The sequence below is a fragment of the Danio aesculapii genome, chromosome 5 (assembly GCF_903798145.1).
Source record: "Danio aesculapii chromosome 5, fDanAes4.1, whole genome shotgun sequence".
Lineage (NCBI taxonomy): Eukaryota > Metazoa > Chordata > Actinopteri > Cypriniformes > Danionidae > Danio > Danio aesculapii.
Genome location: NC_079439.1, coordinates 23,044,330 through 23,100,855, shown reverse-complemented (window position 1 = coordinate 23,100,855; position 56,526 = coordinate 23,044,330). Strand labels below are relative to the sequence as shown.

Here is a 56,526-nt window from a genome sequence, read left to right as displayed (position 1 = left end):
CCCCCCCCCATCTCCCCTTCTAAAATGTGTGTTTTTACAATCTGTCCAACAGATATTCTCCAGGTACAAATACCACTGCACAGTGTGAGTTGTAGCAGGTTGTGCTGCATGGGGAAATGCTGTAGTGTGGTGTGTGTCTGCCATCTAGTGAATGATATCTACATCTGTTTTTTTATATCACTGCCACCTTTCTATATATGAGCCATTCCAGCATTATGGATGTGACATTTGCAGTAAAAATTTGAAACATAAATTCACAGAGAAAGCATATGGTAAAATTATATAGAAACATCTGTTTATATTTTCCAAAACAACTAACCACAGAGTTATGGGATCAGAAAACTAACAATCTGTAAACATTTTCTCATGCTCTCTACAGAACGGAAAGGATTGATTTTATTTTATTTTTTAATTTTTGCATTTGTGTTTTGTTGTGGATGTAATGGATGTGAAATTGGCACTTGTGTGACTTTGGTAAATCAAATATAATTGTTTAAAAACCTTGACAGATACATTTTTGAGTATTTTTAAAGTACTGTCAAATACTTGCTTACACAAAAACGTAGAAACGTTTTGTTCTGCATGAAATATTTTAGGCATATTTATATGTATTTTTAGACACCACAATATGAATGTTTTAATTACTAGAGACTGAAGATTTTTTAAGGATAAATAACCTTTATTTTTAAACCACAAAAAAGTTTTCTGGGGGGAAAAGTTATAAATAATAATATTAGTATATGGAACTAGCATATGGAAAAAATAAAAAACAACATTTTGTGTTTATTTTATTCAAGGATAATAACAAGTAAGACTATATATTGTATTTTGACCACTGAATTTGGAAATTCTCTGTAACACTATAACTACACACTATGAATCATCTATTAAGCATTAGCATATAGTGAATTCATTATTTGTTAAGCTCTACATTAATAAATGTTAGTAAGCAGTTTATAACTGTAGATACAAATGCTCTGTTCTTGACTTACAGGCACATATATAATGTGCTTAATAATTATACTTTCACACTATTACTGGTTAATTTTTCATGACAAAATTAAGTATCACATTATTTGCAAACCATTTGTATTTAAGAGTAGTTGGGTTTTTTATTATTCAGAATGAGTTTGTAAATGATTAATAAACTATTTAAATAAACTTTTATATATTATTATTTAGGCATATTTTCATAGTTAATTTGTATGTTAATAAATGCTTTATTAACTTCATGCAGTTTTGTCACCTAATCTAAAGTGTGGACTATTTATGCTTTATAAATCCCTGATAAATGACAATTAAAGGCTCATTCTCAAATGAACAATACATCTTTGCAATCTTATCTAAAAAGTAAAATTACTGTAAAGTTTAAACATTGCTGAATAACAGGAGTGGCAAAATACAACATAAAATTGGATAAAACAACAATATAATAATTTAACAATATATTATAATACAAAATTTCTATGTTATTTAGCATTGTTTAAACTGTACAGTCATTTTATTTTAGTTAAGATTGCAAAGATTTGGTTTTCATTTGATACTGTTTCATTTGTGTATCTTTTTTATTTTTAAAAATGTTTATTTTCTTTTTTCCTGTTTAAAATTTAACTGAGCCTTCAATGGTCATTTATAAGGGATTTATAAAGCATAAATAGTGATTAGGTGACAAAACAGGATGAAGTTAATGAAGCATTTACTAACATACAACTTAACTATTAGTATATGCCTGAATAATAAGATATACAAATGTTAATTTGAATAGTTTATTAATAATTTACTTAAACATTTTGAATAATCTTTAAAAACCAGCAACTTCTCTCAAATAACTGGTTTGGAAATGATGCAATACCTAATTTAGCATAATTTTTTTTTTTTTTTTTTACAAAGTATGAAAACACAGTCATTAAGCACATTATATATGTGCTTATACAGGCCGTAGCCAAGGGGGGTTCTGGTGGTTTGAAAGGTCCACCCCCCTATTGACAGTCCAGAATTTGGCCCCTATTTGAGCTCATTTGTCCCATTTTTGACAGTATGCCATCATAAATTGTGAAAATAACTGATAGAGTGGGTGGATGATGGATGATAAATTAGTTTTTTTTTTAAATAAGCATTTTTTTCATGTTTCTTTTTTCAGAAAGTGTAAATTTGCAATTCTAAGCTTGTTACATTATTTATAAAACTGTAATAACTTACAGTTTAAATGCACATTTGTAAATAAACATTTTGCAGTAATATAGTGTGGTAAGCACTTTGACAAAAATATAGGTATAATTAGTCTTTTTGTTGCATCAAAAAGTGTGATCATGATCACCATCAGACAAGCTAATCCAGCAAAAATTAGTACTTAAAATGTCACTAAAATATAGTATTTAAACCACATAATTTAACAGAGAATAAAGTGAATAACTGAAAAGGCAAAAAAGAACCACCCCTTACCATAGGCTGGCTACAGGCCTGTTATGTCAAGAATACAGCATTTGTATCTGCAGTTATAAACTTCTTACTAACATCTGTTAATGTAGAGTTAATGCTTAACAGATAATGAATTCACTATTTGTTAATGCTTAATAGAACATTCATAGTGTCGTTATAAAATATTACCCAATTTTCTTTTTCAGAGATCTGGTCATTTTACAATTTCAGTCTTTAGTTTAAATATTTTAAAAACGAGAAATTGTAAATGTAAGTTATCCATCCACATTCCATTCTCAGAAATTTCGGTCACCTTATATTATCAAAGTAATTAATTTGAAATGCAGTATTAATAAAATTGACATACTTGATCTTGCTGCTTTATTCTCCGTATATTTTAACACGTAGTCCTTCAAAATTCAACAATTTTATGCATATGGTTACAGTTCGACGTTTACCCAATTTTAAGCCTTTTCATATTATCGCGAGATCCAACATACTGCTCTGAAACAGGCATGGGACCTTTCCAATCTCGCGAGATTTATTATGAAGCTCTGAAAGGGGCGTGTGCGCGCGCCGTGACTATGGTCCTGTCATGACGCATACGCCAAAATTATTCTTTATAACTTACTATCTGGCCACCAATAACTCATGAAAAGCTTCCTACATTGACTAACATGTCGGACGAAGAGCTACCGTCTACTTCTCGGGAGGCGCACGCGGAGGCGGAAGAGGTAAAGAAAGAGAAAAAAGAGAAGTGCATAATGTGTTTGCAGACGGACACGAAAAACAGGATGCAGAAGTTTACAGTTGATCTGCGTTTGCGGCGAGCGGAACATGGCGGGAAGGCGGAGTTCAGTTCACATCTGCACAGCTTTAGATGTTTATTACTGTGTGTACAACAGCGTGTTTCTATGTGGATTTGACAGATTTGCATGCGCCCCGTTTGCGGTCGGAGCAGAGTTGCGCCACACTTTATGCAGACGGAGCGCATATAAATCTGTATGATTCACATTAGCAACTACCTGCAGACGCGGTACATGTAAACAAACACTCGTACACGCACGCACACACACACACGCTGAGATCTGAAATGACTCTGGTGTCATGCTGCCTTTATTTGTGCTCAGATAAGCGAGCGTCACTCAAGAGTGTTGTTGATCTTTTGTTACTACAACGTTAAACAGTTTAAGACTGAGGTCTAACTTTTTATGATATGTCACATGGCTTTGCTTACACACTTGTGTCTGCATTTACATAACAGAGTTAGGCATGGGCCGGTATAAGATTCTGACCGGATGATAACCTTGGATAAAGATACCACGGTTTTACAGTATTGTGATTACTGCTCTAAAATATATTCTTTTTAAATGTCTGGATAAAAAACTACAACCTTTTCCCCCCTTAAACACAAAATATATTACTTGGAGAAACTTAAACTATTTTGGGACTGTAAACATGACTGAATAATGCAAATGAATCATTGACTTCTGCTGTCCTCATTTGTGTCAAAAACACAGATTTCTTCACAATTTAAAACAGCATCTTTGGATATCTTTTCTGCTGGAGAGATGCTGTTGTCCTAATAAACTAAAAACAAAACCTAAAAAAACCTTACATATACCATAGGAACGGTAAAGCAGAATGTTTTTCAAAATTATGATATACCTTCAAATTGGTTATCGTCCCATGCCTAAACAGAGTTAAGTTGAATAGATTTTTGTTGTCATAAATACATTGATTATAATTTATAACACAATCCTTACAGCCTTACAAATAAGCAACCACAGCTTGTGCTAAAATGTCATTATTACTATGTTGTTGTTGTTAGAATAACACTGCTCTTACGCATTGTCCATATTAGTCACTATTGGCATATAATAATAGTGATGTATCCTAAAGTAAGGCAAAGGCAAGGCAGGCACATTTCATACACAGTTGTAATTCAAAGTGCTTTACATAAACAGGAATAAAAGAGACAAATGTAAGAAAATAAAAACAGAATAAAAATTATTAAAAACAGATTAAAATGTGTTGAAGCAGGTTATAAAAGAATGAAAAAGAAAATAACGACTTAATAGTGTGATCTCAGCTAAACTTAATACTGTGATCACAGCTAAACAGATGTGTTTTCAGTCTTGATTTGCATGTGCCTAATGTTGGAGCACATCTGATCATTTCTGGAAGCTGATTCCAGCAGTAGGGGGCGCAGTAGCTGAAGGCGGATTCACCCTGCTTTGACTGAACTCTTGGAGTTTCTAATTTATATGAGCTTAAAGATCTGAGTGATCTGTTAAGTTTGTATTCAGTCAGCATATCTGTAATGTATTGAGATTCTAGGCCATTTAATGATTTATAGACAAGTAATAATACTTTAAAAACTACTCTGAATGTAACTTGGAGCCAGTGTAAAGACCTGAGGACAGGTGTGATGTGCTCTGATTTTCTGGTTCTGGTCAGAATCCTGGCAGCAGCATTTTGGATGAGCTGTAACTGTCTGACTGTCTTTTTGGAAACAAAGTAGAAACAATAATAGTCGTATCTATGGTTACCATTATAACCTGTTGTTAGGCATCATTGCTTTAACTTGTTAAAATTTTTTAAAGTAATTTTACAACTTTTTAAATAATTGTAAACAACTTGAAAATTGAAGACTAAGAAATTAATGTAGTAAATGAACAACAACAAAAAGCTTGCACTGCTTTAGATTAAGGGCATCCTTCATACAATAAATTATTGTAGCATTTGACTTACTAATAATTGTTCTCATTTTAATATTTATTGTCTTTATATCTGACATGTGTCTTTAATGTTTGTTTTTAGGAAGATCCACCATTTCTTCTGGGTCCTCCTCCTAAAGCAGCCGTGAAGGAAAGCCTGGGTGACCCTGAATATGAGGAAAAAAGAGTGAGTCTTCATTACGTTTTCAATTTACACTGTTAATAGTTAACAGATAATGTATTTTAAATACACTGAGCTGCTAGTATGTAGTGGGAATGAGATGGGAATGAGGTTAACAGCACAGACCCTTTTAGACCAGCAAGAGGTGAAGGTGAAACTAAAATGATGAAGGATTTTATTGCAGTATTTTATACAAACGTTGAATTCAGAAATGCTTGATGCCTTTCTAAATTAATACTTTTGAATATACGTAGTACTGTATTCACAGACGACAGACGGAAAAGAGTCTTTGTCTAATTCTGGTACAATGTTCAGTGTTTCCTCGAAGTTTACAGTTTTGGGGGGTGCAGCACGGCGTGGCTGTTCAGACCGACAACGACACAAACACTAGGTGTCACTAGGTGTTAATTTTAGTGCTGTCAATTTTTTACTAATTAATCACACTTTTTTCGCAATTAATCGCAATTAAAAGACTGAAACTTGTAATTTTGGCTATTCAAATGTAACATTAATGTAAACTCAAGACAAAGAAACTATTTAAATTCAAAATATGATTGTTTATCAGAATTTTTTGTAACACAGGTTTCGTCAGGTAAAAAACATACCCGCAATAAACCATCAAGATCCTCAAACTGTTGGCTTGAAAGCCATATTTATTACAGAAATAATTACACAGGCTGTGTTAATGTTATTTGAATTTCAAAACAATCATGTTTCAAACAATGCCAATACCCAAGAAAAATGATTTTCATGTTAAATTCTGAGTGGACTGCAAAAAAAAATCCAAAATAGGACAAAACAACGTAAAGCAGATGCTTTACAAAAGTTGCGTGTAAAGGGGGATACACGTCAAACTTAATGAAACATTTGAGGGCTCATGGACTCAACTTAAAGGCAGAACAATGCACTGTCTCTGACAGCTAGCGACATCATCTGGCATTTTCGCTGATTACCTTTATATGGACACCAATACTCCAATTTTAATATGATTGAGATAATACTCTGATTAAGAGTTTACAATGTAAACAGCGAATTTTGATTACCTTAAAGGACCACCCTAGTCACGAAACGCAGAGGTTTTTAATTTCCATTTGGCATGTGATATGAAAATCTAATAAAACATCAGCTTAGTGATGCGACTTTAATTGTTTTATATTGAAACTTTTCTTCTAAAAGTGCTTCCTTGGTCTTATCCATATTTCTTTGCACGTTGAACACACGTCAGCCACAACAGGAAATAAAAAAACTGCAACTGCGTTAAGTTAATTTTTTAATAACGTGTTAAATATTTCAAATTAATCTCATGCGTTAATGCGCTAATTTTGACAGCATCAGTTAATTTGTTTCTTTTAATGACAGCAGTAAATAACTGAACAACTATTTGTACAAGCTAAAAATTCACATTTATTTTTATATCTTTTTATCTTCATGCTTAACTAATGCACACAGTCTGAGCCTAAAGGAGCCATGATTAGTTCACCGTCTTCTGTTTTTTGAGTCGTTTGTTCATCACGTGACAGCATGTAAAGAGAGATGACTTAAACCGAGGACTCGAGAGATGAACGGATCAGGGGCATAGCAACTGGGGGGGACAGGGGGAATACGTCCCCCTCAGTTTTAGAGACAGACCATTTAGAAATAGATGATTAATAATTTTTTGAACGTAACTGTCCCCCCACTTTTAAAATGTTTGCTATGCCTTTTTTCAGTTGTAAATGCATATGATTGGCTTCTGTCTTTCACGTGATGAACGTACAACTCAATTCCGAGAGAAGACTCGAAAAAGGAGCTAATCTTCTCCTCCACCTGCACAAATGTGCGAGTGCACAAATGAACGAATCACTCCCCAAGAGGACTCCTCATTCCTGAGTCATACAAAAGATTCGTTCAAAATGATTCGCCTGTCAGATGTGGTGCTCACTCTAATTCCCATACAGCAGAGAGTGGCTGTATGGAACTCCACCGTGCGCGATTCAGAGAGCCGATATTTGTAAATGCGCGACCATGTAGAGACAGAAATGACATGCAGCTGTGTAAACAAGATATTACATATGAATATTTAGCTTGTTTATTAAAAGAAGTTATGATCTGGCGCTATATAGAAAATAAAATTAACTTGACTTCAAGGGGGTAGGGGATATAATATATAATATAAGGGTAGGGGAAACACTGATGTTTTATTCATGTACAATTTCTCTCTTGAAAATGATGATATGTTTTAATTAGGTTTCTTTTTTATTTGACATTTTTATGCTTGACAGTTCTTTTTTTTTCAGGTTTCACAGTTTTTACAGTTTATGGGAGTTAATGTTTTGATAGGATCTGATTTTTCTTTTCAGTAGATTTTAATTTCATTTAATTCTATGTCTTTGTGTATAGTTTATTTATATATTTATTTCTAACAGTATATATTTATTAATAGCATATTTATAACATTATTTATAACAGTACATCTTGGAAAGCCTCTTAAGGACTTTGATCGGATACAAATAATATATAATCCAACATTATATTATATAATCATATACACAATCATATTATATAATTACAATATAATATATAAACTCTTTTGTTATTATAATTTTTCCCCTCTGAAGCACTATGTATATTTTCTATGTTTGACCAAACACTGTGAAGTTGAATTAAATTTGAAGTGATCATTTGCACGTCTGACTTAACTCAAGTCTTTCTCTTTGTTTTTGTCTGTAGAAAACTGACCGTGCGAACAGATTTGAATTCCTGCTGAAGCAGACTGAACTGTTCGCTCATTTCATTCAGCCTGCCAGTCAGAAGTCCCCCACGTCACCTCTGAAGGTGAAAATGGGGAGACCCCGAATCAAACAGGATGAGAAGCAGAACCTCCTGTCAGTTGGAGAGTGAGTCACACACACACACACACACACACGCACGCACGCACGCACGCACACACACACACACACACACACACACACACACACACACACACACACACACGTGTCATCATAATAGTTTGGCCTTATTTTTTTCTGGATGTGTGTTTCAGTAACCGGCATCGTCGAACAGAGCAGGAGGAGGACGAGGAGCTCCTATCTGAGAGCAGGAAGGCAGATAACGTTCTTGTTCGTTTTGAGGAGTCACCCTCATGTATGAATCACTGTTTTTATGAACAGTCCGTCTGTTTCTATTTACACTGTTTTGACAAATAGTAATTAACAGTAGTACATTAATAATTCATTGGTTATTTTAAAAAGAGCCTGTCATTATTTACTCATCCTCTTGTCATTACAAACCCATTTGCTGACTTTCTTTTTCAATAGAACACAAAAAATGCTGCAATTTTAATGACATGACATTCACTTATGAGACAGCCTACAATTGATGACAATTGATTGAATTGACATCTGAAAAAAGATTTAATTGTCACTTTTAAATAATGAATTTTGCCCTGTTCCTCATGCTGACGACTTTTCTGCAAAATATGGACCCTAGTTCTCTAACCCAGTGTTTCTCATACAGGTTAAACTTCCAGGGGACCTTAACATGCTGTCAAATATTTTAAATACTTACTTTTTAGGGTAGTTTTTATTTGATTTTATTTAACTTTTATATGATTTTTAGATTTATTACTTTTTAAATTATTTAATGTGTTTTAATTTTTTTGTTTGCATTCTGCTGCACATTTTATTTCTGTAAAGTGCCTTAAGATGCTACTTTTAAAGGTGCTATATAAAAATAAAGTTTATCATTATTATTATTATCATTATTATTAATAAATAAAGGCAAAACAGGCATTAAAATAAGCTAAAACAGTGGAAAAATCACAACTGTTTTTTTTTTTTTGAAGGACAAGGATTCACACAGTATTAGAAAAATGTGGAAATGTGAGGTTGCTCCATGGACATTTTAAAACAGACTTTTACTAATAGTCAAATTATTTTATACTTTTATGCACTTACTTGCAGGAATTTAAATATGTAATTATTTTCTTTAGTTATATCTGTATTTACCTCAGTAATAATGTACATGAACATTTCTAGTTGTTAGATCTAAAATATTATATCACTGATTCTTAAATATTGTACAACTGAAAACAATGATATCCTTGAAGTTGAAAAGTATGAGAATCACTGCTTTAAAGATTAAGTGTTTAATTTCCGCATCACTGACAGCTCCACATGGGATTGCAAAAGTAATGATTGTTGTTAAACACAACAAGCACATGCAAAGCCATTCGTCATTAGTATTTTTCTGGCTTGTTTTCTGTGGGATTTTATGGCTTGTTCTCTTTTACTTGATAGCATCTTTGCAATTCCGTATGTATGGAAGCAGCAGTTTTCAAATTTACTCTGCATTTGTAATAATGCATAAGTTGACAACAGATTCAACAAGCTTTCCAAAACAGCAGACGTGTACAAGAGATGTGTAATATTTTTATGAGTAATGAGTAATATTATTGCACTAATTATTGATTATTGTTTTTCAGTTTTAGATTATAATCATTTTTCTTATTGACAGACATTAAGAATGGGACGTTGAGAGATTACCAGATCAGAGGTCTGAATTGGATGATTTCTTTGTATGAGAATGGCATCAATGGCATCCTGGCTGATGAGATGGTAAAAAACCCCAATGCATTATTTTTTAATGCTTTAAAATAAAAGTAAATACAGCAACTGTAGAAATACAGATGCATGTTCATGATGGCATTTGTACTTTAAAAAATAGTTACATGACTTAGTACTTGGACGCCTACAGTTTTCAGAAATAAATGTATGAATGTGCGTCACTGTTGAACCACACAGACTCTTGACAATGAAGAGACGGCTACGGCATATTTTCAAAGGCTTTAGCGAGACTGATTTTTCTGGCTCTGTCCTGTTGATGTCATAGACTGACTCATTGTATTTGTGTGTTCTGATTGGTTCAGGGTCTGGGTAAGACCCTGCAGACAATCGCGTTGCTAGGCTACCTGAAGCACTACAGGAACATTCCAGGCCCCCACATGGTCCTAGTGCCCAAATCTACTCTGCATAACTGGATGAATGAATTCAAGCGGTGGGTGCCCACCTTGAAGGCCGTCTGTCTCATCGGGAATAAAGATGAAAGAGTAAGGCTACTCACGTTCTCAGCGCCCTTCCTTTTCTACCTACTTTCATCCTACCTGCAGGGCTTTCAAAATGCTTGTATAATAATGAATAATTTCTAATTAGTTTGTGTGTGTGTGTTTTAGGCCGCGTTCATACGTGACGTGATGATGCCTGGTGAATGGGATGTATGCGTTACCTCATATGAGATGGTGATTCGGGAGAAATCTGTGTTTAAGAAGTTTAACTGGCGCTACCTGGTTATCGACGAGGCTCATCGCATAAAGAATGAGAAATCAAAGGTATTTGAACTCAGATGAATGACTGATGAGATCCAATTAACTAAAAAGCTGAGAAATGTGTCTCATAACACTTCTTAGATGATTTAAGAGGAAAAGACTTCAGAGGCGTCTTTCCTCTCTTTCTCCTTCCTGCTGTCTCTTTCTCTTTTATCTCCGGCTCGCAGTTGTCAGAGATCGCGCGTGAGTTTAAGACGACCAATCGTCTGTTGTTGACTGGGACCCCACTGCAAAATAATCTACACGAGCTCTGGTCGCTTTTGAACTTCCTGCTGCCTGATGTGTTCAACTCTGCCAGTGTGAGTCATACTTTTTAAAGAATTGCATCCTGTTTAATCTCCTCCCACATGTTATTTTGCTGTCATCGTTGCATTGGAAATGCGTGTCCAAATGTGTTGTGTATTTAGAGAAGTCTTCATCTTATATAACAAAGTTTATAAACAAATCAGCACTTCGATAGGAAAGAAATGCTCAGGTGTTTAGTTGAACTTTGTTCATTTGATTGTGGATATATTTTTTTTTTTTAAGTACACACTCTTATTTCAGACACATGGATTTTTTTTTCAAAAGAAACAAATTAAAGAAAAATATTATATCAAATAAAGGTATTTTTCTGGAGCTGAAGGCAGGAGAAATGGTTGCTTTTTCAGCACTGAATGACAGAAAACTATTATTTTAAATTGTAATAATTATTTTAAATTGTAATAACATTTCAGAATATTACTGCATTTTTATCAAATAAATGTAACCTTGATGAGCATGAGACTTTTTTCAAAAACGTCATGACTGACTCTGAATTTTATACACAGAAATAAGCCTAAGAGGCACAATTATAATCATAACTCAATTTGAACAACATACAGTAGTTACCATTATTAAAACACATGTCTTTGTGCGTTTCTAAAATTTCAGGATTTTGATTCATGGTTTGACACAAACTGCCTGGGTGACCAGAAGCTGGTTGAAAGACTTCATGCTGTGAGTCTGTCTGGATTAGTGTTGTTCAACATTGAAGTGTTTTTTTTTTGATGATGATTGGGACCCTCAAGCTATTGAGTGGTTGTTTTCAGGTTCTGCGTCCATTCCTGCTGCGTCGTATCAAAGCAGAGGTGGAGAAAAGTCTTCCTCCCAAGAAAGAGGTGAAGATTTACCTGGGGCTCAGTAAAATGCAAAGGGAATGGTAAGATTGCAAACAACTTCCTTAAAAAACAAGAATTGTTTCATAGAATCCATTAGTGTCTATTCTATGAGTATTTTCCTATTAATTCTTTCCCATGGGGTTGTTAAAAAAAGTCTTAGTTGAAGCAATATAAACCATAGACTAAGACAAAGAACTAGTAGGAGAATTGCATTACAAAGTTTTAGCAAAAAGTATGTGAAAACCAGAAAGAAGTTTAAGAATGTGTAATTAATGGCTCTAAGGAGGGAAAGAACCATGAAGTTTTATGAGTGACGTCATATTTATATACATAAATATATATGTATATATGTATATATATATATATGTGTGTGTACAGTATATATATACTGTATGAGCAGTATCACATAAGTAGCAGTGCGATATGACTGTATATTAGCCCTAGTGGGAGGCGTGCGTTGTGTCTTAGTGTTCCACCAGTGACGATATACAGTCATATCGCTCTGCCACTAATGTGATATTGCATTTATACAACAGTTCTATGGCATATTCATGTATATAAAAAAGAAAATTAACACGGAGAGTCTCAAAAACCCTTTTGTATGAGGAACCACTTTCTTCTGCCATTTATTTACATCTGCAGCTGACGTCAGAACAGCAGAAGCTGTTACTAATTCACGCCTATCAGTAAGCTTCGACATAAATGAGCTGTCTTAACTAAATAACTTGCAGTGCCATACAAAAATGCGTAAATCCTATTGAATAGTTTTAAATTGCACACCAGTAATGTGTTTTTTTAAAGTCATTTTTTATAAAAGCTTCTTAATTACCTAATTTAGTGAAGACCTCGTCCTGGATAAAAAGGTTAGTTCAACCCAAAACAAAACATTCTGTCATCATTTATTTATCCTGTACATGTTTAAAATCTTTGCGAGTTTCTTTTTTCTGTTGAACACAAGAGGAGATATTTTGAAGAATGCAGAAACCCTGTAGCCATTGACTTCCGTAGCAATTGTTTTTTCTACTATGGAAGTCAATGGTTTTTAGCTTTCTTCAAAATATTCCTGAGAGTGAGTAAATATTGAGTAAACGATCACTTTTGGGTGAACTAACCCTTTAAGTAACACTCTGTTTGTAAACCTGGGCCTTTCCGGTTTGACCAAATTGTAATCCTCCTGCATGATATCCACTGTTGGACATATATTAATACAAACAAGTGGGTTCACCAATAACATATGCAGTCAGTTGACAACAGAGCTCCCAACAGGTGTGTCTTTAAAGGAAAATTCATGAGTATGTACTCGCAGAACCTGCTTATTGCATTGTATTGCATCACAGTGGTTGAGCACTTGACCACATTAAACACCAAGTGCAAATTACCCAAGGTGCATTGTGATTATATTACTGAAGCAACATTCTGAGATGAGCGGGGAGAGGTTCTAACCACAAGGTTGCTTATGTTTTTGTTTTGTTTTAAAGGTTGTGCTACAAATTATTGTTCACATTGATGGACAGAGTACATTTTTCATCATGCTCAAGATTTATCCATGAGAAAAATGTTGATGCATTAATCTTTAATGTGACATTGATAACACCTTAACTTGTGTGGTAAAAACTCTTTCAGTTTTACTGAGTGAGGCATTGTGTCGTTGTCTTTTTCTGTTCTTGCTGTGGGAGAAGTACAAGAGAAGCAGTGGTCTTGCATTCTGGTCACTCAAATTTATGATCAATATGACATGAATTATTCCATGAAGCTTGTTTAGAAATATCTTATTTTTCTCCACACACTCACATCTTTGTTTATTTTATGTGGCACTTTAAAACTTGCCATATGGTATGATAAACACTTTGGATGTTTATTTATATTGTTTTGTGTGCTGGTTACTGGTGAAGCGAAAATACTCTGTAAACAAACACTGTTGCTCACGACCCAGATTTTTATTAGTTTCTAACAAAGTGGGTGGTCTCAATGACAACAGTAAGGCAGCCTTGTCTATACATATTATAAAGCCTCAACAAACTAAAGTCATATTTCAAAAAGGAATTCTTTTAATCCAATAATGTTCCATTGCTAAAATATTTGAAGGCTTTTTTTTTTATAAACGTACAAGTTAGCTTGACAATTCTACTCCAGTACTTTTAAAGGCCCCATGTACACATGGGCTGTTTTTAAAAATGCATTCTTAAGTGATCTTGCCATCTTTGTTCTCATAATCCACCAAAGTTAATTTTCATGGTGCACTGCATTCCAAATGGGATATCGCCCTCCGAAGGGCACTTTGGAGTGAAAACAATTATGGCAGCCATATTGAAGTATTGTTGTAAACTGAAGTGCTCAAAACTAGCCATTTTGAAGGACACTTTGGAATGAAAGATTTTCAAAGGATACAACTGTTGGGATGCTTCGTGCACCGACGTTGGATTACATTATTTATTTTGGATTGTGAAAGCAATATTCTCAAATAAAAGTGATTATGCTGCCTCTAGATGGTGAGTGTGGTTATACAGTACTAATGGCAGGTACTCTTTTTTTTGTGTAGTTTGTTAATTTGTTTTACTAATTTGGCAACCGTCAAATATTATCTGGGAAACGGTTTGAATTTTTGGTTAGTAAAAAAAACATTAGTGATCCAATTGAGATGACACAAAATTCATTTTAAAATGCTGTTGAATATATGCCTAAGTACATACTGCATAAGTGCATAGTGTATAGTGTGCCATTTGGGACACAGGTTAAGAGTTATAAAGAAAACATTATAATAAATTTTTTAAAGAGCCCCTATTGTGTATTATTAAAGGTCATATTTTGGTTTTAGGGGTCTCCAACAACAGTCTGATATGCATGCAAGGTGAAAAAACACTTTCATTGTCATTGTACCTAATTATTCCAAAGACTCCCATTTAATTCGTTCAGTGATTCATTTGTTCCCAAACCCCTCCTTTGCGTGAGGCTAATCTGCGGTGATTGATCCGATGACACAGTCTGTTGTGATTGGTCGACTGGGTTCAGCAGGACAGAGAGAAATTGTCACCTTGGAATTATATGGTTCTATCTGCGTTCTGAATGATTTTGAGATATTGAGCTTCAAAGTTTTTGCATTCCATAAAGCAAACAGTATGTGTGTAACATTTGTTTTTTAAATAAAAAGTCTTAAAATGTAAACAACTTATAAAAAAACATCCCATAATGTAAGTAAGTTGTATTTTAATAAGAATATGTCAATAACTCAGTTTTGACAAAAATGTCAGATGGAACCTTATAATTCTAAGGTGATAAAATGCCCACCACGGCTATGAAGTAGCAGAGAGTATGTGAGAGCCCAATGCAGTAAAGCAATAAAGCAATGCAGTTAAACACCAGCATATTACTCTACTCTTAAGCTAACCCCAAGTAATAACAGCAACACACATTCAGTATTAATCCACACAGTGGCTGAGTTCATTAAGGATGAATACTTTTAAACATGGTGTGCTTTTAAATCTCAGCTGGATGTTTTCATTCACTTAGTGCTGTTACACACCGCATGAAAGGTCAGTTTTAAAAACCCATAATAGAGGCTTCTTAAAAAAAATTCACACACACCACAAACAAACAAACAAACAAATAAATAAATAAAATAAATAAATAAGGCACAGCCTGCTCAATGTACTTATTGTTTCGAGCAAGTGGACAAAAAGTGCGACACAGGCACACCTCCTTGATTGACTCATAAGTGCATTCCAAAAAAATTGCCTTTTTGACCCGTTACACCCTTCATCTCAAGCTGTCATTCTGGAGTGTAAACCCTTCAAAGTGATTAGGGCATAGGGATGAGCTTTTCCCAATGGAATGCAGTGCCAATATCAAGACCATAAATACAGAGCATGCATGGAAGGATTATGTAGTGTTTTAAGTTATTGCACATATTATATACATTTATTTATATATATATAGACAAATAATTTAATCAATATCCCCATTAAAACGTGAAGGTCATGTGACCAACAGGAAGACTGCAGCATCTCAGTTCTCACAGGATGCATTCTGTGCTCTCCTGGTCTTCCAGGTTTCTTCTTGCAATGTAACCTGGCAACATTGGTTTCTATGAGAATGCAAGTCTGTTACTTTTAAAGTGTGAACAGCAACTTAATAGCAGGCAGAATCAGGGTCACAAATTGTTAAACAAAATCCCTGAAATCATCTAGCATTTGTCATCTTTTTAGAATAATAAAACTATTATAGACTGACACAGTAGTTGCTTACATGAACCCAAATAATCTATTTGCAATTTGACTAGCTGTCCAGTTCAGACAAAAAGCCCACACATAACCACAAGGAATTGGCTAAATTGGATTGTAAGAGTTGATTTAAGCCTTTTCTAATCTGATCGTTAAGAGATGCAAGCACTCAATCAGATTGAAAGCCAAAATGGAAAAGTTCTTACATTAACTCAAACACTGTTCAGATTTATCAACCAGAAAGAAACAAACAGTGTAGATAAAAACTGCTTTTTTATTTCATTAACCAGGTACACACGTATCCTGATGAAGGATATTGACATCCTGAACTCTGCTGGAAAGATGGATAAGATGCGACTTTTAAATATTCTGATGCAGCTGCGGAAATGCTGCAACCATCCATACCTGTTTGACGGGGCAGAGCCTGGTCCTCCATACACCACGGACACACACTTAGTCATCAACAGCGGCAAGATGGTCGCTTTGGATAAACTTCTGCCTAAAGTGCAAGAGCAAGGTGAACACTGTGTGTGTGTGTTTTCCTTCTTCTCCACTGGCTTTTGAATGCTTTGTTTCACGTTGTTTTTGTGCTTCTGGATATACAGGATCTAGAGTGCTAATATTCAGCCAGATGACACGTGTGTTGGATATTCTGGAAGACTATTGCATGTGGAGAGGCTTCGAGTACTGCAGATTGGATGGCAATACACCTCATGAGGCCAGAGAGGTACAAACACTCACACATAACCACAGACATTCATTAATATACATGCATAGTTTCAGATGCATCCTTGAAACATGCAACAGCTTTTATTTAGTAGAGATGTGGCAAAAAATCATTAGAGAAATTAATTCTGCCTCAATTCTAAGATTTTCAACATGCATTCCTTTTCTCTCTTCTATCGATTCTGAGCGTAGTTTTATAACAGCAGGTGGTGCACTAGGCTAATTTTTAATTGGACACTTAAACGCTCACAAGGAAAAGTGCACACAAATATAAATAAATAAATAAATCAATCAAATATGTTGTCATTTGTTGTCTTTGGATCTAAAATACGGCTACAAAAAACATTAATAATAATAATAATAAAATTAATAAAGATATATATTGAATGGATTCCAACTAAATTGGTTTTCACCCTAAATACTTGACCTAAAATCAATTGTTAATACAAAATGTTTATTAAAAGCTGATGTTTAAAAAATCAAGGCCACTTAATTAATTCCCTTTCAGAAATCTTTGAGAAATATGTAGTGTTTGTCTAAACACTATTTTATATTCAGTTCAATTCATCCTTATTTGTATAGCACTTTTACAATATAGATTGTGTCAAAACAGCTTCACATAGAAGATTATAATGAATTGAAACAGTGTAGTTCAGTTTTCGGAGCTTAAGTACAGTTTAGATTAGTTCAGTTCAGTTCAGTTCAATGTGTTTTAATATTCACTGCTGAGAGACTCCCGATCTTATTTGAATTATTTTGTTTTCCATTTATTTAAAATCAGCCTGCCAATGAATTGCATTTCTTTTTCCATTTTTTCTCAAAATAAGAAATTCTTTTTGGGACCATTATAAAACAGATAGCTTAGATGGTTTAATAGTTTTTGTTTTTTGTTCGTTTTTTATTATTTATGATAAAGTATGGCTATGATCACTTCTCAGAATTCATCTGGGTTTCACAGTGCAAAACCTTTAACACACTTAGCAACACAATCAATATTTGGTCAAAACTTTTCCATGTATTATGTATGTTTGGGGAAATACGCTGTTATTTATTTAATGATGTATGAGTGACCACTGGTTGCATCATTCCTTTTTATTTTGGAACCATTCTCTTCTAGTAATTTCTGCTGTTGAATTCTGCTTAGTATAAGTAAGCTATGGTTTCATCTCAAAGGATGAAATATGTTAGTAGATGTACAGTTGCAATCAGAATTATTAAACCCCCTTTGGATTTTTTTTGTCCTTTTTTAAATATTTCCTAAATGATGTTTAATAGAGCTAGGAAATATTTTACAGTATGTCTGATAATATTTTTTCTTCTGGAGAAAGACTTCTTTGTTTTATTTCAGCTAGAATAAAAGCGGTTTTAAATAATAAAAAAAACATTTTAAGGACAAAATTATTAGCCCCTTTATATTTTTTCGATAGTCTACAGAACAAACCATTGTTATACAATAACTTGCCTAATTACCCTAACCTGCCTAGTTAACCTAATTAACCTAGTTAAGGCTTTAAATGTCACTTTAAGCTGTACAGAAGTGTACTGAAAAATGTCTAGTAAGATATTATTTACTGTCATCATGGCAAAGATAAAATAAATCAGTTATTAGAAATTAGTTATTAAAACTATTATGTTTAGAAATGTGTTGAAAAAGTTTTCTCTCCGTTAAACAGAAATGAGGGAAAAAAAATAAACAGGGGGACTAATAATTCAGAGGGTTTAATAATTCTGATTGCATCTGTATATGTTTTAATAACAAAAAACAACAACAAAAGCACGCATTTAAAGTGGATATTATTGAATTTATTGACTGAAATCAAATTTTCTTATCAGGCCGATATCAATAGCACTGTCCTGATATGATCACCAGTATATCATTTAATTTTCAATTTAATTTACAGTATATCATTTATTTGACTATTTTACAACCTAATTTTGGTTTATTTCAATATTAAAGTCTCTCAAGGCATCTAATAGCAGAACAGTGTAACCAAAGAAGTTTAATTATGTTAAAAAAATCCCTTATTGAACTATAATATTTATTAAACAACAATAACCCTTGTAAAGGCAGCATTTTGATATAACATAAAGTTATGAATCTTTGCCGAAATCTAAAACAAGCGACTCTGAAAACAATAATAGATAAATGAGAATAAGAGTATCCATTAGAAATAACCATGACAAATTATCTCTCATATTTTTAACCACTACAGAGCAGAATACAATGGCCTTATTCACAATATAGCACAGCCACTCATATCTTATTGCTTATTTAAGGAGCTAATGTTATTAAGAAGGACCAGGACTGCACTTGTTAAATAGCAATTCTCATCTCTAAATACCAAGAAAGGAACCAATCACTGAGAGGAAGAAAATAAATCAGCTGCCTTATTAAAATTATGAGACTCGTACAGATGAGGAATGAGGAATCTCGGCTGAGTGTACATAAAGACACTGATTAACCCACCTGGTTGTCATGGAAACCGGTGATCAGTTCTGGGGTGAATGCAAACTCTGTAATGGGGACACTAGACACACTCATAATCATACTCTTATTCTTGCAAATATTAGGCACTTAAAGTGTCAGTGTCTCCATGCATATAACTCAATTCTACCAATCAGTGTGCTTGTTAAAAATACTTGTTAAAAATAAAAGTGGTTGTTAAAAGAAAGTAAATTGTAAGTTAAGATTTGTAGCTTGGCTTCACAACTTTCATCTGTGTCTTATTGGAATATACAGATGGAAATGTTGGAAAAAATTAAGAGACGACTTGAAAATTCTTTGGATTTGCCTGAAAGAGTCAATTGTGAATATTTGCTTCATTATACAGGTGTCTAATAACATTTCTTCCAAATTTCAAATGAACATAGTGTCATTTAGTTTTTTTATTTGTTTTTTTTGAAGAAAATGGTCATAACATGTTTCTTATATGATGTTAAAAAATGTTTTTTAACTGACCTGAATCTAAAATATTTACATTTTGTCTGAAAATATGACTTTTTTTATGCTCTAAATGACTAAGGCTGCAGAATATCGCAGCATATATCGTTTCAGCGTCAGAACACATCTGGTTTGTAGAGTCTGACCATAAGTTTGACCATAATAAAGTGAAGGTTTATCCTTATAAAGTTAATAAAGTTTATCCTTTGTATGTGTTTGACTGAGCATTTCAAGAAAGTTTGGGTACAAAAAAGTATGTTTGTTGGTGTAACAAAGATTAAGTGTATTAAATTATTCGATATATGCAAAAAAAAAAGTTTTTCCTTTTGTCTTGTTTCTATCCAAACATATACTGTACGTTTCAAAGTGAAATTAAGTTTATTGTAATTACCCAACTGGCAGATAATTTAGGAAAAATTAGGAAAGATTTTAAGGAAAAAAATCCCAATTTTGATTTGATTTTTGATTTATTTCTTCTAAAGGCAAAAACAAAACAATATTTTTATTTGATCTACAAGAATTCTTTTGATATTTAAACAAGAAATGAGACAAAACAAAGTAAGAAAAATATATATTGTTTTGCATTGTGATTATTCTATTTCTGTACCTTAATACTGTAATGCCTCCCCAGAAAACCAAAATCATCTCTTGTGAAACTGTATACATATTGCAATATATATTGCATACAAATAAATTAGCGCAATATCAGATTTTTACAATATCGTGCAGCACTACAAGCAATTTGGGTCATGGAATTTCTAGTATATCATAGAATTTTAAAAGGTCTATTCCAGACATTGAAATCAGGGTATATGTTATATGTTTTGTAAAAGTTATGAAATATTTGGGATTTTTGTTTGCAGTTTTAAACTTAAACTTTTCCAATTCTCATATGTATTTTTTCTATACCATGTTTTTATTGTTTGTTTCACATGCCTGTTGTTATGGTTAGTATATTTATTAGTTTCCATTTTATTCCTTTTCCACATGTCAACCACAGGGTTTGTACGGGTGCTGGAAATCCTGGAAATGCTTGATTTTTAATATAGTGTTTTCAAGGTTAGGCAAGTGCTTTGATTTTGGACAAAGTGCTTGAACCTGCTTGAATTTGAATTTGTACGGCTCAAAATTGCGACCGATTTGGTTGCATATGCACCCAAAGTTTTATCTATGCGAGCTCTAAATATAAAGCAAATTGTTGTCGTGCGACCAGTTTTCATTGCAAATTGTTCACCGCATGCGCATATTTAGGAGACATTCACACAGAATGCATATTTGCACCTAAAACGCCAAAGGAATCGCTCAGGAATAGTTTAAAACAAACAGGTCAACTTGCTACTACACCCAAACAAAATCTGACTGTAAGCTCATTTTGTTGAGATATCAACTTAAGGTAGAAAGAAACCAAACTTAAAAAGATACTTAATCCAATAACTGAACTTTTTTTTTTTTTTTTACCATTTTTGGGTGAACTAATGAATCTATATCAATAAATCAATAAATATATGCTCCAAAGTATTCAACAATTGAAATGTCATATATATTTTTTAAACGTAATTTACCGTGGTTGTTAAGTGCTGGAAAAGCATAAAAATGCACCTTGAAAGTGTTTGAAAAGTGCTGGAATTTGAAGCTGGAAAAGGTTGTAAGAACCCTGCAATCAGCAATTACTTAAGTCAAATGCAGTCACCAAGCTGGCAAAATACTACATTGTTTTGTGCCTGCTCAATGCTTAACTAACAGCTGCCTGTTTTCTTGTTCATTATTCACCTTAATTTGCAATCTAGACGTAAGCTCTTTTCTTCGGTTGTGTTAGATTTCCCACTCATTTGCCGCTATTTAACAAATTGCAGTAAACGGGATCATATCTGTGCTTTAAACCAGCATATTTATGACAATACTTTAAAATTAAAATAATATATGAAAATGGCGACGCAGTGGCGCAGTAGGTAGTGCTGTCGCCTCACAGCAAGAAGGTCGCTGGTTCGAGCCTTGGCTGGGTCAGTTGGCGTTTCTGTGTGGAGTTTGCATGTTCTCCCTGCGTTCGTGTGGGTTTCCTCCGGGTGCTCCAGTTTCCCCCACAGTCCAAAGGCATGTGGTACAGGTGAATTGGGTAGGCTAAATTGTAGCATCCGCTGCTTAAAAACGTGCTGGATAAGTTGGCGGTTCATTCTGCTGTGGTGATCACGGATTAATAAAGGGACTAAGCCGAATAAAAAAATGAATTAATGAATGAATAATATGAACATTTCACTTTGCAACATCAAGCAACATAAGTTGTTGTTGTGTGGCTACAAATAAATGGAAGTATATGAGAGCAGAAGTCTTGACATATTTAATATACAATGAAAAATGTCTTAGGTAAATGGGTCTTTTATTCCTTTCCCACATGTCAGCTAGCCATCCCTCAAATACAGTCACATACAGTCAAATACAGTCACCAAGCTGTACCTGGCAAAATACTACATTGTTTTGTGCCTGCTTAGTGCTTAAATAATAGCTTCCTGTTTTTCTGTTCATTATTCACCTATATTTGAAACTTGGAGGTAAGCTCTTTCTGCTATTGTGTTAGATTTATTATTAATTTGCCGCAATTTAACAAGTAAGCGAGACTATACTTGTGCTTTAAACAAGCATGTTTATGACAATACTTTAAAATAAAATGAAATGAAAATTACAGTTTACAAAATCAGGCAACATAACAAGTTGTTGTTGTGTGGCTAAAAATGAACGGAAGTCAGTGAGATCAGAAGCCTTGACATATTTAAGACACAATAAAAAAATAAGGTAGATGGGTCATTTTACTGAAACATATAACTATAAATTTTAAATCCAAGGAAACTGAGAATGCCCAAGTGCGCTCTTTGTTTTGTCCATAGCTGTATATCTGACCACTTGATCGACTGAGAAGTAGACCATATGAATTTTAATTACATAAGTGGTATAATAAATAACGTCTGTCTCTCTGTAAATTGCTGTCCTTTTTCCTGTCCTTCTCTCTGTGTTGTTGTGCATTAGCAAGCCATAGATGCTTTTAACGCCCCGAACAGCAGTAAATTTATCTTCATGCTGAGCACACGGGCAGGTGGGCTGGGGATTAATTTGGCTACAGCTGACGTGGTGATTCTCTACGACTCAGACTGGAACCCACAGGTGGACTTGCAGGCCATGGTGAGAAACACAACACACACATACACACAACTACAAAACCTAGCTCGCTAAACTTTATGATTGTGTGCCTTAGAGAGATGCCAGATTTCTTTATGGCTGCTTGTTGTTTATATTTTAAATGGTTGTTGTTGTGCTGTGTGCTTTAGGACCGTGCTCACCGAATTGGACAGAGGAAACCAGTTAAAGTGTTCAGGTTGATCACGGACAACACAGTGGAGGAGAGAATTGTGGAGAGAGCCGAGATGAAACTACGGCTGGACTCCATAGTCATTCAGCAAGGTTTGAAAACTATTGTAGCAAAGACAAATAAAAGTGATTCCTTACTCTTCGTTTAATTCCAAATAATACCTTTAAAAATATAAATATTAAACAGTATGAATTGTAAGGTGTCCGTGTTCCAAAAGTAATTATAGTAATTCACTGTGTTGCTGAATGGTTGTACTGGCAGAGAGGATGCGGATTTAACAGTCAATTAAACAAAAAAAACCCTCAAAGCTAGTCTTGCAAGTGTGTAATTATAAGTGATTTGAATTACTTAAAGTAAACAAAACACTAAAGATGGTGTGCAAATTGTAGATACTAATGATTTCCCACTGGAGCAGTTTTAAGCTAATATTAGATACACAAGTTTAGTGTGTAATGATGTTCAAAAGCCCATTAAAATTCATGTTTTGAAGGAAAATTCATTTTTTTATTCAGCAGTGATGCATTATATTGACATGTTATATTAGATATTATATTTCAGATGCGACCGTAAACACTTTTCAAATAAAAGCTGTTTTAGACCATCTATTCATCAAAAAGGCCTACAAAAAAGTATTACAGTTCCACAAAAATAGGCAGAACTGTGTAAGGAATATATAAGAATAGAAAATGAGTAAACATTTATAATAATAAATATAAAATATTTATGAAGGATCATGTGACACTGAAGACAAGAGTTATTAATGATGTGGGTATACACTACCTAACAAAAGTCTTGTCGTCGATCCCAGTTTTAAGTGCAACAAAAAATAACTTGACTTCTAGTTGACAGGCAGAAGGTAGATTGGAACCCACATGGACCCAAGATTCTCACAGAAATTAGTCAAGTTTGGTGAAGGAAAAATCATGGTTTGGGGTTACATTCAGTTTGAGGGCGTGCCAGAGATCCACTGAGTGTATGATAACATCAACAACCTGAGGTATTAAGACATTTGTGCTGCCCATTACATTATAAACCACAGGAGAGGGCAAATTCTTCAGCAGGATAGCGCTCCTTATCATACTTAAGCCTCCACAACAAAGTTCCTGAAAGCAAAGAAGGTCAAGGTGCTCCAGGATTGGCCAGCCCAGTCACCAGACATGAACCATATTGAGCATGTCTAGGGTAAAATGAAGGAGAAAGCATTAAAGATGAATCCAAAGAGTTTTGATGAACTCCTGGAGTCCTGCAAGAATGCTTTTTTGCCATTCCAGATGACTTTATTAATAAGTTATTTGAGTCATTGCAGAGATGTATGCATGCAGTCGTCCAAGCTCATGGGAGTCATACACAATATTAATTCTTTTCCCACTGCACCATGACTTTATATTCTATACTGGACATTATTTCTGTGTGACAAGACTTTTGTCTAATCAAAGTCAGACCTTACTGTCCTAACTAATAATTAAATAATTAAAAATCAGGGCATGATCATATTTTATATTGGTAAAATAAGCATAATCTAGAGGCCTTTGCCTTTCATATTTCATAATCTAGAGGCCACTTCTGATACCAAATTAACAACTAGAAGTCAAATTATTATTTGTTGTTCCTAAAACTTGAATTCGCAAGAATTTTGTCAGGTAGTGTATTTGCATCAGATGAATAAATAACATTTTAATATATATTAAATAGAAAAGAGTTCTTTTGAATTGTAATATTTCACATCACTACTGTGCTTACTGTACTTTTGATCAAGGTCAGTCTCGGCGAGTCCATCAAAATATGTTTTGAAACAAATATTTCATATTGACATCAAATTTTTTTACTTTCCAAAACCAAAACTTAATACAAAAATATAAGCTGTTGCTTGTTAACTTACAGGACGGCTGATTGATCAGCAGAACAAACTTGGGAAGGATGAAATGCTACAGATGATCCGACATGGAGCAACACATGTTTTTGCCTCTAAAGATAGTGAACTAACGGATGAGGATATCGACACCATTCTGGAAAGAGGAGCCAAAAAAGTGAGTAAACTAACACATTGGACTAGATTAAAGAACTGGCAATAAAGTTAGTTAAATTTACTGGAAAACTTCACATTAATATAATCTCCCAAGTTCCAGAATCGTTCGCATTGAAATTCGGATGAATAAAAAATGTATTTCTTTTAAGTTATAAGAATTTTCCACTCGTACGCCCTGGTTGATTCCATTTAACCAGGTTTAACTCTCTTTGACGACTGTTTTTCAGACGGCTGAGATGAATGAGCGCATGCAGAATCTCGGCGAGAGCTCACTGAGGAACTTCACCGTGGACACGGGAACCACCGAGACCAGCCTTTACAACTTTGAAGGAGAGGATTACAGAGAGAAACAGAAAGTTGGTGCTTTCATATTTTGTCATTTCATGTTTGTACATATTGCAGTTCTTAAGTGCATTAACGTAAAGTGAGATGAGTGTACAATTGCAAATATGCCTGGTTTTTAAGTTTTGCCTTATTTTTTGTCACATATACATATTGAGGTCAGAATTATTAGCCCCCCCCCCCCCCCCCCCTGTTTATTTTTTCCCCAATTTCTGTTTAACAGAGAGAAGATTTTTTCCAACACGTTTCTAAACAGAATAGTTTTAAAAACTGATTTATTTTCTCTCTCTGCCATGATGATAGAAAATAATATTAATAATATTAATAAAATAATAGGCAGGTTAGGATGATTAGGCAAGCTATTGTATAACGATGGTTAAAAGGATGCTTAAAGGGGCTAATAATTTTGACCTAAAAAAGGGTTTTAAAAAATTAAAAGCTGCTTTTATTCTAGCCGAAATAAAGCAAATAAGATTTTCTCTAGAAGAAAATCATTTTATTAGACATACTGTGAAAGTTTCCTTGCTCTGTTAAACATCATTTGGAAAATAATTAAAAAAGAAGAAAAAAAATTCACAAGGGGGGCTAATAATTTTGACTTCAACTGTATGTTACGCATACATTTTATGTACAAATTTATGTGTTTATTTTATGTCATAATTTTAAATTTTCTTTTCTTTTGTTTTAAAACAAGCCTATAAAGCTCACCAAGGCTGCATTAATTTGATCAGAAATTAGAAAATTGTGTAAATTACATACAAATATTACATATACAGTATATTGTGAACATACATATAAATTAATCCGGTCCGCTGCACGTCGTGTAGTCCTTCGCCTCCACATCATTAGAATCTTTTATATATATCCATATATATATAAATGTATGTTCTATGTAAATTATGTATATGTACATTTTTATTCACAGGATTCAAAGCTGAATTTTCACATGATCCGGATAATATGTTGATTTACTGTCCTGTTATAATCAATTATCATTGGATACACAGTAATTAATATTGATTCTTATAATTATCAATGTTAATTTTTTTTTTCCTGCTTCAAATTTTATTTTTCAGGATTCTTTGATGAAAAGAAAATGTTCAAACTAGCAGTATTTGTTTATTTGTTTGTTTGTCCTTGACAAAAAAAGTAAATCCATTTGAATGGTTCTTGTATTTCAGTGGTGCTGCATCTAAATTTCCACAAAAATATGAATCACCTATCAACACTGATAGTAATAATACATATTTCTCCAGCATCATATCATAGATCATCCCAATCTTTTGACATGTAGTGTATGTGAAGGTGTGCAGCTGAAGATGTGTTTTGTGTGTGTTGAATTCTCTTTGTTGTGCAGCTTAGTTTGATCGAATGGATTGAGCCTCCTAAGAGAGAAAGGAAGGCCAATTATGCTGTAGATGCTTACTTCAGAGAAGCGCTGCGAGTCAGCGAACCAAGAGCCCCGAAGGTAACTCTCACACACACATACACAGTTTAGACACTGAAATGATTTTTTTTTTGTCAGCGCTACTCATGACTGCATACTCTAATGCGACTACACTGTACACAACCATACTAGATGATAAATAATGCACTCAGATCAGTGTTTTCATCAGACAGCTGCACTGGAGTCACTGAGTTAAAGTAGGAGTAACTCAGCTGAAGTGTGCTGTATCATCATGTATTGGAGGGACGTAATGGATAAAGAGTTGAAACGCAAAGGTTGTGGGTTCAAACGCTGACTCAGAAAGTGACCTTGTGAACTAGATGTGCTTCTTTTGTTCTGTCCTGTCACTGCTGTGCCCTTGAGAGAGACACTTAACACTGGATTGCTCCTGAGGGACAGTTTGTTAGAATAGTGCACTGTAAGTCATAAAAAAACATCAATGAGGATAAAAGTGGCTGCTAAAGAAGTTAAAGTTGCACCTTAACTTCGGTACAATATCTCACTATTAATGTTTCTGTGAATATAAGAGTGTTTAAAGGTGTTAGTATGTTAGTCTAAAGGATATCTATAAGCTTGTGTGCTTCAAAACTGTGAAAATATTCATATTTAGAAGGTATTAACATCCAAACAGATGAACACATTTTTTGGACATCACCTCATATTTCAGTTTCTCATCAAATCTTCTGACCAATTAAATGCTCTCTATTGTCTGACATGTCCCGCCCCCTTTCAAGTCGACTCTCGCTAGGCTGCAGCCGACAATCAACAAGATTAGCCCAGCGGGGGTGGAACTGAAAATGAGGCTGTCATGTCCGACTAGGCATGGGCCGCTATAAGATTCTGACGGTATGATTACCTTGGATAAAAATATTACAGTTTCACGGTATCACGGTATTGTGTTTACGACTCTAAGATAAATATTTTTTAAATGTCTGGGTAAAAAAATATTTTTTTTTCAATATTAGGCACAATGCACATTTTATTTTAAGCAACATTTGAAATATTTCGTAACAGTAAACATGTCAGGCTAAATAATCAGTTATTGACTTCTGCTGTCTTCATTTATTTCAAAAACAGATTTATTTTTACAATTTTTACTATTTAAAACGGTATCTTTAGATCTTTTCTGCTGGAGATACCGTAGTCCTAAAAAGCAAACAGAAAAAGTAAATTAAAAAAAGTGTACCCATACTTTAGGAACGGTATTGCAGGAAATTTTGACAGTTTTAAAACCTTGACTTTTAAAAACCACGGTATACCTTGAAAATGGTTATCGTCCTATGGCTATGTCGGACACCTCGAGGCTCGTAGTTTGCTGCATGATGACAGACATGGCGAGATCAATGATTTATTTATTTATTAATCCAATCACTTTAATCCAAAAATATTGAACAAAAGGACATTCCCAAAATAAGTGAGCTACACTTTCAGTGGAAATTTCACAGAAAAAGCTATATATCAATGTTACTTTTAAATTTCTGTATAAACGACTTGACAGGATAAAGCTATGTTATAAATATATAAATCATTTTAGAACTATTTTAAAGAATAATTATTTATCTCAATTTGTTAAGAAAACGAGTGGCATGCTCAATATTGACTATTATATTACAAGTCTGTAAGACTTACTTGAGTTGATATTTGGTTATTCACTAAAAAATATATAATTTCAATCATATACTGTATGGAGCTGTATACAGTAAAGGGCCAGTATGAAAATTGTGAAAATAAACCAATGCAAACAATCTAGCCTTTATATACAAATTATTTAACAAAAAGGAGGATTTGGCCTACTGCAGTAAAATATTTGAAGTCTTTTAATAAGCATGATGTGTACAAGATAGAGATGGTTTGTTTGGAAATTTGTGAGATGGAAGTTGGCCAATAATAAACCCGAAACACACGGGGTTGCTGTCATGCAGTGAACTCAGCCAGTTGTGTAATATCGGTGTCGTCATTGCAGCTCTTGCTGTCGCTCTTCATATGCTACACCGGCTGAATCAATCGCCTGATCTCGGAGCACTGTTGCGGTACTTTGATGCCACATGTAAGAGTCACGTGGCGTCGGTGCAGCCTGAAGCCTGACAAAATTTCTGACCAGCATTCACCACTTTAAGACAGATTTCGATCGATCTGCGCAGTGCGGCATAAAGTTGAACTCACCTATTGGCTTTTCATTTGATGTGATGGAGCTCAGTCAGTTTCAGTGGCAGTGCAAAACAAAATGCTATTGGCTGTTTTTTAAAGGGGAGGGGCTACTACATGTCCCGCCCTGCCTTCATGTTTAGTTGAAATTACATCACATGCTAAATGAAATCTTAATACTAAATGAAAGCTTAAAAATATGAATAATTAGATTTGCATTCATGGAAACAAGCTAATTAAATAAGAAATACATTAGAAACAAAAATTAATGATGTATATAAAGCTAAACAATAACTGAATGATTCATTTAATGGATAATATTTCAATAAATAATAAAGAAATATTCATATAATAATGTAAATACTTTATTTACAAAAAACTCAGTTTTGTCTCATTTCCAGTACAAATATAAAAGTATATTTTAGAGCAAGTAGAAATATTGTTTTGTTTTCACCATCAGAAGAAATGTCACAATTAAGAGTTTTTTTTTTCATTAAAACAAGCTAAAATATTTGCCACTGAGGTAAGTGAAATTATGTCTTTTTTCGCTTTAAAAAGTAGATATTTGTACATGACATAAGTTTTTATTTTTTTTATGCATAAATCATATACATTTCGTACAAATTCAGTGATTAAATACATTTATGTAGCTTATGGTCAACTATAATTTAGACTCAACATTGCATATCTTTGCGATGTGACTATTGAGGATGCACACCATGCGATATCGATGCTAAAATGATATATTGTGCAGCCCTAATCAATATGTGTGATAAGCCTATATAATCCTTTAACAATACATTACTGTGTTTTTATGCACCACAAAAAGAAAACCACAGTATATAATATGGTATATATTTAGTATGATCTAATTTATTATTCACTATAATGTAATTAGTTTTATTAAAAATATGGCCATAAATTACTATTATGCCATATTTTATAATACTAAAAGTAACATTGATTCTGTTTTTGTCTTTGTCCCAGTATCAATATTATTTGGATCTAGAATGTTAGGAAACAGCTGTCAGAAACCAGCAGCCATTGGAAAATTGTGTTTTTTGGCTTTTACTGGGGCCCTGTAAACTGGACTTAATACTGCCTCGAAATAATGATTTCTAGCAAACGTGATGAAAGTTGATAGTTTCTGCAGTGATAACCCTGTCAGCAAAATACTTACAGCAGGGAGCCAATAACCCTCAATTTTTAATGAATATCATTAAATTAAATTGAAAATCAAATGAGTGTTTTGATTAAAGTGAAGTGTCCGCTAGATAAAGATGCATCTGCCAGAAGCACAACAATGTTTTGTCATTTGTATAGTACACATCTAGCATCACACAGACGTTTGAATGAAAATATACACACAAGTTGAAGTGGAGAATCATAAATAGTGTGTGCGTGTGTGCGTGCGTGTGTGTGTGTGTGTGTGTGTGTGTGTGTGTGTGTAATCCAGGCACCTCGGCCTCCAAAACAGCCCAACATCCAGGACTTTCAATTCTTTCCACCACGTCTCTTTGAGCTGCTTGAGATGGAGATTCTTTACTACAGGAAAACCATTGGATACAAAGTGAGAATTTTTTTGGACATCATGTTTGTTTTGGGCATTTGCAAAACAATCTGCTGATTGGTCTGCTTTAAATCAGGCATCCATTTTAAATTCAATTCAATTCACCTTTATTTGTATAGCGCTTATACAATGTAGATTGTGTCAAAGCAGCTTCACATAAAAGGTCACAGTAAATAAAGTGATTTTAAAGTGATATGTGATTGTCTATGTGTTTACGTACTATAGGTTCCACGTAGTCCAGATATCCCAAATTCAGCACAAGTCCAGAAGGAGGAGCAAAGAAAAATAGACGAGGCAGAGCCCCTCTCGCCTGAAGAGACAGAGGAAAAAGAGAAACTACTTACACAAGTACAGTGTACACACATACACTGACACACCGTCTCAGGCTTGTTTACACTAGATGTGTTAGCAGAGCATAATTGGCACAAATTTTTTATGTGTCCATGTTAACAGATTAAATCTTTCACAATGCATTCTGAGGCACTGCGGCAGTGTGTAGCAGGAGCAGAGCAGAAACGGCAGTATCATGATCGCTTCAATGCTGAGTTAATTTTTACTGCACCATTCATGCAGCATTAAAGCCACAGAGTAAATTCTTTGGTCAAAATATACTTGAATTTACACAAAAAAAGATCAGTTTTCAACAAAAAAAATCATATAACTGTGTTTTATTATCACTATATGACAAATAAATAAATATAAATATATAAAAATAATAGAAATGTATATTTAATATTTAATTTATATGCTACATTGTATTATTTGTGTTTTTAAAATAAGTATATTAGACATTTAAACATACATCTTCGATAAAACAAGGCTAATGCTGGCCTTATTGTCAGATGTCTATTACAGTGGATCTGGAAAGTATTCATAGTGCTTCTCTTTTTTCACGTTTATTTATGTTACATGCTTTTTCCAAAATGGGTTAAATTTATTTATTTCCTCAAAATTCCACACACAACACCCCATAATGACAATGTGAAAAAAGATTTTTTGAAATTGTTGCAAATTTATTCAAAATTAAACACCTGAAAAATCACATGTACAGAAGTATTCACAGTCTTTGCCGTGAAGCTCTAAATTGATCTCAGGTACATTCTGTTTCCACTGATCATTCTTGAGATGTTTTTGCAGCTTAATTGGAGTTCACCTGTGGTGAATTCAGTTGATTGGACATGATATAAAAAGGCATACACCTGTCTATATAAGGTCCCAGGATCTTAGTCAGGGAGGTGATCAATAATCTGATGTTCACCTTGTCTGAGCTCCAGTATTCTTCTGTGGAGAGAGGAGAACCTTACAGAAGGACAACCATCAGTGCAGCAATCCACCAATCAGGCCTGTATGGTAGAGTGGCCAGACGGAAGCCGCTCCCCGCCTGGAATTTGCCAAAAGGCATCTGAAGAACTCTCAGACCATAAAAAACAAAATTCTCTGGTCTGATGAGACTAAAATTGAACTGATTGGAGTGAATGCCAGGCATTACATTTGGAGAACCAGGCACCGCTCATCACCAGGCTAATACCATCCCTACAATGAAGCATGGTGGTGGCAGCATCATGCTGTGGGGATGTTTTTCAGCAGCAGGAACTGGAAGACTAGTCAGGATAAAGGGAAAGATGAATGCAGCGATGTACAGAGACATCCTGAATGAAAACCTGCTTCAGAGTGCTCTTGACCTCAGACTGGGGCGACGGTTTATCGTCCAGTAGGACAATGACCCAAAGCACACCTCCAAAATTGGCTTCACAACAACTTGGTGAATGCCCTTGAATGGCCCAGCCAGAGCCCAGATCTAAATCCTATTGAATATCTCTGGAGAGATCTGAAAATGGCTGTACAACGTCGCTTCCAATCCAACCCGATAGAGCCTGAGAGGTACTGTAAAGAGAAAAATGGGCAAAAAAACCCAAAGACAGCTGTGTCAAGCTTGTGGCATCATATTCAAAAAGACTTGAGGCTGTAATTGTTGCCAAAGGTGCATCATCAAAATATTGAGCAAAGGCTGTGAATACTTATGTACATGTGATTTTTCAGCTTTTGTTTTAATAAATCTTTTCTCACATTGTCATTATGGGGTATTGTGTGTAGAATTTTGAGGAAATAAACAAATTTAATCCATTTTGGAATAAGGCTGTAACATAAAAAAATGTGGAAAACGTGAAGTGCTATGACTACTTTCCAGATGCACTGTAGGTTTTCCAAATTTAGCTTTGCTTTAAACAAAATGTCTATTAGATGTCTTTTAAACACAAAATTGCCTGGTTGGATAGCATACATTATTGCCTAAACATTAAATGCCTGATTAAATGATCAAATCTATAGGTATAGCTTGATGATTCATTTTATTATGCATATATAAAGCTTGTTATGGGGGAAACACAGTTACATTCAGCTTTTGCTTCATATACACACATCTAGTGTGAATAGGTGACTTTCTCTTCTCTTTCACCCACTCACACATTCACACACTCTTATAAATGTGCTAAGTAAGTGCTGTGCAGTGCTGCAGTTTGTTTGTGTTTGTTATTCCCAGGGATTCACAAACTGGAACAAGCGTGATTTCAATCAGTTTATTAAAGCTAATGAGAAGTACGGTCGTGATGACATCGACAACATCGCCAGAGAGGTGGAGGGCAAGACCCCTGAAGAAGTCATGGAGTACTCAGGTACAATACACATCAGTGCAACCACATACAAACTTGACATTTCTAGGAACTGCACTTTAGGATTGTGCTACATATTATCAAAACCTGACATTACTTGGTTAGTGCACAATTAATCTTTGGATAATAAAAGTTTATTTGTTATGGTTATCTGTAATCAAAATCTGAACATCTGCTTCCTCTCTGCATTTCTGTCAGTTTGGGGAATATCTTGCAGAATATTCTTAACCTTAACTGTGCCGACAAGTTATCTTGGTACCACCACATGGGAATTTCTATGAAGAATTTTAATGCATTAGGACTGGCATTGTGGAATATATGTAATAAAATATTCTACTTTACACTTGTATGACCCACACAAAACGTCAGCGCTGTAACAAGTACACACACTACATGTTGTTTTGTTGTTATTATAGCTGTGTTTTGGGAACGCTGTAACGAGCTGCAGGATATTGAGAAGATTATGGCTCAGATAGAGCGCGGAGAAGCTCGCATCCAGAGACGCATCAGCATCAAGAAAGCGCTGGACGTCAAGGTCAACCTTTTTAAAACTCACCGTGAAATTCAATTATGTTGTTGACAAGTTTTTCTTTAATGGCTTCTGAATGATGATTGTGTGGTAGGTTTAGCCGTTCTTGCTTTTGATGATTTGCAACCTCAATATTAGGCAATAAAGTGGCCGTCTTATCACGCAAAGCAGGAAACTTGCAGAGGAAATTTAATTTTTGATGCAGTAATAATTAGTCCAAATATTTCTTGTTTGATGACGTGCGTTTTGTGTACTTGTAGATAGCGCGCTACAAGGCCCCATTCCATCAGCTCCGCATCCAGTATGGCACAAATAAAGGAAAAAACTACACAGAGGTGTGTGCATGTGTGAGATTTGGTGTATATGTGAAATTTGTTTACTGAAAGATTAAAAAATGTAAACTTTTCTTTGTGTTTTTGTTTTCTGAAGGAGGAGGACCGGTTTCTGATTTGCATGTTGCATAAGATGGGCTTTGATAAAGAATATGTGTATGAAGAACTTCGACAGTGTGTACGAAATGCACCTCAGTTCAGATTTGACTGGTTCATCAAGTCCAGGACTGCCATGGTAAGATCTTGGTTGTTTTGGAGCCTTGTGCAACCTGCATATATCTGAAAATTTGTTTTGCTAAACAATCTTCTTAGGAAGAGATGATTCTTTACTATTAATAATCATAAATAACTACAATCCTTCATTCAATGATCATAAAAGACTGTAAAATGTATGGAAATTATTTTGTTTTATCTTTGTAAGTCTCTCAATTAATCAGTCAAAACGTTGGAAAATTTAGTTGAAGCAGGTCGAAGCGAAGTTTTACAAACAAATTTCAAGAGGAGCATGTGAATTGATTGATCGCGGCTGGCCTCTCATTCATAATCAGCAATAATCCAATCAGATTAATTCAAGTTTACAATAAATAGACCGATTTCGCCCTACTACCTTATCTTCCTTTTGAAAGAATTCCCCCCTTCCACCCCATCTCCTCCTTTCTTAACCTGTGGGAGCTCTCGAGACCTACCTGATCTCAGAACCCCTCATATACTTATTGACCAGGCGGGTGTAAGCCAAACCTGCTAATAGCGTCAAATAATATCTAAGTGTGAACTCTTGAAATTGCATTTTTGAGAAATTGCTAAGTCAAATTTTATAATTTCATTCAGCAAAAATGTAAAACAGGCTACTGGTAATAAAAAAAACCCCAAACATTATAAACATGTATTTTTATTTCCTACACAGCACAATAAGTGAAATTGAAGCTAGCGGGGTGTGAAAAATCTCTGTTCAAATGCACTTGTTTTGCTTATGTTTGGTTGTTTGACATTCATTTATTAAACAAATCAATGGGCTATTTGCACAGCTAAGGGTTTTCAGCCAATGATAAACTTCCGGTGAAAGCTTAATGTGACTTTTTTCAATTTCATAATGTTTTTTGACAGCATCGATGTAGTAATGTAACGACAATACATTCAGTTAAATAGACTTAAGCATTCATTTAGTTGTTCAAGCGTAAAACGAGATGAAAGACTGTGTAGTCACAAGCACCATCAGGATCAGCAGTTGAGCACAGAAACTCTATTAAAAATACTGGGGAGAAATAAACTGTTATTTTTTACAGACATGGCAGGGAGCAATTTAATTTAATGCAGTGCTTCTTGTTCGGTTGATTTTTAAAGAAATCAGACCTTAAACATGGCAATTTTATAATGGAAAGACAGTTCACCGGAAGCGATGAGGCTGGCTGATTTTATCAAGTTCGAGTTCATATATGCCATTGTAGTATAAATCAAAATTCTTTATTCACTATATTTGTTTTGTTTTTTCCAAGATCAGATGCATGGATCACAGAAATGGCAAATCTATATTGTGATTATTCAAGGCTTAAACCATAAACAAGGTAGAATTCTTTAAAAGGAAAACATGTAAAGTACTGTTATTGTGTGAATAAATTCAGACTACAATCAAGCTACCCATAAAAAAGTTACTTTAATTGGATTATTTTAAGATGTTATCTAATAACAAATACCAAATGTTTAAAAATTGATTATGTAACCCAGATTCCATGTAATCAGTATATATAATATTCAGTTTTTAATTAAATCCGATATTACTTGTATAGCGCTATTCACAATAATGAGCATTCCAAACAGCTTCACAAAAGATGCAAATCATTACATTACAGTCAAATCAGAAGAGTTCAAGAGTTGTGTAAATGGTTGGCAGTATAAAAACATGGTTAACCTGCATCTATACAATATATAGTGTCCTTTCAAAAGACATATTAAGATATTACTCATATTTACATGTAGTAAAAATAATACATGTTCAAAAAGTGACTGAAGCAGGTCGAAGCAAAGTTTTACAAACAAATTTCAAGAGGAGCATGTGAATTGATTGATCGCATTTTTCAATTAAATCCGTAATTACTTGTATAGCTCTATTCACAATAATGATCATTCCAAACAGCTTCACAAAAGATGCACATCATTACATTACAGTCAAATCAGAAGAGTTCAAGAGTTGTGTAAATGGTTGGCAGTGTATAAACATAGTTAACCTGCATCTATACAATATATAGTGCCCTTCCAAAAGACATATTAAGATAATACTCATATTTACATGTAGTAATAATAATACATGTTCAGCGACGTGCATTTGTGTATTAAGTGTTTGTAAAAAGAAAATATTAAGTATGTAAAAGAAAAGAAAATAGTTAAGAACAAAGTAGCCTGATAAATAATCCATTATTTATTTTAGCATTTTAAAAGTCAACCCACATTAGATATAAATGTGAAGTCTCATATGTAAATATTGAATTCACTTTGCTCTACTAGAAGTGAACTGAATCTGACAGCTTTGCATGGTAAGGTCCTAAAAATAAAAAAACATGTTAATAAATTCTTAAAATTGCACAAAGGCTTCTTAAGATGAGTTCGTATTGTTTAAAAACACTAAAAGCCTCTGCTATATCATTTAGACAGCTAGGCAAATCTGTATGCATGTCTCACACACATACAAAACACCCCTGTCTTTTTAATCACGCCACATCAAGGATTGTTTTTTGAGGTCATATCGGCGTGCGTTTTTGTGGATGCTGATGTCTGTGTGATGCCTGAAAGGAATTGTAAAAGTATATGAGATGTGATGTATAACTCTTGTGCTGAGATGATGAAAGATTTTGCTTCCGTGTGTTTTTGTCTGGTTTGCTAGGAGCTGCAGCGCCGTTGTAACACACTCATTTCTCTCATTGAGAAAGAGAACATGGAGATAGAGGAGAAAGAGCGAGCGGAGAAAAAGAGAAGAACACCCAAAGGACAATCAGTAATACGTCCTGTCTTCTTTCTTTTCGCTCCATCTGTTGTTGTGCTCCGTGCTTCTGGTCCCCTGAGACTCTCCTCTAGTTCAGAATCACGCTTGAACAACTGAACAAGTACAACATGCAAATGATCAAAATTCCCCTCAGATTTACTGTCCGCAGTATAGTATAATATATCTCACTGAAGATTTTAAACCTGTCTATCTATCTATACATTTGTCTACCAATCAGAGCATGTTCTTGGTGAGATCTTGCCTGGAGCAAGGAGCCCTTTTTTCTGCCTTTGTTTTTTTCCCTTTAGTACTGTTCCATTACAAGCTAACTGCCAGACTTCTGCCACTATCAGTTTTTCTTGTTATGATTAATTGCTGAACATTTTATCATGAAATACAGTATTATCATGATATTAAGCTGCAAAAAAGATTCCTTTAACATATATTTAATAACCAAAAAATACTTAATTTATTGGATATTCATGTTCAGAGTAAATAAACGTTTTAATTTCATTGTAAGAGAATGATACAGAATAATATCTGACACTTTACAATACAGTCTCATTGGTAAACTCTAGTTAATGCATAAAAATCAACAGTTCAAAATAGTCCTATTATAGTTATATGTTAAATTAATATATATAATTATTTAATTAGTTATTAACTCAATTTAATAAATGGATTAGCAAGTTTTTTTATGTGTTATTATGCATTAACTTATTAATTAACATCACCTAAGATTATTTAAAGCTTTTGCATTTAGAATTACATTGACTTTAGTTAATTGAACTGATGTTAACAAATGGAACCTTGCTGTACGGAGTTAACAGACAATTAGTCAAGAGAATTTTCAATATTGTAGGCCCAAATAATGTGAAAATTTTCATGCTTGAAAATAAATTGCCTGTTTTCAAGCACCTGGAGCATTTATGCATCCATCCATCTATCTGTAGGGTAAAGTCTTAAGTTTCAAAAACAAAATTTTAGGCCTTATAATAAACTAAATGTGTGCACAACAGACTGTCCAGTTCAGTTTGCTCACCATATATGGTCTATAAAAACATAAATACTGGCAATAGACCCTTTTCACATTTCTAAATTTCTCAGTAGCAGAAGTTGTCATTGTTGGGAAAACTTAAGAGTGCTGTAAATAGGAGAATACAACAAAATTCTTTTTACAATATTATTTGCTCAAATAATAAAAATAAAACTCCATGATAATGTTATCAAGACTTTCAGAAAAAGGAAAAAAATGTGTGAGACTAATGACAGCAACCAGAGGAGAGAATATCGTCAAATTTACTGTCCTGTCCCATAAACGTTGCATTAGAAATGCCTCGCACAAGTGGTAATTCGTTTTTTGTAATTTCAAGCAAATATGAAATACTATATATATAATTGCATATAAAAGTTCATACGGTTTTTATATATTTTATATAGTAATATATATATATATATATATATATATATATATATATATATATATATATATATATATATATATATATATATATATATATATATATATATATATATATATATGTGTGTGTATATACACATATATATACACACACACACACACATACATACATATATATATATATATATATATATATATATATATATATATATATATATATATATATATATATGTATATATATATGTATATATACATACATACATACATACATACATACATACATACATACATACATACATACATACATACATACATACATACATACATACATACATACATACATACATATATATATATATATATATATATATATATATATATATATATATATATATATATATATACACATACACAGTTAAAGTCAGAATTATTAGCCCCCTTTGATTTTTTTTTTTCTTTTTGAATTATTTTCCAAATCATGTTTAACAGAGCAAGGACATTTTCACAGTATGTCTGATAATATTTTTTTCTTATGGAGAAAGTTTTATTTGTTTTATTTATTCTAGAATAAAAGCAGTTATTAATTTTTTAAACCCAATTTTAAAGACAAAATTATTTTAAGCTACATTTTTTTCGATAGTCTACAGAACAAACCATCGTTATATAATAACTTGCCTAATTACCCCAACCTGCCTAGTTAACCTAATTAACCTAGTTAAGCCTTTAAATGTCACTTTAGGCTGTATAGAAGTGTCTTGAAAAATATCTATTAAAATATTATTTACTGTCATCATGAAAAAAAAGTAAATCAGTTACTAGAAATGAGTTATTAAAACTATTATGTTTAGAAATGTGTTGAAAAAAATCTTCTCTCCCTTAAACAGAAATTAGGGAAAAAAATAAACAGGGGGGCTAATAATTCAGGGGGGCTAATAATTCTGACCTCAACTGTGTATTATATATATATATATATATATATATATATATAATTTCCACAATAGATATAAATAATATCCACAATAGATATAAATAATAAAAATGGTCAATTACTACTGGTGGCTCTAACTATCGCCAAGAAAACTATCCTCCTGAACTGGAAATCAAGAAATACCATTCACATTTCACCCTGGAAAAACTTATTAACTGAATACATCTCCATTTGAAGATCCTCTTTGTCTGAAGCCGTTCCCCAACAATATCTTAATCAGTACATAAACATGAGGAGAGGGGGGCGAGGGGGTCAGGAAGAGGTAGAAACTGTGTCTAAAATTAAATGCAAGTAGGAAGGTTCTATTCGTTCTCTTTATCTGTCTCTCTCAAATTTTGTTTTATTGTTATTATTAGTTTCATTTCCCCCCCCTCTTTACCTCAGTTCCTTGTGACATTAATGTACAGCTTGTACTAGAGATAGAGGTGTGTGTGAAGTGGAGCCTGATTTCACCAGTTCTACCCCTGGCCCTTTAAAAAATTAAAGTCCCTTAAATTTTTTTTTTTTTTAATTTTTCTTTCTTTTGTTCTTACTTTTATCCTTTTTTTCTATGTATGACTATTATGATTATTATCATTTATTATTTCTTCTCTTCCTGGTTTCCCACCCTCACCTCCTGATTATCATTATTATCATCAATATTATTACTTCTACTTTTGTTAATCATTATTATTATCACTGTTCTGACTTGTCCTCCTGTTATCTCCTCATTATCATCATTATTAGTATTTTTACCATTGTCATTATTCAGGTTGTTGTAGTTGAAGTTGTAGTAGTAATACTAGTTGTTGTTGTTGTTGTTGTTGTTGTTGTGGTTTTAGTAGTAGTTGCAGTAAAAAAAAGACCTACAAGACAATCATTTAGTGAATTTAAGACTTTAATTCTTATAATCCAATTTCTTAATTATTTTGTAAGAAAAGTTAAGTTGAAATAAATGTGTATGTATACAACTGAGTTTTTTATGCATTATTTAAAATATGTGGCTAAGTAATAACTAATAAGAATTTTTTGATGGAGAAAGTAAAAAAATCTGCTAAACCAATTGGGCCTTTAGAAAAAACTCTTGTATAAGTCAGATATTTCATTCATAAAGTCTTACATTTGACTTTGTGAAACTTGTGGTATCTATCTATCTATCTATCTATCTATCTATCTATCTATCTATCTATCTATCTATCTATCTATCTATCTATCTATCTATCTATCTATCTATCTGTCTGTCTGTCTGTCTGTCTGTCTGTCTGTCTGTCTGTCTGTCTGTCTGTCTGTCTGTCTGTCTGTCTGTCTGTCTGTCTGTCTGTCTGTCTGTCTGTCTGTCTGTCTGTCTGTCTGTCTTTTTGCTCGTGTATAAAACATGCTGTTTGTTTTATCTTCTCAGGCTCAAAAGCGTAAAGCAGAAGTGTCATCTGAGAAAAAGGAGAAGAAAGCTCGTACCTGACTCCTGTGCCCGCAGCTCTTTGCTCCTCATTACGAAGCACTACAATAATCAGACGCCTATCTACAGCATTTTGCAGTTACGTTTTATCTGTTATATCTGTCACTCAACAGCAGTTTCTTAAAATAAGTGTCAGTTTTAGCAACACTTAAAGCTTTTTTGGGACGTATTAAACACTTGTCTTCTGTTGAATCTTGTCCCACAGGCTGCACACATGTTGGCAGCTACACAACGTTTTTGCTAAAGCTTGTTTTTATTCATGTTTTTGTTTTTCTAAATGGTCTTTGTTTAAATCAACATTACCATTTATTTAGCATGCTAAAAATGGCCTTTAAAGCCAGTTCCAATCTTGTGTGTTTTATAAATGAAAATAGTTTTTGCCTGAAACTGTTATGTTTAATGCCTCTGTGATCAGCACCTTAATCCATGTGATCTGTAGCTTTGCACATCCAGTCTTCTTAAGCTCTTTTATACATTCATGTGCCATTTTAATGTTGCATTTAAGTTATTTTACACATTCTGGTTTGAACCTCTCCTGATCTTTGTATGTACAAGTTCAGTATTATTATAAAAAAATAAACTGGTTGGTTTGTTTAAATTGTAATTCTTTCATTTATATTGTTGGGAACAACATGCCTTTGGTCTTTTTGGTTGTACAAACTTTGCAAATTTGTATACTAAACCAGACATGGCACAATAGAACAAGTAAATAAAAACAAAACTATTTTATATTGAACAAAGTGACCACCTGAAAAGTACCTCAGACACCTTTAAAACCAAGCTGCAAAATCAGCAGGCTAAAATTACAATTTTAAAATACTGATAATTCACCCAAAAATAAAAATTCTGTCATTTAGCCACCTTTTACTTGCTTCAAACCGTTGCGTTTCTTCTGTTAAATAAAAAAGAAGATATTTTGAAGAATGCTGAAAACGTAAACATTGACTTTTGTATTATACATTTTTTCAATTATGGAAGTCAGTAGTTACAGGTTTTCAGATTACTTTAAACTGTCTTATTTTTGTGTTCAGCAGAATAAAGAAACTCATAAAGGTTTGGTGACACTTGAGTAAATAGTGAGGAGGGTACATTTTCATTTTTTGGGAAAACTATACCTTTAAACTAGAATATGCTGAAAAGCATGATTGGTGATGTTCATAAAGCCATGCAAGTGTTATTGTTAAAAAAAGACTTATAAAAATAAGTCTTATATATAATAATAAGTCTTATAAGTCTAATTTAAACCAAAATAGACGCTTTAGCTTTAATTGATGTATAGTAGAACATTGACAGCCCTAAAATAAAACGATAATTACTATTATTAATTATTAATAATAATGTGTATTGTTCAGATCATTTTAACAGTAAAAATGAAAAATTTTACCTCTTTCCAGCACGGAACCAACAATAAAAAATGCATGATTATATGGTGTCATGGCTTTGCAATAAAAAAAGTTGTTCTAATGGAAATCAATGGGCAAAAACAGCCACTAACATAATGAAAGGGTACCAAATTTGCCTTGAGTGTGTTGTGTTTTTGAAAAATTCCAAAGCATTTTTCCAAAATATGTTAAAATAAGATTTGTCCCCTAAAATTATTCCAATTGCTGAAACAAAGTTGTGGCCAAATTAAGACTCAAAATCACCCCAGAGTGGATGAAAACATCCCCAACAACAGCACAAAAGAGTTAAATAAAAATAAATAATAAAAATCAAGCTATTATAAATGTTCGGCAACACGGTGGTGCAGTGGTTAGCACTGTCACCTCACAGCAAGAAGGTCGCTGGTTCGAGTTGTTGTCGCTGGGTCAGTTGGCACTTCTGTGTGAAGTTTGCAGGTTCTCCCCGTGTTGGCGTGGGTTGCCTCCGGGTGCTCTGATTTCCCCCAGAGTCCAAAGACCTGCGCTATAGGTGAATTGAATAAATTAAATTAGTAGTTTATGAGTGTGAATGACATCATATAGGTGTTTCCCAGTACTGGGTTGCAGCTGGAAGTGCATCTGCTGTGTAAAATAACATATGCTGAATAAAAAATAACATTCCGCTGTGGCGACCCCTGATAAATAAAGGGACTAAGCCAAAAGAAAATGAATGAATAAATGTGGTAATTATCACAGCTCACCTTTACTCCGGAACAATTTGGTCTTGTTCCTGGGGGTGCAAGAGGGTGGCGATGGCGGCTGCAGTACCGCGTTTCTGACCACGTGGGCGCGCTGTTGTACTTTGCCCGTTCCCGCCGGCGCGCGACACCTCATTCTCCCAGTCCGGCTGTTTAGTGTGTAAAACGCGCCCTCACACTTTCTGTCACACACTCCGACAACGTGAGTACAGAAACCGGTTGTCTTAAAGGCACGAAGAAACACATGAGCGAGCAGAGATGAGTCTGTTGGCCGGTATCTGACTCGGGTTTCACTCTGAGCACATCATTGGTTCTGGTGACATCCGTTACTTTGCCGCGCTGATGACATCTTATTTAAGCGCGCAGGCAGATGACAAGACGAGAAACCTTTACTATCAGGTGAGAGCTCTGCTTCAACAACACTAAACAAAAGTCTCTCTATTTCTCCCTGACGACTTCTCTATTACTGCCTCTCCACTGCCTTTACCTACATGAAAATAGAGGTGCTTCGAATTGAATTTGCAGCTGGTGCGTGTTTGTGTCTCAATCACACCTATAGGGTTTATGCAAGGCACACACGCTCACTCACACACAGTCATTAGTACCCAAATGACCTGCTGTGACAGAACTGCAGTCACACTCTTGCATTCTGCTTCCTGCTCACTGGCCCAGAAATCCAATCTCCCCCATCATCCATCTCCGCGTACGCGCGCGCGTGTGTACGCGTGTGTCTTGAATGCAGGTGTTAATGTGTTTTGTGCCTTATCTCACTCAACCAAACACACTACATAAAACATATGCGCCTCAGAAAGAGCAGCGAAGAAGGGCTACACTGCAATATTCACTCTTCTGTTTCACTGGGGACAGAAGCAGGTACAATTGTGAGTATAAGTGTAATGGTTTCATCTATAAGGGAGAATTTGAGGCTGGCAAAATTAAACACGCTCCAATGTTTTTTGTGAGTGTTTACTACAAAAATGTTTCCTTTTAATGAAGTCTTGCAGCTCTGCTATTCAGAGCTTTCTCTTATACCAACCGCTGTTAATTTGGCTTTGGGCTACAGTGTATTAGACATCACAACTTTGAAGATGAATATGATCAGTTTGAGTTCAAATGTTCTTAGTTAAAAAAAAAAAAAAAGATTTCATAACAAGGTAAACAAAGTTTGACATCCCCAATGCCACTGTTGCCAGTCACCTCAACATGAGTGTTAATTTGCAGAAGCACGAATGAGATTCACAAGGAATCATCACTCAAAACCTACATCGAGTCACATTTTAAATGTTCCTATTTCTGAGGATTCCAAGACACTATAATATAACAAGACACTCCAATATAATGCTACTGACATTTTATAGATGATATGTATCATTTATATGAGACTTTTTTTTAGATGAGAATGTAGTTGTTTAGATTTCGAATATGCATTTTTTTTAATAAGGATGTTGCGCCTATATGAAAATGTTTAGATTGTTTTGGAGATGTGGCTCGAGAGCACCTTTTTGATGGACACTTATTCTGGAGTCTGATGTTAGCCTGTATAAATTAAATTGAAAATATAATTAATTTGTTGTATATCTACTGGCAATAATCTGTCCACTTGTTATAGTTTAGTCTGTTTTTTGTATATTTGTTATATATACTAAGTTTAATTAGCATTACCTTAGTGTGACCATAATAACCATGTGAAAAGCATCTTTATTTTTGGATCTGAAAACAGCGTTTTTGGCTATGTATTTATGTGTGATATTTTTATGTTTTTAATCTTTTTCTCTTGGAGTTAATTGTCTCCACTCTCTTTCTGACATTTCCTAATTATGTTTTTGTTAAATAGAAGTGGTTTGTTGGGGGTGAGATAGGGATGCTCAGATCAGGATTTTTGCAGCCGATACCGAGTACCAATTCCTAGTCATGGTGATCAGCTGATGCCAAGGACCAATTCTGACGTATGATACTTAAGTGGAGACGTTGCTATTTATACCTAATAGAATAAATGAAAGATATTGCTTATAACAATTTAGTGTGGACATTTAATGATCAGAAGCAACTTCTAGAAAATAATAGATAAAACAGAAGTAACAAAGCAATTTGGAAACATGTCTTATATCTCAGTGAAGTTTGGAGTGCATATTTGCTGCATAAGAAGTTAAAATGCACACCTAAAAATCCATTACTTCTCTAATAAAAGGAAAAAGGTCCATAAACTATTTTTATTTAAAAGTTTATTACAATAAGTCTATTATGATAAGCTATATTATTAAATATTTGATTAAAATGTATAAAAGTCATTACAAAAAAATGTAAATGATAAAATATTAAGTTAAAGATATTTCCCTAATTTCTCCTGCCAGGATTTAATGAACTTGCAATATTGTTGAAAACACAGAACTTTCAGTTCTTATATGTAAAAAGATTTCAGTTCTTAATATGTCATCTGCTTGTAAACACGTAAACAAACTCTTGTGATTGGTTCAAGAGATCGGCCAGATTAGCGAGTAGTTCAGATTGAGTCATGAAATGTGATTTTTGGCCAATACGATCTCTGGCTGATCAATCGGAGTATCTCTAGGCTGAGCAATATTTTTGTATAAAGCGCTGGAGAAAATTAAGAGACCACTTCAAAGTTATTATTGGTTCTCCGAACTAGCTATTAATAGGTATGTGTTTTGAATAAAATTTCAATAGTGTTAACATCTCAATACTGATAACATGACTCAAATAAGAATGTAATGTATTTATATAGCACATTTTATCGTGTATGGTCATACACCCAAAGCGCTTCACACTTGTGAGTTGAGTCTCTCCACACCACCACCAGTGTGCAGCATCCACTTGGATGATGCGACGGCAGCCACAGGACAACGGTGCTAGTGTACTTAGCACACACCAGCTATAGGTGGAGTGGAGAGACCTTGTTAGAGCCAATTCACAGGATGGGGATGATTGGTAGGCCATGATGGTTAAGAGCCGAGAGGGAATTAAGCCAGGACACCGGGGTTACACTCTTATACTTTACGAGAAGTGCCATGGGATTTTTAATGACAACAGAGAGTCAGGACCTTGGTTTAACGTCTCATTCGAAAGATGGCGCCCACTGGTAGTATAGTGTCCCCTTCACTTTTACTGGTGCATTAGGACCTGATTAGGACTCATACAGTCCACAGGTTGAGCGCCCTCTGCTGGCCTCACTAACACCACTTCCAACAGCAACCTAGTTTTCCCATGTGGTCTCCCATCCAGGTACTGATCAGGCTCAGCCCTGATAGTTCAGAATGACCACTACCACACATTCTGTCGCTGCTGGAAGACAAAGGGATTCGTAAAATGTATTTTAGGTATACTGTAACAGCTGTTTGCAACACTGGGGGCACAAAGGGACGGGATGCGAACGGACAGAAAAATGGCCCTAAATAAACTGCCAATTGTAAATGAAGATGAATTAACGAAAACTATCATACTTATCTAAATATACACACATTTTCCCAAATCAGCATTTTAAAATATGTTTAAGGGTTACGTGAGACTGAATATTGCCGTGTTAAATTTGGTGTGAGAAAATACATATGAATGGTTGAGATGCAAAAACCTCTAAATGCAATTGGAAGTTTTCTCCTAAAATGAGCATTTTTATAAGCATGTTAATGTTCAAGTATTTCACTTTAAAGGCAATGAAAAGAACTTATTCGTGCCTAAAGGTAAAATTTCTAAGCCTACACACAAGAGTTGGAAAAAAATGATAAGTTTAGAAGAAAATATCAAACAGCATTTAGAGGTTTTTGCATCTAAACTCTCTATATATACGCAATAGTAGTTTAATATTGACAGTAATTGACTAGAAAATATGTGTTCAAGGAGAAAATAAACTCATAAACTAACTCACTCATTTAACTCTTAAAGGTTTAAACCACATGAGGGAGAATATATGGTAAGATAATTAAAAAAAGAATAATTACTGTCCCTTAATTACTGTCCCTTTTACATCATATATATAATTGCCATTTTTGGGGGGCTTGAAATTATTCATTTAAAAGTTAGGTGTTTACCCAGAAAACTGATATAAACAAACATACATGCATGATTTAGTAAATAAATTAGATTGCATATATCCTTTCCAGTTTTTATCCATAAATATTGTTTTCCGCCCTTAATTATAATTATGTCTTGACTCTAAATACCATTGCACAGACTCATTCATGCTTACAGCCAATAGGGAGAGCTGCTCATATTTATGCATCTCACCCTGTCTTTCCCCAAATAATCATTATACAGCATTAGCTGGTTGCCTGTAAAAAAAATAGATTCAACCATTGATGTTGCATTAATAGTGTTTATTAAAATAAGTTTTAACTCCGCGATGCACTTAATGTGAAAGGACCTTGAAACACTAGTGTTAACAGCTTGTGCTAATTGGCTTGGAGTAATTTGTTTATCCAGCTGTACAAATGAGACACGGGTGTGCCACGGGGACACCACATTTCTCTGAGTACAGCGAAAGGACCGAACGCACATTTTAGAGTTTGTTGCCATGGCTGCCGCTTACCTCCTGTCACTGGCAGCGTTCACACTGGTTTGAATGACTGTTGTTATAAATCATTTTCCTTGATTCACTTTCTGTGAAACATCATATGCTGTGAATCAGTTCTGTCTAGCGTTTCTTTAGGATTGTTGTTCGACATTCTTTGCAGGCTTGTCTCTTCCTGCATGGATGATCAATAAATCAGCAGCCTCACTGACTGAACACAAGAAAGAAATAGACAATCCTCTCAAGACGAGCTATACTATAGCAATGTATGGGAAACCAGTTAAATTCAGGTAAGATTTGCTTATGCTCCATCATATTTATGCATAAGAAAAATATAGTCAGCTTATAGGTAAAAAATGGAATGTCCCATTTTAGTTTTTGCATTAAAAATGTAATTTTTATAACAAATATTAAATACAAATCATGTGTTTACTTTCATGTTTTTAGAAAATTTCTGTGAAAATAAATAGTAAATTATGGTTGAAGAAGTGTTTCAGCATAACATATATACACTGTAAAACCCAACAGTCAACTTTATCAAATGAAATGAGTGTAGTTAACTCAAAATTTACTGAAAGTAAATTCTACTTATTTGAAAAGAGTTTTGAACTCGGTGTTGAGGGTAATGAGTTAATTTAATACCTCATTACTTCAACTTAAATAGAGTAAGTTTACAGTAATCGTATAGATTAGTTTTTTAACTCATGGTTTGTAGCAATCGGTTTCCTCAAACGGTTTGAGTTGCCTAAACTTATCGAGTTTTGCAGTACTCAGTTGGTTTGAGTTCTCTTAATTTATTAGGTTTTACTGTGCTCAGATTGCTTCGTTTACTCAAAAGGATTAAGTTCACAGTACTCATTAGGATTAGTTTTTGAAGTTAAATGGTTTGTTGCAATCGGTTTCCTCAAATGGTTTGAGTTACATTAACTTTTTGGGCTTTACAGTGTATTTATGTAATAATAAAGCAACATGCTTGTCCTGAACTGGATTAATACAATATATAAAAGAAAATGTCATCATAATAAATGCAATTACATTTTAAACAATTAACATCGAATTGTTAACAAATGGGTAAAAGCGAGTGGTTTGTAGCATAGCCTAGTGACAGTTAATTAGTATTTTTAGGCTGCTCTGTGATCCTTAAATAGAATTTTTTAAATGAGTCATCAAATGATTCTTGTTCTAAATATGCCTGACATGTCTTTTTGGAATATAAACAATTGTTTGACTGAATGGCATTTTAGTGCGTGTCTCTTGTAAATCATGGTAAAATGTGTGATATTCATTTTTTTGTGGTCTGAAATGGGCTCAGAAATAGCTCAAATAGTTTTCACTAGCCTCAGATGCTGAAATGTTATAATTCACTTCAGATAAGCTTGCCTAAACAACATGTAAAATGCATTGAATTTGACTGATTGATTTGCAGATCAGTCAAATGGTCTCTTGAAGTTAAATTGGGCAGTTTTTGGCCAAAAAAAAAAAAAGCTTTATGCCGCAAGCCAAATGTCTGGCTAGTAGGTACATGTGTATTTACACTGGAATGATATTGAATCAATACAAAAATTTTGAAAAATACATGCCTCCAATACTTAGTTATGTATACTGAATCACAACCCCAGGGGTTTTCAGATATTTTATCACAGATTCACAGATATTTTTGATTTTTGATCCTTTTGATCTGTTCCTTTTCCATGTGTACCAACATTAAATATACAGTATGTTGTAAAGTATAATCAAAAAAAGAAATTGTATATTAAATAATGTATAGTATAAGTGTGTGTATGTATCCATGTGTTAGCCACACACAGCTGAAGGCTAAATTAATGTGAATTTTATTTTTCAAATATTTCTCAAGTGATGTTTAAGCCTTTAAGTTGCACTTTAAGCTGAATGCTTGCAAAATAACTTGTAAAATATCATGCACTGTACATTAAAATCTTCCTATTTAACAGCACTTGGAAAATATTTTTTAAAAGAATAAAATTGTCACAGGAGGGCTAATAATCACAACTTCGTACATTACTGTACTGTTAGATTCATGAAGAAAAAACATAAAACTAGGGCTGTCGATAGAGTAAAAAAAACTAATGATTAATCTCATGATTTCTGTCTAGTATTTAACACTAATTCATCTTGTTTCTTTACACTTTTAGGGACATCTGAAAACACACAACCTCATGAAATGGAAATAAAATAAATAAACAATAGAAGCAAGAACTATGTTTAATAATAGAATTAATTTAATTAAATACAATTTATCCTTTTCACAAGACTGTTATAACGTGTTTAAGGGTCATCAATATCTTAAATCCTTGAAAGTTTTTGATATTTAGATTTAAAAAATATATATGTAAATTTATATATATTTATGTATATGTATTAATTAATCTTTACATCAAAGTACAAAAAAACTAATTACCACTTTTGCGAGGTGTTTCTAATGCAGTGTCTATGGGGGGACCAGCCTGTTCTCATGAGGAAACGTAACTATTTTACGTTTTGCCAATTTAGTGGCTAATTCGTACGAATTTGTACAAGTTCATTCGTACAAAAATATGCGATTTTAAAAAGGAGGCGTGGCACCAAACCCTGCCCCTAAACCCAACCGTCATTGGGGGATTAGCAAATTGTACTAAATTGTAGGATTGTACGAGATTGTATGAAAATTACGAATTGCAGTGAGACTGTGTTGCAGTGACAGTAAATTTGACATTATTCTTTTTGCTTACTGCCGTTATTAGTCTTACACAATTCTTTTTTGCATTTTCTGAATGTCTTGATAACACTATTGTTGAGTTTTTATTTTATTATTTGAGCAAATAAGATTGTAAAAAATGTTAGTTGTACTTTCCTATTCATCCAATTATGATGATGTCTGCTGCTCAGAAACGTGTAAATGTGAAAAAAGTCCATTGCTCATATATATTAAATGCTTGATTGGTTGGATGTATCAAAACAACACCTTGATTATTCAAATAATTAGATAGTAGAGTCATATTTATCAACTCATACGTACATAAGTGATACATAATCATTCCACACTTTTCCATGATGGTTATTGTCTTTATTGTATTCTGCGTCTTAGATACAGTGACGAATGCATTTAGACTATCAGATTTCCACACAGCAGGGATAAACTGCATTTTATCTCTGCGTTTGGAAGCTCATTTAGTCTTATTAAAGTTCAGAGCTTGTTCTCTGTAGCTCTTTGTAGGAAAAAACGAGCTGCGGCTGTCAGACGCTGAGTCCCTGAGCGCATGCTGAGCGCCTGTGCTGGCGCTTCTGCAGTTAAGTAGGCCTACGCGATCGGCAGAGGCAAAAAGGGCATTTTCAAGAATGACATTTCGCCAGATTAATAATAAATATCTCATTAAATGAAAAGCATCTCTTCAGTGGCCTTGTGTTGACAAATTAATCTTTTGTCAACATTTTCTATACTTCACATCCCACTTTGTTAACTGCCAAAATATGCTTTATAATACATATCAGTCATTTGGGTCAGGTATTAATTTTTTTTCTTCTCTGAGTGTGTCATTTTTATCTTGAATATGCAAGCGTTCTGTTGTCAGATGTTAATAGATATTGCTGCTGAACAAAAACAGTGTCATGCCTCTTTATACTACAAACATATTGGGAATTATTATCATAATGAATAAATAAACCCTTGGTTGTATTTAGTTTTTGATGGTTGTATAGAGTTTTATGTTGCGTCTAATGTTGATAGATACTGCATTACTTTAGTGCCATGTGTTTTACCATGATGCTTTTTAGCATTTGTGTGAATGACACTGAATGCTTTCAATACATTAATATGTTTTTCTACTTGTGGATAAGCTACTTCTGATGAGCATCACTCATTATTTGACATTATTTGACTCTGTTTGTCTCATCACCAACTGTTTGTGTTTTTGTAACAAAGTTACAATATGAAGTTGATGGTTCTCCAAAACATTGCTGTATTAACACTATAAATTAAATAAATATGTTGGCCTACTGTACATATTATATATTTAACTACATTGTAAAGAATTTGACCTTAAATTTACAGTAAATTACTGGCTAATAAATGCATTACTTTCACAGTAAAATACCTATGTAAATTCACAGCAAATTACCGTAAGATGGTTCCTAGTAATCTACTGTGATTTTGATGAATTAAATTACTGTGAAATTACAGCCATATAGTGTAACTTTACAGTATATAGTAAAGTCCATTACTGTGATTTCACAGTATTATTCCATGCTGCAATTGGCCATTTTTGATTGGAAGCATTTTTCATGCACATGTCTTTAAATGCAAATGAGTTGCGGATACCCTGCCCCGTTCTCAAAGAGGGCTGTATATTTACAGCTCTTGCCTCAGTTACTCTTTTAAAAAACGATTTTTTTTTTTATTATCATCTCTGTAATGCTCATTGCCAACACGAAATGTTTTCACAAGGACAAAATGTATTATTGTATATGCTTTAAAACTCTATTACTGTAAAATTTTTGATTATCATCTCTGTAATGCTTAGTGCAGTTTTTTGTCACCACTAAATGTTTTCACACAGACAAAATGTATTATTTGTGTTTAAAGTCCTATCACTGTAAACTTTCAAATGTTGATGTGACATACTGTTTTCCGAGAACACACAATCGAAATGCACTCAAACCCTGCTGCCAGATGGTTAAGGGTAAAGGAAGTTCTTCTTTGTTTTCATTGCACCTAAAAATACACAAAATTTTTTTCAAAAACACGCCCAATTCACAAGAATACTGTATATGTGTAAGCAGCAGAGAAAGAAATAACAGCAGCACAATATATTGCAATTGCTAATTTTTATGCTGTTAAAATGAAAAAAAAAAAAAAAACACACACTTGCTTTATTTTGTATCTTAAGAATTAAACTTGAATGTCGAGGACATATACATAAGAGTTTTTGTGTAGCTCATTTAGGAAGCTAATCTGGCAGATTCTGCAGCTGTAAGTTGAGGGGCCATTTCAATTTGACACCATCATGGGGTGTATTTGCGAGACAACTGCTCTAGAACTGCCAGTTGACTGTTGAATGATATTTTTCCTAGCATTGGTGTGGTTATGCATTCCTAATGCTATGAACAGTTATAGGGGGGTTAGGGTTTAATGAATAATATTTAAGAGATGAGAAAAATCTATGTAATCCATGTACCCCCCCACCCCCATGTAATTTGCACCCTGCCAAAGACTGAGAGTGATCTGAGAGTCACTTTGCCAGTACTATTTTATATTATATCATATAACTCCCAGCATCTTCACAACAACTAGTCAAAAAACAAACAAACTCTGCTTTAAGTTAAGTTTTCAGTTTCATTTTAACCTAAAACATTTATTAAGCTTCCTAAATAGAATCAGAATCAGAATCAGTTTTATTGCCAAGTGTGCTTCACACACACAAGGAATTTGTTTTGGCTACAGAAGCTTCCAGTGTACATAAAGTGACAAGTGACAACATAAAATTAAAAAAAAAAAAAAAAGGTAACCATTAAACAGATGCGGTTAGTCAAGAAACCTAAATGTTGAGTTGTATGTACAGATTGTTATTATACAGGTTATAAGGTGCTGTGTACAAGTGCGTATGAGAAAGTATTGCACATATTTATTGCACAGTAGGGGAATATTTAACTGTATGTATAGCTGTTGTTTTGAAGACATTTCCTGACTTCAGTTAATTGGAAAGGCCTTTGTTCACTAAAATTAATTGTAAGCATTAAAAAAAATGAAAACAAAATAGTTTTTAAAAGTCCCTTAATGATCTTAATGTTGATTCTGCTGTGAGATGTATACTGATGGGTAATGGTAAAGAGATATACAGTTAAAGTTAGAATTATTAGCCCCGTTTGAATTGTTTTTTTTTCTTTTTTAAATATTTCCCAAATGATGTTTAACAGAGCAAGGACATTTTTTGTCTTGTTTGTTTTATTTCGGCTAGAATAAAAGCAGTTTTTAATTTTTTTATGAACCATTTTAAGGTCAAAATTATTAGCCCCTTTTAGCTAATTTTTTTTCTCGACAACCTACAGAACAAACCATCATTATACAATAACTTGCCTAATTACCCTAACCTAATTAACCTAATTAGTTAAGCCTTTAAATTTCACTTTAAGCTGTACAGAAGTATGTTGAAAAATATCTAGTCAAATATTATTTACCGTCATCATGCCAAAGATTAAATAATTCAGGGGGTCTTGGAATTCTGACTTCAGCTGTATGTAAATTTTAGGTCAGAATGAACAAAACACTTTTTTTTTCTTTTTCTTTTTTTGTCAGCACAAATTGATAAATAAATTATAGAACCCAGACAGACCAAATGAATGTTTTCACGAGCACCACTATTTCAGTACTCTATTTCTATTATATCAACACACATGGGTTAGGACTGAATCCCATGGTTTTCTTTTTTCTTTTCCCTTTCTTTCTTTCACCCTTCCTCAGCAAAACTTTGTGTTTAGTTTGAGCTCGGCCTTTTCCAGTTCAATTCCCCAGCCTCAATAATGGAAGCGGCACGGGTCTCTCTCCGCCTACGCGCAGCAGTGCGTTCACTGGTTACCCGCGTCCACCGGTCTAAGAGCGGCCATGTGCTTTCTCTGATAATGTTTAGGCTGAACAGCCGGTCCTAGATCAGAGTGCCACATCACACCACGGGACATTTCATCAGGAGAGACCACAAAGAATGGGAGTCCAAAAAATCAAAGGCTTGTAAGCTTTTAGAGGACAATGTCATTTCTTTCCTATAAAAACATTGCGGCCCCCCGTTGCACGGATGTAAGACAGAGAAACAAAGTGAAATCTGTAAACAGCACAAGTCGATAAGGGGGCTCTGGGCTGACCTGATCATGTGTGACCCCCTGTCGGGCGCATCAGTGGTTCCCATGGAGACTGAGTGTCTGCAAGTTGACTGGTGCTTCCACAGTCGATGGCTCTCTCTCTCTCTTTCTCGCTCGGTCTCTGTAGTGTCATACCTTAAATGGGGATGACTAATTACTAGAGTTAATTAATTTAACGTGTGTTTGCATGCATATGAGGTCTTTGCCTTACTTGGAGTTTAAGTGATTGCATTTTTCTGAGTGTCTGACAAAGATAAAGTGTGTGTGTGTGTGTGTGTGTATGCTTGCCCATGCAGACTTGGCTAATCCCTGATCGTGAGATGGCAGAGAATATGCTGGATTTCTTAAGGCTGCCTTCATTCCTTGTCAATAAATGATGCCAAAACTCTATCCCCACCCCCCCAAAAAAAACCACACACACACACACACACATACACGGTTTGTAACACCACTTTCCCATTTCTTAGTGTTTCCAGTTTAAACAAAATGTCATTTTCTGTTCGTCGATGGCCCACGTCTCTGTCACTCATAAACATGCAGGAACATTCTCTTGATATTCGGCAGCAGACAAAGCCACTGCTTTTAGCCCGAATGGAAATGTATGTTAATGTGTGCATGCAATTAGGTGAAAAAGAGATAAAAAGGGAGCGGTGAGAGAGTGAGTAGGTCTGAAAATATGGATCACTTAATGTGTATGCATCGCAATTAGAAGAGAGGGAACCAAAGGGAAACGGAGCGAAAGAGAGAAAAAGTTCTGAAACCTCACTCCCTCTTTCTCTTATTAACATTATTTTGTGCATAAAATCTCCATGTGAACAAAAGGCATGAACATGAAGCAGTGGCAGAAGTGTCGCAAAGCGTGAAATTTCCAGTAAATCCAATAAAGCATTTATTTAGCTCTTTCTCCCCTCAGCATTTCGTTTCTAACACTGAATACATTACATCTCGTCTTTGTTTCAGTCGGGCCGCATGCTGGACTTTAGTACAGCACTGTTTCAGCTGGCCTTTCCGAGAAAGAGCTCAAAATGTTCTGGCTTTATCGCATTACCCGTCTTCAAGTCCCTTGATTGGACGCTAGTAAATGTTAAAATTGATTTTGTTTGCTGGTGCTTAGAACCTTTAATGTGTTTGCATCTCAACCCATATCTAATAAGCCAGTGAGGTTGGTTACAAACAGGACTCAGGGGTCTTCTAAGCCTGTTCTAACAGTCAAAACCAACATTTATGAGGCTGCACAGTCCCCAGCTATGGAACAGCATGCCGAAGACATCCAGGCTCTCAGAGGGGTTGTTCACAGAGGATGCGTTCCCCCGCATCAAAAATAGGCATAGTGCTGTGAAATCAAACCCAAAAAAGCAGGTCTTAAGATACATTTTTAAAACCAGCTGCTTTTAACTTGATACTGCAGTACTCATTGCTTTGTACGGGAATACGAGCAATTGATATTTGAACTGGAATGTCAGGAGGAGGAATTTACAAGATAACACATTCATTCATTCATTCATTTTCTTTTTGATTAGTCCCTTTATTAATCTGGGGACACCACAGCGGAATGAACCCCCAATTTTTCCAGCATACAGTTGAAGTCAGAATTATTAGCTCCCCTGTTTATTTTTTCCCCAATTTCTCTTTAATGCAGATAAGATTTTTTTCAACACATTTCTAAACATAATAGTTTTAATAACTCATCTCTAAAACTTATTTATTTTATCTTTGCTATGATGGCAGTAAATAATATTTTACTAGATATTTTTCAAGACACTTCTATACAGCATAGAGTGACATTTAAAGGCTTAACTAGGTTAATAAGGTTAACTAGGCAGGTTAGGGTAATTAGGCAAGTTATTGTATAACGATGGTTTGTTCTGTAGACTATCAAAAAAATATATAGCTTAAAGGGGCTAATAATTTTGACGTTAAAATGGTTCATAAAAAATTTAAAACTGCTTTTATTTTATAAATAAAAAAATAAAGCAAATAACACTTTCTCCAGAAGAAAAAATATTACCAGGCATACTGTGAAAATTTCCTTGCTCCATTTAATTTTAATTCAAAACAAATTTAAAAATTCAAAGGGGGGATAATAATTCTGACTTCAA

At 34.1% G+C, this 56,526-nt stretch overlaps 1 protein-coding gene across 1 annotated transcript; it reads left to right on the top strand.

The window, feature by feature from the left end:
- The first annotated feature begins 2,973 nt into the window (after positions 1–2,973).
- smarca1 (SWI/SNF related, matrix associated, actin dependent regulator of chromatin, subfamily a, member 1) lies at positions 2,974–41,538 on the top strand. The gene is made up of 25 exons (XM_056457599.1): positions 2,974–3,152; positions 5,242–5,325; positions 8,029–8,195; positions 8,342–8,442; positions 9,814–9,914; positions 10,226–10,405; positions 10,529–10,684; positions 10,849–10,980; positions 11,594–11,659; positions 11,752–11,861; positions 16,328–16,554; positions 16,643–16,764; positions 22,723–22,875; positions 23,022–23,154; positions 24,944–25,089; positions 25,316–25,444; positions 26,788–26,898; positions 30,479–30,592; positions 30,818–30,940; positions 33,132–33,264; positions 33,678–33,796; positions 34,051–34,125; positions 34,220–34,357; positions 36,998–37,108; positions 40,884–41,538. Exons 1-25 carry the CDS (start codon positions 3,096–3,098, stop codon positions 40,941–40,943), a joined length of 3,048 nt encoding a protein of 1,015 aa, XP_056313574.1. The 5' UTR covers positions 2,974–3,095; the 3' UTR covers positions 40,944–41,538.
- Positions 41,539–56,526: the final 14,988 nt, after the last annotated feature.

What these genes read in the sequence shown, in the direction of transcription:
- smarca1 (XM_056457599.1), top strand. Translation starts at nt 3,096, where the DNA reads ATGTCGGACGAAGAGCTACCGTCTACTTCTCGGGAGGCGCACGCGGAG. An exon ending in TCGGGAATAAAGATGAAAGA is followed by an intron (nt 10,406 to 10,528) that starts GTAAGGCTACTC and finishes TGTGTGTTTTAG; the next exon opens with GCCGCGTTCATACGTGACGT. An exon ending in GCCTAAAGTGCAAGAGCAAG is followed by an intron (nt 16,555 to 16,642) that starts GTGAACACTGTG and finishes CTGGATATACAG; the next exon opens with GATCTAGAGTGCTAATATTC.